The 72,089-nt window shown below is 41.0% G+C and overlaps 1 protein-coding gene and 1 long non-coding RNA gene across 2 annotated transcripts; both read left to right on the plus strand.

Moving 5' to 3' along the window:
- The first annotated feature begins 25,122 nt into the window (after positions 1-25,122).
- LOC307119872 lies at positions 25,123-26,327 on the plus strand. The gene is made up of 3 exons (XR_013815697.1): positions 25,123-25,225; positions 25,375-25,489; positions 25,768-26,327. It is a non-coding gene; the product is annotated as an uncharacterized lncRNA (long non-coding RNA).
- Positions 26,328-51,641: 25,314 nt separating this feature from the next.
- ccl32b.3 (chemokine (C-C motif) ligand 32b, duplicate 3) lies at positions 51,642-52,454 on the plus strand. Its single transcript, XM_079806581.1, has 3 exons — positions 51,642-51,706; positions 51,848-51,965; positions 52,139-52,454. Exons 1-3 carry the CDS (start codon positions 51,646-51,648, stop codon positions 52,317-52,319), a joined length of 360 nt encoding a protein of 119 aa, XP_079662707.1. The 5' UTR covers positions 51,642-51,645; the 3' UTR covers positions 52,320-52,454.
- The last annotated feature ends 19,635 nt before the right edge of the window (positions 52,455-72,089 follow it).

Below are 72,089 nucleotides of genomic sequence, written 5' to 3' on the forward strand. Positions count from 1 at the left end.
AAGACAACAACGTTTGTGTGTTCCTGTGCTTTCTTTTTAAATAATTTAACATCTATGTCTTGCTTTTCTGCCTTACTGTGCTATACTAACTTAGTGAAAAATGTTTTTCGATTAGCGGTTAGCACTTAGCCAAACCACAGATGAGCACTGATAACAGGCAATAGGCAATATTCATACCATACGTTGTGAACTTGAAAATGGTTATGACTGCTATAGCAGTATACGCAAACATATAAAAGAATATTCTTTTCTAACTCGTGTTTTTGGAGATAGCCTACTTGATGTTAGTTTATAAAGTTTTACAAGTTTATCGGTTACTGAGTTTCATTAAAACATGGTTCTTCTGAACTAAACAAATATCACTTTGTGGAGCATAAAAACGTTTCTCCTAGACGTTGACATAGTATCTATGAGATTTTGAAATGTCCAGTTACACAAACACATGTTTTCTTTATCAGTGGTTTTCTGTGATATCACCCTTGTGACAACTGTGTGAGAACAAGTACCAGACCAGTGACTAGTAAAATGTGCACCATGACCTTATATGCTCTGTGGGGGTTAAATTGCGTTTATCTGAGTCATTGTTCCTTTTACAAACATTTACTGTGGTAACCATAGTTTCCACCAAAATGGTTAATGGTTACTAGTATTATTATTATGGAATCTCTTTCGAACGTATATTCTTTTACAAACTTTGTCATTTTGCTTAAAGTGTTCACCCAAAAATGAAAATTCTGTCATTAATTACTCACCCTCATTTAGTTCCAAACCCGTAAGACCTTCGTTCATCTTCGGAACACAATCTTTTTGATTAAATCTGAGAGGTTTCTGAACCGACCATAGACAGCAACATCATTGCAACTTTCAAGGCCCAGAAAGGTAGAAAAGACATAGTTAAAATAGTCCATGTGACTCAGGTGGTTCAACCTTAATGTTATGAAGCGATGCCAGGGCTCCAGACTGCGACTAAATGGTCGCATTTTGCAACCTTTTTTCCTGCTGGTGCGACTGAATTTGGTTAGAGGTCGCACTGGTGCGGAACAGAATCGCGCTACTCGTTTGAGCTGTGCTGCATGGACCGTTTATCAGCTTGAACTCGGAGCAATAATAGACAGCAAAGCGGCAGCGCAAATTCATACACGGGCCAATCTTGTGACACCGATACGCTGGGAGATCCAGTGAGAAAGCGTTTGAATTCACCTCAGAATTAATAACATCGCTACTGCGAGATCTATAGTGGGAAGCGTTTGGTACAGATATCAGATCAAACAGAGCTGACATGGAGACCAGGAGAAACATTTTGAAACATTCAGGGGTTTCAGTTCACAAATCATAAACATTCACCATGGATTTTATGTAGTAACACTCCATGGTATTGTGGAAGAAATAGTCTAATTTTTTTTTTCTTTTTTTCTTTACATTTATTAATCTCAGGGTTTGTACAACCTTTTGAGAGGGAAATTCAAGCACTCTTTCAAGTGTTTCACACTTTTACCAAATCTCTAAATATTATACTATTTTAATATTATTTTTAGTTTGATGATTTGTAAAACTAAAAGTTTAAAAGTGTAGGCCACTTTATGGCACTTTTATTTAAAAACAGACATGAAAGTAGGTGGTGGAGCCCTACTTTAATCTATGGAAAAAAGTTGGAAGTCACAAAGTCTCATGAAAAACAAAAACTTTTCTTCAAATTGTGACTGGATTACACAGAAAACAAGTAAAGAGTGCTCCTTTTAGTTCAGTATGATACTGTAGAAGAACAATAGTATATTTAATAAGAGTGTAATATTAAAATGTTCCTTATAAAAATTAGGTTCCCTTACGAGAGTACTCTCGTATTGCGTTTGCTAAACGCTTATGGGGAATTCCTTTCCTCGAGATATTGAAGCAAATTTTTATCCAAAAATACCTTTTACACGCAGTGCAGCTGCACAACTCTCAGCAGGAAGCAGCTGCGTCCTGATTGGCTGTGCCGCTGCAACTGCAGCAACCTATAGCGAGACCGTGGGGCGGGACGGACCAATCAGGTCCTTCTAAACTCCCGCCACAAGGGGCAACAGAATTTGCATAGCCAAGGGTATATAAGACCCCGTCTCGCAAGGTTAGACAGATTAATTCTTCTTCAGCGACTGCTATCGCTGAGCTCTGGATCGAAGCCTGCCGTCGACACGCACCCAGCGGAACTCTGCAGTCTGAGGACGTCGGATTCTCCGTCTTCAGCCTGCCTTCCAGCTGCGCCATCCGGCACATATCCTTTTAATACCTTCTGTGTTTTACACATTCAAAAAGAGCCGAGACGTTGTTCCAAATGTCTCGTTCCTGTGCCTCGTGCAGAGGTTTTATCGCAGACGAGGATCGTCACATCCTCTGCGTGTCATGTCTCGGACGAGACCACACGCAGTGTTGTGCATGAACGCGTTCAATGAACGACGTTCACTGAACGCGTTCATATTTTCGCCGAACGCTGAACTGAACGAATCACTTTTCATTCAATGAACGTGAACGAGAGCGGCGCTCACTCTGGCAGGAATGAGCAGCATGCGCAGTTCACATTCACGCTCATTTGAAAAGTCAGGTTTTACGACACGACTGTTTCCAGCATCATGACTAGTGCTAGTACTAGTTCACGTGATTCAAACTTAGCTACTTCTGAAGCCAGTTTTGAAGAGCACTTAGCAGAGTTTTATGTACAAACAAAGGAAGACTCAGACGGAAAAAAACTTACGTTTTTGTGCAAACTGTGCCCACCGGGACTAAACAAACAAGTACGTACGTCAGCCACATCGAGCTCAAATTTGAAACGACACATCGAGTTACGCCATCCGAGCTATCTTGGCAAATATCTGCGACTGAATGATGAACGCAATAAATCATTAACGAAGAGAGGACCGCCGCCAAGCACACCCACCCAAGTTAAGCTCACTGCATTTAGTAAAGGACCTGCTGTTTCCTTCGTTTCCCAGCAACAAGTGGACAAGCTTGTATTGGATTACATTGTGGGAGATCTGCAGCCTTTGAGTAAGGTCAGGACCAAAATTATTTATATTATACATAAATGTTATTGTCAAAACTTCTGATTTGTTGAAATTTAATATATTTTGTGAAGGAGAGAATCTCCAACATTTGTTGAAGATTGTCTCTGAAGAGTTGGCTAAGCTTAAATTGTGGTTTGACTTAAACAAATTATATCTTAAATTATCTCTTAATATAAAGAAAACAAAATTTATGATTTTTGGGAAACGTAGAATTCCTGAAGATTTAACTATTGAAATACTGTGTGATAACACCAGATTAGAAAATAGTCTATGAAAACTCCTTTTTAGGAGTAATAATTGATCATAAGCTCTGCTGGAAACCACATGTCGATTGTATCAGTTCTAAATTGGCAAAGATCAATGGTATATTTTGTAAAGTGAGACACATATTGAACCAGGAAACAATGTATATTTTATACTTTTTCTTCCTTATTTGTACTACTGTACAGAAGTGTGGGGCAATACCTATAAAATCACCCTTAAGACGATATGCACTATGCAGAAAAAGGATTTAGAAATTAGAATAGTCTGCAATGTTGGCTATCCTGTACATACAAATGATTTATTTTATTTTATTAAAATTTAAAGACATAGTGGATCTTAAGACCACACAAATTATGTACAAAGCTAAAAACAAAGTACTCCCTAGTAATATTCAAAAATGGTTTAAGGAAAGAGATAGTAGATACAATTTAAGTAATAAATGTACTTCAAATGATTAAGTTTTTTCTCAATAAGGATAAATTATGATATTTTGTAAAGAGTAAACAGTAGCCGTTTCAAAGCTAGATGTGTAAAAGGGGAAGGAAAATATAAGTTAGCTTCTTCCTTCTTTTTTTCTTTTTTTTCTTCTTTTCTTTTGAACATGCTGAGACTTGTATTATTATTTTCTGTTAAAATATGTTTTGTTACTTATGATCATGTTCTGAAGAGGAAAAAGAAAAGAAAGAAAATAAAATGTATTCATTCATTCATTCATTCATTCATTCATTCATTCAAGGTCGAGAACCCATCGTTCATCAAATTAGTGACAGGTTTGCAGCCATCCAGGCATGTGCCTTCAAGAAAGCAGGTACAGAAACTACTGAACAATGCATTCCAGGAGAATATTTCGGACTTAAAGAATGAACTCTCTGAAGTTGATGCCGTATGTACAACAGCAGATTGCTGGACTGCAGTGAATAAAGCGTTTTTAGGCATTACTGTTCATTGGCTCAACAAAAATAATATCTCTCAGAGAAGCTCTGCAGTGCTTGCATGCCGTCGTGTTCGAGGAGCACACACTCATGATGTTCTCGCCAAAGCATTGTCAGAGGTGCATAAAGAGTTCAGAATCCAAAACAAGATTGTGTGCACTGTGACTGACAATGCTTCTAATTTTGTGAAAGCATTCAACTGTTTCACAGAAGATTTTCCCATTGCTGATAAAGATCCAGATCCAGATGTTGACAGTGATAATGCAGCAACTGAAAATGAAAACGAACCAGGATCTACCTCGCCTCCTGCTGTAGATGAAGAGGATGACATGGAACCTGAGCCTCTCTCAGCATTGGAAGACCCCCGTCTTCCCCCTCACAGAAGGTGCATGGCTCACACCTTAAATCTTGTTGCCAAAGACACAGAGAAGGTAACTGATAAACAGTACAAAACACTGTCGAGGGCTGTTTTTGCTAAGGCATCTGCTTTGTGGAACCGGATTAAAAGAAGCCCCAAAGCTTCAGATTTTATTGAGGGAAAGCTTGGGATTGGTTTTGTGTTCCCAAATGATACACGGTGGAACTCTTTGTATCTTGCTATGAAGCGACTGTCTCACATAGCAACATTAATTCCCCAGGCAGACACCAATGAAGCTGCTGATACTGTCACTCTTGCATATGACAACCTTATCCTGCATGCTGTCTGTGATGAGTTTGGTTTTAGGCGGTTCTCTGCTGAGGAAATCAGCTTCATACACACGTTTGTGGATGTAATGAGGCCCCTAGCATCTGCACTGAACATCCTGCAGGGAGAGAAAAACGTCTTCCTCGGGTATTTGGCTCCGACCATTGTACAACTACAAAATGATATGAATGGCCTGCTGGAGGAGAGCACAAAGCCCACTGCTGCACAAGGTCTGATTACATGCCGTCCTCTCATACTAAACATCATGCAGTCACTGAAAACAAGGGTTGAAGCCATGCTTGAGAAGAAGGAACACATATTGTCAGCCATGCTGCTGCCAATATTCAAGCTCAACTGGGTGGAGGATGAGGAAAAAACGCTGCTTTACCGAGTTATGCTGAAACGAGAACTTCTAACTAGCAACTCAGATGACTCAGAAACACAAAACTCTGATCAGTCTAAGCCTAGTGGTGATACTGACAAAGACACAACAGCTTCCTTCTAAAAAAAAATGAAGCAGACACTTACTTGGATGCACCAACCACAGATGGCTTTGCAGAGTACATGCTGCTGCCCAGGCTCAAAAAGCTCTTCCTTAAATACAACACTGCACTCCCCTCAAGCGCTCCAGTAGAGAGACTTTTCAGTATCGGAGGCCAAATATTCAGGCCCAGGAGAAACAGGCTTGGTGATGAAAACTTTGAGAAGCAACTGCTCTTGAATGCAAACAGAAAGCTTAAAGAACTTTAACTTCTTGCTATAAGAGTGGGACATCTTGTAAAGATGTTCCAGCATGACAAAAACTCAGGAGTCAACCTTCTTTTTTTTTTCTCCAAATGTTTACGTTCAGTAAGTTATGCTGCTTGACTATTGCACTTTGAAGCCTATGACTCCTTTCTGTACAGATAAATCCAGCATCTGAAATTGAATGCTATGTTTGTTTATTAGAGCTATATGCTGTATAATTTTCAGTTTTCAGAGCTATTCAATTCATTTGGACAAAAATGAGTCCGGAAGAGTTAGAAAAAAAATATATTAATGAATGTAAATGACATTGTCATTGTTTACTCACTGTTTACTGTCTTTTGAGGATGCTAGAATGTGTTGGTCCAGTATTTCACATTGAGCAGGGTAAGGTCATCTTAAGTTAAGTTTTTCAGCTGCTAGCTGTTCATTTTCTTTAGAAGAATATAATCAGGAAGATTGTTTTATTATAAATGAATGTAAATGGCATTTTCATTGTTTACTCACTGTTTACTTCCTTTTAAAGGTGTGAAAATGTGTTGGTTGAGTATTGCACATTGAGCAGGGTAAGCCCAAGCTAATTTGACATTACAGTACATGACTACTTTGGTCTGGTTTACATAGTTACTGCTGTTCAGAATATGCTGGATTTTTGTCAGTAGACTGATCTTTTCCCCATGAACCTGAATATACCTTATTTTTAAGTCCTGTAATTTGGTTCATGCTGGCTAAATAAAAGTTTCACTGAACATACAGTATACCTTGACTGCACCTTTTTTTTTCCAATTTCTACATATCATGATTACACATTATTTAAGGGGTAAATATTATTTTTCTCCTGGCTATAATAATTGTCTCTTGTTTATTGGTAAAATAATTTTGATTAGTTTTGGAGTGGCAGTGATTTGCAGCTGGTAATGGATGGTAAAGAGGTTCTATTGAGTAAGATAGTGGCCTATCTTAAAAAGAATTTAACAAATGAACGTGAACTAGTTCATTTTTAGATATGTGAACTTAGTTCATTTAAAAAAAAAAAAAGAACTATGAACATGAACTAGTTCATTATCATCTGTGTGAACTGAACTTTGAGCTAGTTCTTTTTAGGTATGAACTGGCACAACACTGACCACACGCAGGCTGCACTCAACCAGGGCGGCTGCCCGGAGTGCGACGAACTGACGCTGCAGACCCTTCGGGCTCGGGTCGCCAGTTTCGACCTGAATCCTGTCCCTTGCTCTCAGCCTCTCGAGCCACGGAAGAAGAAACGTCGCGACCAGAGGCCCCCGGAGCGATCTGACGAGCACACGCCGGGCATGTCCCCGCGTGCTTCGCCATCGCCCGTATTGTTCGTCGAGGAACAGCACAGCTCCCCTCGCATGGCGGCTGCTGCTGTTTCCTTCGGCGCACCGGAGGAGGAAGAGGATGACAGCCTTTCCCTTGCTGCATCTGAAAGCGGGTGGTCGTAGACCGCCTCAGAGCACGCCACTTCGACGCGGAGGGTCAGCGGCGCCATAACCTCAGTCGACGCTGAGCTTATGCGTCTGCTCACGAAGGCCGTGGACGACCTCGGCATTGACTGGTCTCAACCCGAGGAGCCCACGAGAAGCCGACTGGATGAGTGGTTTTTCGAGAACCGCCGTCAACCGACCGCTCAAAGGCCTGCTCCCTTCTTCCCAGAAGTCCACGAGGAACTAACAAAGTCGTGGAAGGCGCCATTTTCTTCTCGCGCCAAATCCTCTTTTTCTCCAGCGCTCTCAGTGGTCGATGGCGCTCAGAAAAAAGGATACCTTTTGGTCTATCTCTGGCTCCCCGCACGTTTACGAAGTGCATGGAAGCGGCGCTAACCCCGCTGAGGCTTCGGGGAATAAAAATTCTCAACTATCTCGACGACTGGCTCATAATAGCTCAGTCAGAGATACAGTTATTAAACCACAGATCTTGGCTTCTCAACCATTTACAATGCTTGGGACTCACAATCAACGTGGCAAAGAGTTCATTGTCTCCCACACAGAAAGTTTCGTTTCTGGGAACAGTATTGGACTCACTGCAGATGAGCGCGCGGCTGACGTCACAGCGCGCGCTCTCTGTTCAGAACCGAGCGGTTTCCCTCAGGTCCGGTGCACGCATTCCTCTCAAACACTTTCAGAGGATGCTGGGTCTCATGGCCTCCGCGGCGCCAGTTCTCAGACTAGGTCTGTTACACATGCGCCCCCTACAGCACTGGCTGAATGGCCGCGTTCCAGCTCACACATGGCTTTCGGGCCGATTGCAAATCAAGGTAGACCACAGCTGTGTGTTGGCTCTGGCTCCTTGGAAAAATCCCGTCTGGTACAAGACGGGCGTGAGTTTGGGCAATGTTAAGAAGTGGAAAGTTATCTCGACAGATGCATCCAATCTAGGTTGGGGAGCCCTTCACAAGGGCAGGCCAATCTCCGGTCTCTGGTCAGACTCGGAGAAGAGCCTTCACATAAACTGTCTAGAGATGAAAGCGGTCACGCTATCGCTAAGAGCTTTCCTTCCGTACATAAAATACCACCATGTCCTGATCCGAACGGACAGCAGGTTGGTGGTAGCCTATATAAATCGCCAAGGTGGTCTGATGGCGGAAGAAGTCCTAATATGGGCAGAGCACAATCTGAGCTCGCTGAGAGCGACTCACGTGCCAGGCATTCTGAATTTGGGTCCGGACATGCTGTCCAGGGGCAAAGTGTCCCCTGCAGAGTGGTCTCTTCACCCACATATAATTCAGACAATTTGGGGCAGGTTTGGAGAGGCAAAAGTGGATCTTTTCGCCTCACAAGACAATGCTCAATGCCGAATATATTTCTCCAAGCACAAGGATGCGTTGGCCCACGAATGGCCCAACCTTCCTCTTTATGCTTTTCCCCCAATCTCAATGTTACCTCAGGTCATAGAGAGGGAACGAGTATTGCGTTTGCTTGCCGTGCTTGCTTACTTGCTCAGGAGTCGCTTCAGTCGATTAACCTGTCTAACCTTGCGAGACGGGGTCTTATATACCCATGGCTATGCAAATTCTGTTGCCCCTTGTGGCGGGAGTTTAGAAGGACCTGATTGGTCCGTCCCGCCCCACGGTCTCGCTATAGGTTGCTGCAGTTGCAGCGGCACAGCCAATCAGCACGCAGCTGCTTCCTGCTGAGAGTTGTGCAGCTGCACTGCGTGTAAAAGGTATTTTTGGATAAAAATTTGCTTCAATATCTCGAGGAAAGGAATTCCCCATAAGCGTTTAGCAAACGCAATACTCGTTCCCTCATCTTAGGGAACCGAGGTTACGTTAGTAACCGAAGCGTTTTTGCACATTACTGTTGTTAATAAAAGTATTTTTTTTTCTGCATTTCAATTCAAGCTCAGCGCTTCACTGTTAAATTTCCAATAAACAAACATGTACTATTATTAGTAATTGCACTTATTAACAAAACAATGCAAAACAATAGTAATTTTATGATTAAATTAACTTACATTTACAATTATTCATTTTCCTCCAGCGCTACCAAATCAGGTGCTGGCTGTAGAACTGCTCTCAAATGTTAGTCTGTAGCCCTGGATGAGAATATTTTCTTCTCGTCTGTGTCAGTCTCCTACGCTGTTGACTTAGTACATTTACATTTATGCATTTAGCAGACGCTTTTATCCAAAGCGGCTTACAACTGAGGAGTACAGGAAGCGATCCGTCATGAGGAGGCAGCGAAACACAGTAAGTGGCTAAAGTACTACGTTTTGGACATTACACAGAGCATCATACACTAGGGCAGGGAAGAAGTAGAGGAAAATAAGGAAAATGATTTTTTTCGCTTCAGGTTGGGGTGTAGACTTCTAGGAGCGAGTCAAAGTAAGCAGGAGCTGAGCTCGTGGTGGATCTGTAAGCGAAGTGAGTTGTAGCCAGTGCAGAGAGATGAAGAGTGGTGTGACGTGGGCCCTTTTGGGTTCATTGAAGATAAGACGTGCTGCTGCATTCTGGATCATTTGGAGCATTTTGATCACACATGCAGCCATCCCAACCTGAAAAAAAAAGTCATTTCAGGGAGGTATCTATCCACCCCCCCCCCCCAAAAAAAAAAAAAAAAAAAAACATGAAAGGAGGAAAGGTAACCCGAATTTCACCACAGAACATGACTTTACTTGTATAGTCTAATATAATATATCATTAATATATCATTTCTATAGGCCTATGCAATTATTTGTAAAAAATTATGTAAAATTATGTAGATCACTTTTACTATTTACATAAGCTGCTTATACTATTTATGTAAACTGCTTTTATTTATATTTCATTGCAACTTTAAACAGGTCTAAGGAGTTTGTTGTTTTCATGTAGCCTTGGCAACTAGCCGACCTGAAAAATATGCACATGAAATGAAACTTGTTTAACTCAACCATAACATGTCAGTTACAAACTGTACAGCGTGCAAGATTGTCATTATGTTTATACTTTATACTTTCGTTTTTTGTGGCACTCTCCCTTTGCCATGGCGCTCCAGTTTCTAAATACACTGAACTGATTAATTCAGTTCGGGAGAAGAGATAAAAGCCCGCCCACACTGACAATTGATTGGTTGACTAACCGAAACAAGCCAATCAGGATGCTCTCCGTCTTACATGCGCTTCATTAGGTGCACACTAGCACACACACGCAAGGTCTCTCGCTCTCTCTCCCTCTCTGCCGTGCGCGCGTGTACAGTTTGTGTCTCGCATGCGCGCTCTTGCTTGCTCGCTCTAGATTGCGGGAGAATTTAACTAATTTGCGGGCATCAGGGAGCCGCTATAAATATGCGTGAGACTCCCGGAACTTCCGGGAGACTTGGGATGTCTGCACATGATAGAAGTCCAACCAGAAGCGCATTGCAGCAGTCAAGTGCAGTGCTTCCGGGTTCTACGTTGGAACGCCAGCTCGCCATCGGCTGACGCTGTTCATGTGAGTACCACGACGCATGCGTGTGATGCTGACGCAGGAGCTGGCCAATAATGAGGTGGCGTTCTGACGTAGAACCTGAAGCGCTGCACTCTATGTTGAACAGAAGAGATTGTAGATTTGTTATTTTTGTTTGTTTTTTGCACACAAAAAGTATTCTTGTTGCTTCATAACATTAAGGTTTAACCACTGTATTCTCATGGACAATTTAATGATGTCTTTTCTATCTTTCTGGGCTTTGACAGTTAGAATTGGAATGGCGATGCTGCTTATCGGATTTTATCAAAAATATCTTAATTTGTGTTCCGAAGATGAAAGTTACACGTTTGGAACGACATGAGGGTGAGTAATTAATGACAGAATTTTCATTTTTGGGTGAACTAACACTTCGGTGAAATACAGTGAATGTGATTTCACAACATGTTCCTGGATCAACGTCTTTGTTGATCCTGAGGAATATTTCAATCTTTACAGTTTATGTCAAGTTAGGTGCTTCTACATTAGTTATTCACCTATCATTTCCCTCTGATTTTTTAATTATGGGTAGGGCTAGGTTTAGGGATAGGATTAGGACTACATTTTGGGACAGAAATGTTGTTTCAGGATCAACAAAATATGTTCATCCAGGAACTGAGAACATGTCTTACTTGACAAAATCATAGTGACCTGAATAATACATGTACAGCAGTATCACACTGTGGTGCCTACGGGATGTGGGCGGAAGCTATGGTTACCATGGTAAATTCCTGTAAGGGTGATACCCAGAATTATGTAACAGTTACATTCACAAATTTCTTCCTTTAAATAAATATAAATATCTTGTTTTAACCCTAGAATGCATAAAGGGGATCAAATTGACTTGGCATGCTGTGATTTTTTTTAAAAATATTTTACCAATAAAAACATGTTATCTTTGTATCTTTGACCCGCGGAAATTAACCTGTATTCATTTCCTATGAAATTTTCACTCGGCACATGTTCAGACTAGAATACTTTACAGTAGATCTAACTTTTAGAGTTTGTTCTGAAAAAGTACAACTGCATTTTCATATTCATTCATATTTTGTAATGCATTTATACAAGGAAAGTTGACAAATAAACATAACAATAAATTTGATATTAAAGGTCCCATGGCATGACATTTTTCTATTATTTTATAATGTTTCCTGAGGTGTACTTATACTGTTAGTATGATTTTACATAAAAAATGTCATAATTTACAAATAAAAGGCATTTTTTCTATACTGTTATTACCCCTCTGGCTGAATGTCCTGTTTCAAGGGGCGTGTCTGCTCTGAGACTTCAGTGAAAACGCCCACTGTTGTGATTGGCTGACATCTTTGCATTTGAAATGAGTGTTAGATTATGCTGCGGAGGGGGGCATGGTTTAGCGAGGCACTGCACGCACTGACTGAGAGAGGCTGAGGCTGACTGTGCGTGAACTACGGAGAGCTGGAGTTGTTGAGAGCGTTGTGCTGTTAGCGCAAGCTTATTTGTTGCTAAGAGTTCGGAATAAACAGTCCCAGTCACGTTGACTCGGTCTTCCACCTTATTCTACGAACTTTGTAACACATGTAATGTGCCATTACAGCCGTCGAGATGAACGAATCGTCAAAGTGTGGATTATAGCATTATTTTATGATCTATTCCTATCACATGAAAGGCTGCAGTGATGGGCATTGATTACAGGCAGTCTGTTGATCGTGTGAATGCAGTGATCTCCTCATTGCAACGCGTTTTCTCTCACAAAATGCTTTCACCACAACTAACAGCAAACACAACGTCGACAGGAATACAGTAAGAGCTTTGTGCAGCATAACAGTGTCATTCATTATAACGGCAGTTTGGGCAAGTGTGCAGATACACTCGCGACGTGTGATTTACAGATTGATTGCCATTTTCCTCCGGTAACCTGGGCTAACCACAACACAAACAGACCACGACCAAAGACAAAACATAATATGCAGATAAGTCCAATAAACATCTATGGATTAATTTATCTGTTGTCTGTGTGTGTTTATAAAGGGAATTTGGAAAAAGATGCGATTATGGCGTGAATATGTGTGTGCACCCAAGGGTAGGAAACAATAAACCAGGTGGATAATGGATCAAATGTGCGTATAAAATGTAGTGCTGCCGTGATCGTGACAGAGCCCTCTGTCACATGGACATTATAAAGAGTGTTCTCTGATCGCTCTCTGTAGTTTAATCACTTAAATAAGGGATTTGTTTCATGCTACTAACAGAAATTATCGTTTTAGTCACTGGCTTGATTCACTGATGCATTACGCTTAGGGCATCAAGATGGCGATCATTAAACAATCTAGAAAGAAAGTCTGAGTGAACTTGAATGATTAGCTACACATCAGAAATCACTGATCACAGATCAGGCTTTAATGAACACTGTTACTCACGTGCTGTCGAATCCATATTGTACATTCTGTTTGTAAAGCCTGTGCTGACATAAACTGAATCCATTTTCTCCGAATGCTCTGGGCGGGCAAAGCAGAGAAAGGGGAGGTAACCTTTCCTGGTATGACATCATAACATGAAAATTCCAGATCATCTCAGCTGTCATTTTCTCAAAGGCAGAGAAAGACAGCCAGAACTCGGTTTACACCCACAAAATTTCTAGCCACTTGGGAACCATATACAGGCTAGGGGAACTCATATTAATCTTAAAAAACCTCATAAAATGAAAATTTCATGCCATGGGACCTTTAAAACATTTGTGTATCATCAATTATTTTAATTTAATTAGTAGCCAATTTTTTTAAGAAAATCATTCATTCCAATACAGGTCGTTTTGATCCCCTGTATGCATACTTGTAAGTTTTTTTGTTCATGCATTCTAGGGTTAAAATAGCTAAAGTAATATTATATGCAGATGCTGTTGATGTGAACATTTACTGTCCATCAGGATTGTACTTTAATTGATAACGCAGAAGTGTGATTAACACATTATTTCACACTTATGCTGTCTGAAGTACATTTTAAAGTCTGGGACTTCTTATAATTTGTGTAATTAGATGAAGATTTGTGATGTCATTAGCCCCCTCTAGTGATGAGCTACTTTCTTTCTTTCATTTTATTTTTCATTCTTTTTCCCTTTTTTGGGGGGTACACGCTGCCATCTACTGAGTGCTCATGGTTGAATGTTGAACTGATTAGTTCTTAGGTAAAAATATTTTTAAATGTCATTTTCACACTGTATACAACAACTCCATATACTGCACACCACCGGAAAGAATCAATGAATAAATGGAGGCACCTGTGCTTTACTATGTACTACTGTACACCCAAAGTGCTTTACAATCATATCAGGGGATCTCTCCTCACCCATCACCAGTGTGAAGAGTCGAGTACGATGTAAATAATTGCCCACTTTTAATTCTCATCTCATCAATTTATAATTTGTGTAATTAGATAAACATTTGTGATGCTTTAGCCCCCCCTAGTGATGAACTTGCTTTCATTCTTTAAAGGGTATATCTAATGCTATTTCATGCATTTTGATAAATGCTGTTAAAGAGTTGGATTCTCATATTAAACATGGCCAAAGTTTAAAAAAATTAGTAGAGTATTTCTGTGCCAAATACACTCCTTCAGGATTCGTATACGTTTTGGAAAGTTGGTATGGCCCTGAATGACTAGCCTGGTCTTACCAGACTCTCGCACATTTCATTTGTTCAGAGAGTCTGGCCACTCTCTATTGACAAGCATTTACTTCCTTGAAGGCGGGTACTCTGTTGAAGTTTAAAACTATTGGATCTGCCCAGAGCCACTCTGGATCTGCCCTAACCAATCGCTAACGTTTGGTCGTGACGTTTGTAATGTGCCGTTCGCCTCTGTTTCTCACATGGAAGTCCGTAAAAATAACTGCAGATTGTGCACGCCACAAGAAGAAAATCATTCATTCCAATACAGGTCGTTTTGATCCCCTGTATGCATACTTGTAAGTTTTTTTGTTCATGCATTCTAGGGTTAAAATAGCTAAAGTAATATTATATGCAGATGCTGTTGATGTGAACATTTACTGTCCATCAGGATTGTACTTTAATTGATAACGCAGAAGTGTGATTAACACATTATTTCACACTTATGCTGTCTGAAGTACATTTTAAAGTCTGGGACTTCTTATAATTTGTGTAATTAGATGAAGATTTGTGATGTCATTAGCCCCCTCTAGTGATGAGCTACTTTCTTTCTTTCATTTTATTTTTCATTCTTTTTCCCTTTTTTGGGGGGTACACGCTGCCATCTACTGAGTGCTCATGGTTGAATGTTGAACTGATTAGTTGTTAGGTAAAAATATTTTTAAATGTCATTTTCACACTGTATACAACAACTCAATATACTGCACACCACCTGAAAGAATAAATGAATAAATGGAGGCACCTGTGCTTTACTATGTACTACTGTACACCCAAAGTGCTTTACAATCATATCAGGGGATCTCTCCTCACCCATCACCAGTGTGAAGAGTCGAGTACGATGTAAATAATTGTCCACTTTTAATTCTCATCTCATCAATTTATAATTTGTGTAATTAGATAAACATTTGTGATGCTTTAGCCCCCCCTAGTGATGAACTTGCTTTCATTCTTTAAAGGGTATATCTAATGCTATTTCATGCATTTTGATAAATGCTGTTAAAGAGTTGGATTCTCATATTAAACATGGCCAAAGTTTCAAAAAATTAGTAGAGTATTTCTGTGCCAAATACACTCCTTCAGGATTCGTATACGTTTTGGAAAGTTGGTATGGCCCTGTATGACTAGCCTGGTCTTACCAGACTCTCGCACATTTCATTTGTTCAGAGAGTCTGGCCACTCTCTATTGACAAGCATTTACTTCCTTGAAGGCGGGTACTCTGTTGAAGTTTAAAACTATTGGATCTGCCCAGAGCCACTCTGGATCTGCCCTAACCAATCGCTAACTTTTGGTCGTGACATTTGTAATGTGCCGTTCGCCTCTGTTTCTCACATGGAAGTCCGTAAAAATAACTGCAGATTGTGCACGCCACCTCAGTGATAAAACCTAAAACTTGTTCATTCGGATTGTGATTTATTTACAGTGGAGGGGAGAGTTTTGTGATCGGGAACGCGCTGCTCACGTGGTCCGTAACATGATTGTATGCTGTAAATAAAATGTCATACGCTTGGTATGATAAGAATAAATGCTGCCGTATATAACGGCCAGATTCAAATGTTTACGTGCTTTTCTTCTTTTTATTTTTTGAGCGGTGATGAATTATATTGCTCTTGTAAATACTTGCCAGCATTTAAAGAAATACAAGTCAAGAAATGCATCCAAATTACAGCGCAACCGCACGGTGCTCTGCAGTGGGCTAAAGGGATATAAACAGTGAATTTTGAAGTGACATATTCTTGAAAACTCAGTGATGTGGATTCGGACAGCAATTAAAGTACAATAATGAGCTGTAAATAATTGTCCTCTTTTAACTTTCATCTCATCAATAGGTCTTAATTTTAAAGTCTGTGACTTGTAATTTGTGTAATTGATAATCATTTGTGATGCCATTAAATCAAATCAAATCAAATCAAATCACTTTATTTGTCACTCTACATATGCACAAGTGCAACAGTAGGTGAAATTCTTAGGTGCAGTTCCGAGCAACATGGTAGTCATGACATGACATGTACAACATTTAAAGCAGCATCAGATTACACTGATGCGCCCACAATTACTCACAGCACAGTAAACTCTACAATAAACAATAAATAATTTACACAATGTGAGTGTAGTTCTCACAGCTTTAAACAATATACACATACTTACAATATACATATACTTTAAACAATATACACTAAACATACACTAAACAATATACATTACGCTATAATAGTAATAATAATATACAATGTACAGTATAAAATATTATTCACAGATTGAAAAATTGAAATCCAAAGTGCAATAGATGCTGTATGATAAATAAATGTGTATATAATGTGTGTTTATCTACAGTGGGTTGTGCTGAGTGATATTCTGTCCAGTGTGTGTTATGATCCTGATGGGTCAAGAGTTAAGGAGTCTGATTGTTTGTGGGAAGAAGCTGTTCTGGAGTCGGCTGGTGCGTGATCTGATGCTGCGGTACCGTCTGCCTGATGGCATCAGTGAGAGCAGCCCATGGTTCGGGTGGCTAGAGTCTCTGATGATCCTCTGAGCTCTCTTCACACACCGCCTGACATAAATGTCCTGGAGGGAGGGAAGCTCACCTCCGATGATGCAGCTGGCCGTGCGCACTACCCTTTGCAGGGCTTTGCGGCTGCGGGCGGTACTGTTGCCGTACCAGGTGGTGATGCAGCCAGTCAGCAGGCTCTCTATGGTGCAGGTGTAGAACCGTGTGAGGATGTGGCGGCTCATTCCAAACCTCCTCAGCCGTCGCAGGAAGAAAAGGCGCTGATGAGCCTTCTTCACAACGGCCTCGGTGTGGACGGACCATGAGAGTTCCTCTGTGATGTGGACACCGAGGAACTTGAAGCTGCTGACTCTCTCCACCGGTGCTCCATCGATGGTGATGGGGCGGTGTTCTCTCTCATTCCTCCTGAAGTCGACCACCAGCTCCTTGGTCTTGCTGACGTTGAGGGAGAGGTTGTGCTCCTGACACCACCGTGTCAGAGTGTGCACCTCCTCTCTGTAGGCCGTTTCATCATTGTCAGTGATGAGACCTACCACCGTCGTATCGTCAGCAAACTTGATGATGGTGTTGGAGCTGTGGGTTGCCACACAGTCATGTGTGTACAAAGAGTACAGGAGTGGGCTGAGAACACAGCCCTGAGGGGCTCCAGTGTTGAGAGTCAGTGGTGAGGAGATGTTACTGCCCATTCTGACCACCTGGCGTCTGTTTGACAGGAAGTCCAGGATCCAGCTGCATAACAAGCTGTTTAAGCCGAGAGCCCGGAGTTTAATGTCAAGTATGGAGGGCACAATGGTGTTGAATGCTGAGCTGTAGTCTACAAACAGCATTCTCACATATGTGTTCCTCTTTTCCAGGTGGGAGAGAGCAGTGTGAATTGTTGATGAAATGGCATCATCAGTGGAGCGGTTTTTGCGGTATGCAAACTGCAGTGGGTCCAGTGAGGGGGGGAGAACAGAGCAGATGTGGTTTCTGACTAGTCTCTCAAAGCATTTGCTGATGATGGGGGTCAGAGCAACAGGACGCCAGTCGTTTAAGCAGAGTGTTTTTGACTGCTTAGGTACAGGAACAATGGTGGACGTTTTGAAGCATGTGGGGACCACAGACAGGGAGAGGGACAGGTTAAAAATGTCCGTGAAAACTCCAGCCAGTTGGCGCGCGCACGCTCTGATGACGCGGCCGGGAATCCCGTCTGGACCCGCAGCTTTACGGACGTTCACCCGCCGGAAGGATCGGGTTACATCCGCTTCAGATACGGAGAGTGCACTAACCTCTGTATCTTCAGCCGCGAGCTCTCTCTCCGCGAGGGCGGTGTTATTTCCCTCAAAGCGAGCATAAAAGGTGTTGAGCTCGTCCGGGAGAGAGGCAGCGGTGTTCACGGTGGAGTTTGTGTTCCCTTTATAGTCTGTGATGGTGTTAATTCCCCTCCACATGCTTCTGGAGTCGGTGGTGTTGAACTGTCCTTCAACACCATTAGCCCCCTCTAGTGATAAATTTAGCTACTTTCTTTCTTTAACTCTTTTTTGGGGGGTACATGTCGCCATCTACTGAGTGCTCATGGCTGAATGAATGTTGAAAGCCCATTTTCTAACTAATTTTTAATGAATTGTTGGGTAAAAAAAAAAAACTGTCTTCATGTTGCACATTATTTAAGCCTTTGAAATGCAACAACTCTGCACCAAAGAGCTTTACAATCATATCAGGGGGTCTCTCCTCACCCATCACCAGTGTGCAGCATCCACTTGGATGATGCAACGTCAGCCACAGTACAACGGCGCTAGTAAACTCACCACACTCCAGCTGTAGGTGGAGAGGAGAGAGTGAGTGATAGAGCCAATTCAGTGGATGGGGAATACACCCCTACTCTTTTACGAGAAGTGCCATGGAATTTTTAATAACCACAGAGAGTCAAGACCTTGGTTTAACGTCTCTTTAAGGCCGTACTTTTTACTGTATAGAGTCCCCATATCACTACACTGGGGTGTTAGGACCCACACAGACCACAGGGTGAGCACCCCCTGGACTCACTAACATCTCTTTCAGCAGCAACCTGGGTCCATATTCACAAAACATATAAAGGCTAAAAGTAGCACCTAACTTGCCGATTTTGAAGAAACTCCTCAAAATAATGGGTGTGTCAGTCCTAATTTTAGGACTCCTAAATTTTTGCTCTAAGAGTATTTCACAAAACATTTTAGCACTAAAACTAGCTCCTAAATCTGTGAAATGTTAGGAGTAGTCAAGAGGACTCCTAAGTCACTAAGACCAAATCACAAACAATCCTAATGGCTATTGCGGACCTTTCTCTCTTCCACTTCGCCTTCCTGTCTACTCACTGTCCTATCATAATAAAAAGGCGAATATGCCAAAAGTTTTAATAATAAAATAATGTCTGATTACCTGTGGCAGTTGTTTTACAAATGACCGGATAGAGTAAAAGAGTAAAATAAGCCTATTTGCCATGTTGTCCGAGAGGATCGAGGTCTCTGAGCCCAAACCCAGAGTAGGCCTACTCCACTGAATCCCCGGCTGGGCCGAGAGTGAGGAGTCGGGGTGGTGGAGGGATGCAGAAAACTGTGGAGGTAACTGTGATTCGGCTGTGTTTACTGTTTGCCTCCTCTCGAGCTGATTAGTTAGTGCTCCTCCCGAACTTTGTTTATAAAACATCATGTCGCTTGAATTCTGCAATCTCTCTCAAGAGGCTGATAATTAGCTGAACATACACTCACCTAAAGGATTATTAGGAACACCGATTCAATTTCTCATTAATGCAATTATCTAATCAACCAATCACATGGCAGTTGCTTCAATGCATTTAGGGGTGTGGTCCTGGTCAAGACAATCTCCTGAACTCCAAACTGAATGTCAGAATGGGAAAGAAAGGTGATTTAAGCAATTTTGAGCGTGGCATGGTTGTTGGTGCCAGACGGACCGGTCTGAATATTTCACAATCTGCTCAGTTACTGGGATTTTCACGCACAACCATTTCTAGGGTTTACAAAGAATGATGTGAAAAGGGAAAAACATCCAGTATGCGGCAGTCCTGTGGGCGAAAATGCCTTGTTGATGCTAGAGGTCAGAGGAGAATGGGCCGACTGATTCAAGCTGATAGAAGAGCAACGTTGACTGAAATAACCACTCGTTACAACCGAGGTATGCAGCAAAGCATTTGTGAAGCCACAACACGCACAACCTTGAGGCGGATGCGCTACAACAGCAGAAGACCCCACCGGGTACCACTCATCTCCACCACAAATAGGAAAAAGAGGCTACAATTTGCACAAACTCACCAAAATTGGACAGTTGAAGATTGGAAAAATGTTGCCTGGTCTGATGAGTCTCGATTTCTGTTGAGACATTCAGATGGTAGAGTCAGAATTTGGCGTAAACAGAATGACAACATGGATCCATCATGCCTTGTTACCACTGTGCAGGCTGGTGGTGGTGGTGTAATGGTGTGATGTTTTCTTGGCACACTTTAGGCCCCTTAGTGCCAATTGGGCATCGTTTAAATGCCACGGCCTACCTGAGCATTGTTTCTGACCATGTCCATCCCTTTATGACCACCATGTATCCATCCTCTGATGGCTACTTCCAGCAGGATAATGCACCATGTCACAAAGCTCGAATCATTTCAAATTGGTTTCTTGAACATAACAATGAGTTTACTGTACTAAAATGGCCCCCAAAGTCACCAGATCTCAACCCAATAGAGCATCTTTGGGATGTGGTGGAACGGGAGCTTCGTGCCCTGGATGTGCATCCCACAAATCTCCATCAACTGCAAGATGCCCATCCTATCAACATGGGCCAACATTTCTAAAGAATGCTTTCAGCACCTTGTTGAATCAATGCCACGTAGAATTAAGGCAGTTCTGAAGGCGAAAGGGGGTCAAACACAGTATTAGTATGGTGTTCCTAATAATCCTTTAGGTGAGTGTATACTTGTTTTGGTGTTAATAAAGGCCTTCTGAAGCGAATCGATGCGTTTGTGTAAGAAAAATATCCATATTCAAAACTTTATAAAGTAAACTTTCGGCCGACCGCCTTCCCTGTTTAATATATGGAAAAACTGTTGAAAGTTCCCCTGCCGATCGAAAGACTAACTCGACCAGGTAGGGTCGTCATGACGTCACGTACGCATCTTGAGTTTCACTTTCAACATTCACCACTTTTCCACGGAAGGTGGAGGCCGAAAGTTTACTTGGTAAAGTTTTGAATATGGATATTTTTCTTACACAAACGCGTTGATTCGCTTCAGAAGTCCTTTATTAACACCCCGGAGCTGCGTGGAGCACGTTATTTGACGGACAGATGCACTTTTTATGGACTTCAAAAACAGAGCAACTATTAATCCAATTCTAATGCTTGGATTAGCCTGGACTTATGTAATATAACTCCGATTTTATTTGTCTGAAAGAAGAATGTCACATACACCTAGGATGACTTGAGGGTGAGTAAATTATGGGCTAATTTTCATTTTTGGGGGAACTATCCCTTTAAGACTTGATTTCTGTTCCTTAGTAAAAGTTTGTCTCAGCAGCTTTGTGAATAGGTTTTAAGAGAAAACTCTTAGCTAAGAACTTTTACTGCTATTTAGGATTACTCTTAGTGCTAAGATAAAATGTTTTGTGGATACGGCCCCTGGTCTTCCCAGGAGGTCTCCCATCCAGGTACTGACCTGACTCAACCCAGCTCAGCTTCAGTAAGCAACCAGTCTTGGGCTACAGAGTGATGTGGCTGTGTCCTGGACATGCTGCTGTTTGCATGCTACCACATATAGGTGTGATGATGACTGTAGTTAACATGTTTCACAGAACTTATTCACCTTGACAAACAAAACAGGCATTTTTTATGCCATTTTTTGTCGCATGTCGCCATCTACTGAGTGATTATGGCTGAATGAATGTTGAAAGCACATTTTCTAACCATTTTTGGACTAATTCTTAGGTAAAACATTTTTTAAATTGCATTTCCACACATTTTCTTCATGTTGCACATTAGTCAAGCCTTTGAAATGCAACAACTCCCCAGACTTCACACCTCCTGGACCTGTTTGCATACTAACACATATAGGTGTGACGGAGACTCTATTAGCATGTTTCACAGAACTCATTTAATCTTGACAAAAACTTTTTTTAACATTACCTGTCTGATTTGAGAGCAAGTGGCCCAGACATTGTTTCTTATTGCTCAGGAACAATAGTGAGGTATAACTAATTTATCTCTAATCTGTGTGTTCAATTCAATAGGTATTCAGGAACAGTTCCATTAACAAGCTGCTGTAACTACAACATTATGCAAGTAAAAAACATTGTTTTTCCATTCACAGCTATTAAAAAGTAGCCATGTATTCTGATGAAAGCAGAGGTGGACAGTAGTGAAGTATTTTTACTTTCTACTCAAGTACATTTTTCAAGTATACATTTTATCAGTGTTTTTTGGAAAACTTTTACTTCACTACATTCCATAGCATAATTTATAATGTCATACTTTTTACCTCACTACATTTCATAAATAAAAGTTGTTGTTTTTTACCTTTGATACTTACATTAAAAATATAGTACTTCCTTACTTGTACTGAAGTAAAATTTTAATTACTTTTACTGGAGTAAAAGTATACAATACTACATTTTTAATGTAATTAAATATTAAATGATTTTCAATATGAAACATAGTGCAGTAAAAAGTACAATATTATGTTTTGGAAGGTTTGTAAACGGTTTCTAAAGAAAAACACTGATAAATTATATATACTTGAAAAATAAAATTACTTGGAAAATAAAAATACTTCACCACTGTCCGCCTCTGGATGAAAGCAGCATACACTTTAAAAATGTCAGTTTTTGTGGTGCCATCTAGTCAGTGTGGTCATGACGTCATTTTCCTGTGAATTGTCCTCCACAGTGATTAGCAACAAGGCATTTAAAGCCCAGGCATCAATATTAGATTTTAAAAAGTATCATGTCTGCCTGTTTCCAATTATATACAAAGAAATGTCTTCCATTTTAGAATCCACCCCTCCCCCCACCCATGGCTTCATGTACCCTCAAATGTATCAACACAATCTGTATTGTATCGTTTGTATTGCTCAGAGTGTATAAATCACATTGCATATTGTCTGCTGTATGCTTGGTGTTGCTACCCAGACATTTCCTGTCAGCTATCAGAAAAATCGATCAATCAATCAATCTAGCCCACCCGGAAATCACATGACATGCTTGCGTTCAGCATGCCCCTCTTTGTTTAAAAGTTTGCTAGATGCTGCATCTGTGTTTACTTTGTTTACACCAGTGCCATGGAGCCAAATAAAGGTTTCGTGATAGAGGAAAGGTTTTGTGGGCCACTTGCAGTCCCTGCCAAGCATTGCCGTATCTTTACATAGTGCACGCTAAAGGTCATTTGATGTTGCAGTTGCTTTATACCACACTTACTTTCCCTAGTCAGTCACATCTGTAGATGCACATGTCAAACGATTTCCCTTTATTATTCTCACCAGCTTTTCTTTCAGCAAGTGAATTAAAATGTTAGAATATTTAATCAGAAATAAAGGTATCTTGGCATAGTGAAGGCCTTCAAACCTAAACACGCCAATCACCATTATTTGTTCACTAGAGTAGATTATTTTGTTCAATATAAATCAATATAAAAACTTAAAACAATTAAAAAAAGTGTCATTTTTATTATGAACATTCACCATCACATTAATTATTTCCAGATAAGCATGATGTAGGTTGGATTATTAGAAAATGTACCCTCTGTACTTGGAAAAAGGCTGTACGTATGTCTGATACGCATTTCCCCCCTGAGTTCGGTGAATGACCACAGTCACAGCAGCCCCTTCTAAACACTAACCACACTATACTGCAGGAAACCAACACTAACTCTAAATATTACCAAGCCAGAAAGATCTCATGAAGAGCAATTTCACAATGTTTACATGTTCACTTTAATTTTTTTTTCAAATATTAACTTATAATAAATATATAATATGTACATGTACATTGCAAGCCAATCTTTTTTATTATTATTATTTTTATAATTACCCAGATGTGCCTGTTCATTGAAACTCAGACTTTACATGACACTCTATATAATATTTGGTTAATATATAATTGGTAACACTTTACAATAAGGTTAATTAGTTAACATTAGTTAACTACATTAGTTAACATGAACTAATAATGAACTGCACTTGTAAACCATTTATTTATCTTTGTTAAAGGTGCACTATGTAACATTTTTGCGGTAAAATATCCAAAAACCACTAGGCCAGTGTTATATACAGTATTTTGTTTAGTTGAGTACTTACAATATCCCAAATGTTTCCAACTATTTGTAAATCATGAGAAATTTGCTATTTTAACCAAGGAACCGGGATGTGTAAGGAAGTCGCCTGTTAATTGCGTCATATCTGCGTTACCCTCGGTTTTATTTTGCAGAAATGCTTTACTCTCACTGCAGTGTGCAACAAGTGTCATAGCAGCCGCCGAGCGAACGCACAGAGTGACGTCATAACCGCTCCGGAAAAGCGGAAGTGGCGCCGGCGACTGTGGCATTATAAAAATCCCTTCGGCAACTATGCCATAATAAAAGTCCCGCTGCTCACGAGGCATGTGTTCCGCTCTTCTTATTAACAATCGCATCAGCGGCCTTGCTCAGCTCCACAACACTCGGTCCTGCTCTGCTTCATACTGCAGTAACGTTAATAATTGCATCATGAACATGATTTCTGCCGGAGTCGTAACCCGATTCTTTTCCACCGGCTGTGAGGTGAAGACCACATGTCCCAAGATTCTGCACTTAAACGTGGCTTCATCAAACTATGCCTTTGTTTTGAATAGACGACCTCTAGTGGACGGAAAAGTTACATAGTGCAGCTTTAATGTTAATTTAAAACATTTACTAATGCATTATTTAAATCTTGCTAACATTAGTTAATGCACTGTGAACTAACATGAACAAACCATGAACAGCTGTATTTTTATGAACTAACGTTAACAAAGATGAACTAATGCTGAACAAAGGTGTTGTTCATGGTTCATAACTTATTAACTAATGTTAACTAATACAACCTTATTGTAAAGTGTTACCATATAATTTTCATTATGTGTGCATCTTGGTACTTTCCACTGTATAACACACATACATTAACAGTGACCGCACCCTCATGGTCATGTAGACCACTAAATAAAGTGATGCATCTCATTTTAGAAAGCTGTGAATGTTCCTGTATGTACTTGGTGGTCGACTGAGAGGTGATGTGGGGGCTTCTTGTTTCCAAGGGCACAGGTGACATCTCTGTGGGAGGAAGTTCTGATGTTCATTTTCCCCCTTGTGAGTATTTATAAAAGTGCATGTTGTGGTGAGCCGAGACAATACACATCAGACTCACACGAGAGAAGATGAGGTGCGTGTCGATAACTCCTCTGCTGTTCCTGGCTACAATGCTGATTTCTCAAATCACCTGCCAATGTAAGAAGCTATTTCTATTTGTAAAAAAAGAAAGAAAGAAAGAAAGCAATATTAACTCTTCACTTCGATTCAAATGTTATTTTGAATAAAATTGTTTTGCTTAATTTAATGGCTGTGTTTAAAATGTTTGTTTCCTTTGGGTTTTGTAGTGTCTGGCCGTTCAACTTGCCTTTGTCTCAAGACGAAAGAAATTGTTCTCCGCAAGGAAAATATCAGAAGTTACACGATACAAAAAGCAGGTTCCTGCCATATTGATGCCATTGTGTGAGTTCTCTTTTTTTTCTTGTGAAAGTGTATTCACTTTGATAGATTTCAGACACCTATTCAACACTATATTTCATGATAAATCTGAGCTTATATGTCAGAATAGTTATTTTGGCCAGGTCTTATTTTAGTGTATTGACAGTTTTTACTCATAACATTTCGATGCCAGAACAAGCACTTTTATTGTACTTCTATACAGTTTAAATTGAATTAACATCTGCAGATTTGTATATTTTGTTGTACTATCATGCTAAATTGTTACTTTAATGTATTTACAGATTTAAAACTGTCAGACGAATTTTTTGCATCGATCCACAAAAGCCTTGGGTTAAAAAAGCCATGCAATTTGTGGACGAGAAGAAGACAGCAATTAAAACGACGACACATCCCATAAACTCTGCATCAACATATAAAACAACATCAATGCTGAATACAACGTTAACGCTGAATTCAACATTAACGCTGAATACAACATCAACAATGAATACAACATCAACGCTGAAAACAACATCACGCTGTAATAAAACAGGATGAACTAAAAACTACTTCACCTGGACTGAAATGTTTGTGCTGGATTTTATTGTATTTTAATTAATTCAAATGCATTGCATACAATATACTGCATTGCTATGCATGTTTTTTATTCAGCTCTACTTAATTGAATGTTTTTCCCCCCGTATGGTTAATAAACAATACAAATGTACTGTGTGATTAGGTTAATGGAGTTAGAACTAAACCTTAAGCTCAGAAGTTCATGTTTCTTGTATTTATTCAATAACATGTACATTCATTTATAAAAAATTAATAAATAAAATGTTATGTTAAAATGTTAATTCAGTATTTTCGACTCTCTCGCTCTCTCTGTATGTTTGAACTGTTTGAGTTGTAGACGATAGTGAGGACAAACCCACATGAAAAAATACTATATTATAGTAAAATTACCCTAGTAAATACTATAGTGCTTTTAACTATACTATACATCAAATTATAGTATACCTCAGTATTTACTATATATTTACTATAGTAAATATTATAATATACTACAATTTACTGTAGTATCTTTGCTATAGTATGGATAAAAAAAACAAAAAACATTACAGTATTTACTAGATTAATTTTACTATAATATACTATAGTATTTTTTAATGTGGAGTAAAGTGAGGACATTTTGGCCGGTCCTCACTTTCTGAGAACCCTTTTAAAGGCCTGTTTGAGGGTCAGGACTGGTTTTATGGATAAGTTTATAATTAGGTTTAGGGTTCAGGTTTGGCACATAGTTGAAATGGGTAGGGTTAGGGTATGGAGCTTGCATTGTGTCAATGAATGTCCCCACAAAGATAGATGTACAAGAATGAATGTGTGTGTGTGTCAGTGGGTAAAACGTAGTGAAGTGTTCACACATACTGTTAAAGCTTGTGTGGGTTTAGACACTCAAATCCACATTGTTCTGTGGGATTTCCCCTTTCATTGTACAAATATACGTCACACAAACTGTAGCACTATGGTTTCAGTTTCTTTAAGTACAGTATCTTACATTTTAAAACACATTTTTTTTCCAGTACTATATTAGCATATGGAAAATGTTTAGACGGCGCATGTACCCAGCAAGCAATTTTGCATTTAAAGGGTTAGTTCACCCAAAAATGCAAATTAGCCCATGATTTACTCATCCTCAAGTCATCCTAGGTGTATATGACATTCTTCTTTCAGACGGAGTTATATAAAAAATGTCCTGGGTCTTCTAAACTTTATAATGGCAGTGAGTTGTTGGGTCATTTTTGAAGTCCATAAAAGTGCATCTATCCATCATCATCAAGTGGCGCGTTTGTGTAAGGAAAATATCCATATTTAAAACTTTATAGACTAAAATAACTAGCTTCCGACGGTCACCGGTAAGTAAGTGAAAGAGTAAAAAGTTACGGTGAAAGAGTAACCCTTGACCCTTCAATCTTTGACGCATGAGTATTGACGAACGCAGAATTAGTAGTCTAAAAAACGAGGATTTTTAAAGAGAAATGGTGGAGGATTTCGATATGAGAGAAGAGGGTCTTTAGTTAATGCCCAGCCCTATCCGTGAGAGGCGTCAAAGCTTGCAATGCTCCTGTACATCGCGTCAGGGGATACTCTTTCGCCTTGCGTACCGCCGACTGCCGGAAGCTATTATTTTAGTATAAAGTTTTATATATGGGAATTTTTCTTACACAAATGCTTTTTGTGTAAGAAAAGCCTTTATTAACTCCCCGGAGCTGTGTGGAGCAGTTATATGATGGATAGATGCAATTTTATGGACTTTTATGACCCAACAATTCACTGCCATTATTAAGCTTGGAAGAGCCAGGAGGACGTTTTTAATATAACTCCTGAAAGAAGAATGTCATATACACCTATGGCTTGAGGGTGAGTAAATCTTGGTCTAATTTTCATTTTTGGGTGAACTAACCCTTTAAAAGACATCTAAAAACTATCCAAAAACAGACCTGACATCTAGGCAAATAATTTGGGATGTCAGTGAAAATTTAATAGACGTCTAAGCGCAGCCCAAGAATAATAGACTATTAACTCTAAAACATGAACATGTCAAAGAAATGAGCCAAACACCTAATCACTGTTGACTTTTCTTACATGATAGAATATCATACATCTCACAAGTTATTTAGGCAAAAACCACATGTAACCAAGTTCAAGGTTATTTTCGCTAGAAGTGTTTTACTCTATAGTTAACCCAGACGGTTACATGACAGCTATTGCTTGCAGGGTGTATGTGAACTACAGTTGTGCATATCGAAGCCCCCTACTCATTGCATGATGCATGTACACAAATTCCATGCACACAGTTTGGTTTGAGAGGAGGTGGAGTTTATCACAGGGTGGGTTTTTGTGAGAAAATGTGGGTGCTTAAAGAATAGGTTGGTGGGCAACGTGTTTTCCATACAAACTCATGTCTCTGATGTACTTATGTAAAACTTAGTAGAGCACAGTTACATTTCTCACAGTTTGAGTTTTTTTTTTCAAACCACTGCATTTAAATTATGGCTGTAGATATGTTTCTGTCAGATAAAGTGACTTGTCGGCATCTCCAATTCAAATCAAATACGAGCAAAAGTCAGTGAGGTAAATGAAAGCTAGGTCAGGTTTTTGTGGTCTGGGATTTTGGTTGCATATCATAATACGCAAAAGCACAATGACACCATTCAGACAGGCATCCTTTCTTAAGTGGTTTTGCTTTTTCTTACATATTTTAAAAAATCTACTTAAAAAAAAAAAAAAAAAGTATAATATTTTGATCGCTTAGGCCTAATGGAATGGTTCACCCAAAAATTAAGATTACATTTTAATACCAAATGTGGATATGAAATATTGATTTGGGTTTAAATCATTACATAATTTTACACGCACATTATCTTTTTATATTTTCTATTAGCTTCTGCTAAGAAAATGAGTCCATTACAATGTAGACTACAATGTAATCGGCCTAGCAACAACACGAACATTGCAGCCTACAATGGATTACCGAATCGCAAGATGGCACAAGTTTTGTTTGTGTGAAATGAAAGCAAGTCCGCGGTGTGATACAAAAGATATGAAAGTAGTGTCTTCCTAGTTCTCACTGAGCAGGGGATATCCGTTCACTTCATTCCACAGCCCTGCTTTTCATTCTGACAGTAAAGCTACAAAAATAAAGATCTGAAAGCTGCGGTTGGGGGTCACTGCCATTACCAGAGGTGCCGCATGTGATCCAAGTTAGCCGTTTCGCTTTCTCCAATGGTAAAGCTGCGGTCACACTAGACTTTGAGCATGTGAAATTTCTTCGGACACGGCAACAGTCGTGATATGACGTCACTCTCCGAAGTGTCTTTTTTATAAACATGAATTCAGCATATAACAAATAGTAATAGACTCAAAATGTAAAAAAAAATTACATCTACGATTTTACTACAAAAATCTTGTTCTTTTAATTTAGCCAAGAGTTCATGTCGTGACGTATGGATCTTTTGCTGGTCACACGTCGTCACGTGATGTGAATTCGCAGCTCAGATTTCAAGATTGAATTTTGGAACGCAGCGAAATGCGAAACTGTTCGCATGAGTAATGTAATGAAATAGTAATTGCATGCAATTTATACTTTATTTTTAATTGAAAGGTACTATAAAAACTATTTTGAGCAAAAACATAATAATAATTGCATATGCTTGCTGGCATTCTGAAAGGCATGCATGGATTAAAGCACCTGAACCAGGAGCATGTATCCAAGATGTATGGAGTCAAATCCAAGCCACATATATTTTAGAAACAATAAAGTATTGCAAAAACATTTTTCTTTTGCAACACTTTATTTTCTTTTGCAATACTTTATTTTTTAGCAAATATATGTGGCATGGATTTGACTCCATACAGATGTGTGTCTCTACTGCAGATCCAGGAGCAGAGATAGAGATAGTTAATTACAGTACACTGTAAAAACAATTTAGTTGAGCTAACTTTAAAAAAAAATAAGGCAACTTATTGCATTCAACTTTTTAAGTTAAATTAACTAATTTGCTTCAGTTAAAATCAACTTAAATACTTTTGTTCATCTAATGAGTACCAGGTAATCTTTTGAACTTAAATTATTTTCTAAACAAACAAACTAAAAAAAACAAGCTGAGCCAACTTGAAAAATAAGGCAACCTATCACACTCATTTTTTTAAGTTAACTCAAATAATTTGCTCCAGTTTAAGTCAACTTAAAAACCTTTTGTTCATCTAATGCAGGGGTGGGGAATGTTGAGCCGGAGGGCCACTCTCTTGCAGAGTTTAGCTCCAACCCTAATCAAACACACCTGAAGATAATCAAGGTCTTCAGGATTACTAAAGTTACAGGCAGGTGAGTGTTTTTTTTTCTTTCAGGGTTGGAGCTAAACTCTGCAAGAGAGTGGCCCTCCAGGATCAACGTTCCCCACCCCTGATCTAATGTGTACAGGTTGTCTTTTTAACTGCAACTTTTGCAACTTATTTGCCTGGGTGAAAAGGGTAAAATGTGTGCCTCTAGTTTTAAGAGGCAAATGATGTGTTCATGTCTTGTAGTTAAAGGGGTCATATGATGGTTCTAAAAAGAACATTATTTTTTTTACACGGTTTTAGGTAAATAAAAAGTCATTATTTTACACATACTGTACCCTATTGTTGCTCCTCTATGCCCCTCCTTTCTGAAACGCATCGATTTTTACAAAGCTCATTATTCTGAAAAGCGCAATGTTCTCTGATTGGCCAGCGATTCAGTGCATTGTGATTGGCCCGAATACCTTAATCGTCTGACGGAAATGTCATGCTTCTTACCATATTTGGAACATCAGCTCCCAAAGCAAAGCAATATTGACAGATGATAATGTCGGTTCCACCATATCAATTCAACCCCGAATCTGATCCGGATTATGCAGATGACCAAGCTGATCGATCAACGTTGCCAGCGCAACTGGACCAGAAAGTATCAGATTGGTAAATTTGCATTTGTTATTGTAGAAACGACAAAGATGTAGAAACGGCCTATACTCTCCCATGTGCTAGAAACAGTCCTCTGAAAATGCGCTGCACACAGTCGAATATTTGGGTTGTACTGTTCTGGAACAGTGTTGTAACTAAAGTTTAGCCCTTCTTTTGTAAGGCACAAACACAGCTTCACAACAACATGGCGCCGCCGGCGACAACAATACTACAACGAGAATAAAAGTTACACCTTCTTTCTTTGCATATACATTAGGGCGGTGTTATGGAACTCTGCCCCCACATACTGACGTAGATTTGTGGGGGTGTGTTTGAACTAAGTGTTGAAGGTATGGCTGAGCCTTAACTTTTACAAAGAATATCTCTTTGGGTTTGAGACTTTGAGCTTTTTAACTCTGCAGATCTTACACATGCACAAAAATCGCATCATATAACCCATTTAACTGAAAAAATTAAACGTAGTAGCTGCTTTCATTGCTAAAATTGTTAGAAAAATTGTATGGTTAGAATCATTAGATGAACAAAAGTATTTAAGTTGATTTTAACTGGAGTCTATTTGTTGAGTTAACTTTAAAAGTTGAATGCGATAAGTTGCCTTATTATTTTAAGTTAGCTCAACTATTTTCGTTTTGTTTTTACAGTGTACCATTAGGCCTACTGTCCAGCAGAGTTCAGCTCCAACCCCCAATCAAACCTGATAACCAGCTAATCAGGGTTACTTGAAAATGAGAGGCTGGTGTGCTGGAGCATGGTTGAAAATGAAGTCTGCAGGAAGGTTAGCTCCAACACAAGGAGCAGGCTTGGAAACCCCTGCTGTCACACGAGCTGGAGCGCTGACAGTGAAAGTCTGTTTCCTTTTTTTTATCACTTTGCCTTTACTTGGCAATGTTTTAATAATAACTTCCTTTTGTTGTATTTTATATGGCCTTTTGGTGGAGTAGCATCACCACGATACATATTTTTATGTGAATCATTGCATCTGTAAAATAAAGCAAGTCTAAAGTTGTATGCATTCTTATGTGTCATAAAACTGAGCAATTCTGTTGAGCATGTATTCTTGCAATGCAACTCCATTCATACAGTAGACCTACATGCACCTACACTGTGGCGAGCTGTGTGGGTGAAGGACCGAGATCATCATAAACCGAGAGATCATCACTAGCGCCTTTTTCCACTCATCGGATGGAGGCTCGCTTATCTACCGCACTCTCTCTCTCTCTCTCTCTCTCTCTCTCTCTCTCTCTCTCTCTCTCTCTCTCCCTCTCTCTCATACACTTTCCCCGTTGTAGGGGGTTGAGGTATTCGCATCATCTTATTCGTCATCTTGAGTAAACATAGATGAAAGCTAAACGAAGGAGCTGGTGAAAAAGGCCGGTGCAACATCCATTATTTGGACTTCGGATTTAAGCCGTCCGACAAGCAGCAGCAAACAATACTCTGTAGAGTGTGTGGGGCAACAGCTCCGGCTAAGAGAGGTAACACGACTAATCTGTTCAAATAATTGTAAACTGCGAAAAACTCTTTAAATACTGCTGCATGTTCCGCGTCTGTGTGAATGACGAGCGCAGATGCGCGGACAAACACACACACAGGCGTGACACTCGCTCGCTGTCTTTGTAGTCTCTGCCGTGTGTCACTATATGAGGACACAAATGCATAAACCGCCACTTCATGAGAATTTACCGTTTCCTTCACGAAAACTGTCATATCATGAAATTAACAAAGACACTCAAAGGTCTTCACGGCAACGGGTCAAAATAAAAGTTCGGTTTAACGTGAAAAAATTGACAGAATATATAAGGCTACTGTTGTAGCCTTTAGCTACGTCTCTATGTAATAAAAATTCGTCTTGCTAATGCTTATTTTTCACTTGATCTTTTTGATAAACAATGTTTACTTTTAAACAGCATACAGCCTTTAAATGTTAATGTATTATTTACTTATAATGATTATCATCATACATAATAAACTTCTTGAATTTAATTTTAAAAAAATTAAATAGTTAAATAAAAAATAAATAGCCTTGCGTGGCTGACACCGCCGTCGGTGTGTGAATGAGTGTATGAATGGGTGAATGTGAGGCAAATGTAAAGGGCTTTGGATGGCGTAGGTCTGTTAAAAAGCGTTATATAAATGCAGTCCATTTACCATTTAAAGTGTGAAATAAAAAGTGTGTTAAGAGTAGTTTCAATCATTGTCTGTCTGCACAGCTGTGATGAGGTCGCTTGTCTGTCTTCCATTCTGCCTGGTGCCATTTCTGCTCTGTCTCACTGCAGGTGAGTTTTAAATTGTCTTGACTAAAAGAATGTAATTTGTTAATTTTTGTTTTGTTTATTTTGTTTGTTTATCTTTTGGGTGTTTGTAGTAAGTGGATTTTCAAATTGTCCTTGTCTCAAGACATCAGAAACTGTTCTCCGCATTGAAAATATAAATAGTTACAAGATTTATAAAGAAGGTGTCTGCCATATTTATGCCTTTGAGTGAGTCATTTTTTTTCTTGTGAAACTGTATACACTAATGGACTTCAGACACCTATTCAACACAAATATTTCATGTTAAATCTGAGGTAATATGCCAGAATACTATACTTTTGGCCAGACCTTGCTTTTGTACATTGACAATGTTTATCCATAACATTTAAAAACCAAACCACATACTTTATAGTACTCATATACAGTTTTAATTAAATAAACATCTGTAGATTTGTATATTTTGTTGTTGTATTATCAAGCTGAATCTGTTAACAAAAGTTTGTAATTTGTGCTGATTTATTTAGGGGGGGGGGGTGTTTTTTGTAGTGTCTGGCTTGTAGTTATTTCAGTTAAATTGTCTTGACTAAAAGTTTTGTTTTGTTGTTTCCTTTGGGTGTTTGTAGGAAGTGAATTTTCATATTGTCCTTGTCTCAAGACGTCAGAAATGCTCAACATGGAAAATATAAAAAGTTACAAGATTCATAAAGCAGGTGACTGCCATATTGATGCTATTGAGTGAGTAATTTTTTTTCTCAACACTATGGGCCCTATTTTAACGATCTGGGTGTATGGTCTGAAGCGCATGGTGCAGGTGCACTTAGGACTTAGGGCAAAGAGTATAGAAGCCCAAGAGGCGGAACTCTGTTGTGAAATTTCTGTTATTCATATAACAAGGAAAATGCATAATAGAACATAAATATTGATAGATTAAAGGTTTGCAGTAATTTTATAATTGTATCTTTGCAAACCGTAAGTGGTAGGCTAATGAAGCCAATTCCGTGGGGGGCATACCCTTACGAAAAAGTACTATAGGAATCTTATAGTATTTTGGGACAAAATATTATAGTAATCTTATAGGAATACCATAGTAATTTGGGACATAGAAGTACAATAAGACTACAATAGCAGCTTTAAAATATTATAGAGGTATTACGTTATGTTCTGTAGTACCTCTAATATCCTAGAGCCGCTATAGTATTTCTATAGTAGTCTTATAGTACTATAGTAATATTTTGTCCCAAAAAACTATTTTCCTAAGGGTAATTAGGCCATGCATAACCAACACATAGACGTAACATTTTCTGTCATTTAACGTCTGCCATCCTCATTAATGTATTTTAAATTGTTTTCATATTTAGATATGACAGCCAGAAAAAAATTAGCTATGTTAAGTTTTTGTTATGTTAAGTTGGTTCAGTGCCATTGACTTCCATTATTTTTCGGCGTTTTCCTTCAGTTTTCAGTCCATAATGGCGGCCGCGCCGTCACGTCATGGGGGCAATTGTTGCTATGGAGCGTTCTATTGAGTTTCGCCTCTTGGGCTTCTATACTCTTTGCTTAGGGTGTGTCCGAATCCACTTTTGCTAGTTTAATGATGGAAAAAAAATGGTCTGCGAGCCAGGTGCATGGTCCAAAAGGGTTGTACCTAGTCTCTTAATGAGTCATGGGTGTGTTTTGGGTGTAACATGCAATAAACCAATAAGAGTCTCATCTCCCATTCCCTTTAAAAGCCAGTTTCGCTTGCACCATGGCGGATTCGCTATTTACATGGTGGAATTTGCCAGCGGAAAGACTGAACGCTAGCCTGATAAGCCAGACCCACATCAAGATGTGACACACGCTGTGATTGACCTGACCAGAGTTTGGTTTTTCCAGCTCTCAGGTCTGCCGAGAGTTGCTAGACTACATTCGCGGCGAAATAAATTTTCTGCCGCTAGGGTGCATCTAGATTTCTAGGCTAACTGAACGCTTCTCTAGAGAGGAATCCTTTTATTTTTAATATTTAAAAATGTTAGTGCTGCTGCTCGTCCCTGTGTGTGTAATAAGCAGGGTGTACGCGCATTGTGCACCTGCCTATAGGCACACATTACTAACGCGCCCTTTAAATAACACAAAAAATACTGAGCTATTGACTTTAGGCCAGGTTTTTGTTGGTCAATGGCGCAGTCATTTTCAGTTGCCTCAAAATAGCAACGCGCCAACAATGCGCCTGAACTCACCTCGTTTTCAGACCAGCACGCCCATGGGTGAACAGATAGGCGCGAGTGCATTTGCTATTAAAACAATGTGGCTCTGGATGTAAAAATGATATCTGCATTGGGCTGAAACTATAGCAAAAAACACTTGCTACATGCCTGCCATCGCATTGCGCCGGGTGTATGATTGGGCCCTAAATTTCATGGTAAATCTGAGCTAATATGTCAGAATACTAGTTCTTTGGGCCAGACCTTGCCTTTGTACATTGACAATTTTTATCCATAATATTTAAAAACCAAACCACATACTTTATAGTACTCATATACAGTTTTAATTAAATAAACATCTGTAGATTTGTATATTTTGTTGTATTATCATGATAATTGTTACTTTTATGTAATTACAGATTTAAAACAGTCAGTGGTTTAACTTTTTGTGCCAATCCACAAAATCTTTGGGTGAAAAGAGCTATGCAATTTGTGGACGAGAAGAAGGCAACTGAAACAACGGCACGTCCCATATACTCCACATCAACATTTAAAACAGAGTCAATGCCGAAAACAACATCACACTGGAATGGACAGCTTGAACTAACTACACCTGTGCTAGCTGAATCTGTTAACAGATGTTTGTAATTTGTGCTGATTTATTTGCCCCTGGTTATTTTGCAGTATATTGCATTTTTTCCTCTGTTCAGCGTGTTTAGAGTGTTTTTTTTCCCCTGTGTTGAGTGTATTAGAGTTAGATTTGAACTTGAACTTGAATTTTGTGTTTCACTAATAAAATTACTGGCAACAAGATTAAACAGAACAACAACAACAAAAAGAATCCTGAAGAATGTAATGAAGAACATGCCATTGTCCCTTCACTGTAAAAAAAATTCAGGTCTCCAATTGAAAATTTTCTACTGACCGATCACATCTAAATTTTTCAGTTGGCCAAATTGAATTTCTGTGAATTGATGCAATTTAATTCACAGAAATTCAATTTGGCCAACTAAATTTTTTTGATGCGATTGGTCACTAGAACATTTTCAATTGGAGACCTGATTTATTTTTACAGTGTTGTGTGTAATTTTCCAACAATACTATAGCACATGTCAAATGTTTAGACACTGCACATGCGAATGCACTGCACTGTACTGTCCTTATTGAAGCCTCAGTTCCCCTTTCATTCAGTCATGCCTATCAGAGTAGAGCCAGGTTTAAATTGAAATGCTCTAAATTAGTTAGTTATTTCAGTTCAATTGTCTTCACTAAATGAATGTCAGTTGTTAAAAAAAAATTTTTTTTTAATTTTTTATTTGGGTTTTTGTTTTTTGTAGTGTCTGGTCGTTCAACTTGCCTTTGTCTCAAGACAAAAGAAATTGTTCTCCACAAGGAAAATATCAGAAGTTACACGATACAAAAAGCAGGTTCCTGCCATATTGATGCCATTGTGTGAGTTCTCTTTTTTTCTCATGAAAGTGTATACATTGTGATAGACCTGAGTCACTGTTTAACATTATATTTCATGATAAATCTGAGCTAATATGTCAGAATACTTCTTCTTTTGGCCAGGCCTTACAGAAGTACCTTGACAAATTTTATTTTTATAGTACTTACAGTATATACAGTTTTAATTAAATGTTCTTTAATATATTTACAGATTTAAAACTGTCAGAAGAATTTTTTGCATCGATCCACAAAAACCTTGGGTGAAAAAAGCAATGCAATTTGTGGACGAGAAGAGGGCAATTAAAACGACGGCACATCCCATAAACTCTGCATCAAAGGCGAATACATCATCACACTGGAATGGACAGGATGAACTAGGAACTTCTTCACCAGAGCTTTTTGAATTTATTAATGAAGGTCTGTAAAAAATAATTATCTTGTACCTGGTTAGTTTAGAGTTATTTCAGTTAAATGGTCTTGACTAAAAGAATGTAATTTATTAATTTTTGTTTTGTTTATCTTTTGGGTGTTTGTAGGAAGTGGATTTTCATATTGCCTTTGTCTCAAGACATCAGAAACTATGCTCCGCATGGAAAATATCAATAGTTACACGATTTATAAAGCAGGTGACTGCCGTATTGATGCCATTGAGTGAGTTATTGTTTTTCTTGTGAAACTGTATACACTGATGGACTTCAGACACCTATTAAACACTATATTTCATGTTAAATATGAGCTAATATGCCAGAATACTATACTTTGGGCCAGACCTTGCTTTTGTACATTGACAATTTTTATCCATAACATTTAGAAACCAAACCACATACTTTATAGTACTCATATACAGTTTTAATTAAATAAACATCTGTAGATTTGTATATTTTGTTGTATTATCATGATAATTGTTACTTTTATGTAATTACAGATTTAAAACAGTCAGTGGTTTAACTTTTTGTGCCAATCCACAAAATCTTTGGGTGAAAAGAGCTATGCAATTTGTGGATGAAAAGAAGGCAACTGAGTCAATGCCAAAAACAACATCACACTGGAATGGACAGGATAAACTAACTACACCTGAGCTAGTTGAATCTGTTAACTTATGTCTGTAATTTGTAAGCCCCTGGTTAGTTTGCAGTATGGTATTTTTTTCTTTATTTCTTTTTTCCTAGTTCAACGTGTTTAGAATATTTTTTTCCACCGTGGTTAAAATGTAACCACGTTATGTGTGTTTAGGTGTGATGCACAAAACTCTCCACAACTTTGTTTGAGAGAAGATGGAGTAGATCATGGGTTTTGTGAGAAAATATGGATGCAAAGAATAAGTTGTTGGGCAATGTGTTTTCCATAGAAAGTCATGCGTATTAAAGTACAGCAAGGTTTAAATTTAAAATATGTTGACGAATTATGTTTGTGTAATGCTTGAATCAACAGAGACATCAGTTTTTGTGGTCTGGGATGATGAAGGTTAGCCTGGCTCCACCCTCCTACGTACTTCCGCTCAATTTTCATTTTCCTTCAGTACTACGTATGGGACTGCGGTGTATAGAGACAGAGCGTATTTAGGCCACGCCCACACCGGGGGGGAAAACAATCAAACCGTCTCCATTGACTTTGCATTGCGGGAGGCTGCCTCATTGTCATTTCGGACTTATAACAAAAAACAGAACAATGTATAAAAGCTGATATGTGACAAGGTGTACAGCAAACAAGCTAAAAAACACAGAAATAAGTTTTTATAAGCTGTCGACCCAAAAAAACGAGCGTTTAAGAAGATAAAAGTGGATACAGGCAATACGAAGTGACGCTTCAGCAGGATGAATGGGTAAATTTTGGGATCCTGACACTCAGTATGTGTATGTGTGCAGTAAACATTTTGTCACTGTTAAGTCAAATATCCAAATGTCCGTTTTATATATGATATTTCCTTTCGTTGATTACATTCCCCTCTAGTCGCCGTAGTTATCAGTGTAATATGACCTGTAGCGCTCTGTCTCAATGGCCTGAATCCACTTTTTTGTCCTTAAACGCTCGTTTTTTGGGTCAACAGCTTATAAAAACGTCTGGGTTTTTGCCTCTGGGTTTTGTTTAGCTTGTTTGCAGTTCACTTTGTCACATATCAGCTTTTATACATTGTTCAGTTTTTTGTAATAAGTCCGAAATGACAAGGAGGCAGCCTCCCGCAAAATGTAAAGTCAATGGAGACGGTTTGATTGTTTTCCCCCCGGTGGGCGTGGTCTTCAGATTATGACGCGTGTCGCTCTGTCTCTATGCTTAGGTTTTCCCCCGAACAATTTTTTACCGGTCCAATCAGCGAAACAGAGGGAGTGGCTGAGAGCGATGACGTTGATGTCGTGCGCTAGTTTGAGTTGTAGTTCAGTAATGGCGGCGGTGAAAGATGCGAGTGTGTGGCAGCGCTGACAAATGTCCAGAAGTTAAAACCCGAGTGTGGCGAGGTGGACGAGCGAGCGACACCGGTGTGCGTGATTGAGACACACCGGTCTCGAGTCCTCTCATGAGGGAGCACGGAGGCATATAAGGACGAGCGACACCGGTGAAGGACGAGAGAGGACCAGGCCTGGATTTTAAGTTGTGTTTTGTTATGTTTGTGCGCGGCAGTCGTCCGTGAGGGGCTGCCGCTTTTACTTTCATTTTGTGTTTATTATTTGATTAAAAGTTGTTAAACGTTCGCCGGTTCCCGCCTCCTTCTTCCCTGAACAAACGAACACCCATTACACGGAGCAAGAACAATCACTGCTGTACTGCTGATGTTGTGGTCCGGGAAAAGTCTTTCAGCTCGCTCCGTTAGTGGTGAAGGAGTTGCTGAAGCCATCCGTCTCCCACCACCCGCGAGAAAAACCCAGGCTGAATTATCGACTGCTTTTGACAAACACCAAGGTTTAGTGGTAATGTAATTGCTGTCCGAATCCACATCTCTGAGTTTTCAAGAATATATCACTTCAAAACTCACTGTTTATATCCTTTATAGACCCTTTATAGAGCACTGTGCGGTTGCGTGAGCTGTAATTTGCATTTCTAGACTTGTATTTCTTTAAATACTGCCAAGTGTTTACAAGAGCAAAATATTTCATCACCGCTCAAAAAATAAAAGAAGAAAAGCACGTAAACATTTGAATCTGGCCGTTATTTACGGCAGCATTTATTCTTATCATACTAAGCAAATGACATTTTATTGACAGCATACAATCATGTTATGATTGCACGAGATATGCACCAAGAGAGCAGCGCGTTCCGATCACAAAACTCTCCTCTCCACCGTGAATAAATCACAATCCGAATGCACGAGGTTTTATCACTGACACTGAGGTGGTGTGCTCAGTTAATGTGAGAATCAAAGGTGAACGGCGCGTGACATACGTCACGACCAAACGTTAGTGATTGGTTAGGCAGATCCAGAGTGACTCTTGGCAGATCCAATAGTTTTAAACTTCAACAGAGGACCCGCCTTCAAGGAAGTAAATGCTTGTCAATGGAGAGTGGCCAGACTCTCTGTACAAATGAAATGTACGTACGAGAGTCTGGTAAAACCAGGCTAGATGATGGTTGCATATTATTCAAGATAATGCAATGACATTGTTTAGATAGGCCATATCAGAATGATCCGAGTGGTTTTGTTATTTATTCCTTTTTTTTGTTTTTATTTTAAAGCAGGGTATCCCATTGGGTTTGCAAAGCCCTGGGGGTACATGAAGGAACTGCAAATGGTTTGTGAGTTGATGAAAGTATAATTCTAGTTAAGCATAGTTGTAGTTTAGGGGCAGTATGGCGGTCCACTGGAAGTTTTAAATAGGGATATTTTTCTTACACAAATGCGCCACTTCACTTCAGAAGGCCTTTACTAGCCCCCGGAGCCGTGTGGAGCAGTTATATGATGGATAGATGCACTTTCATGGACTTCAAAAACGAATCAGCCATTCACTGCCGTATATAAAGCCTGGAAGAGCTGTAATTTTGTTTTATATAACTCCGATTTTATTCGTCTGAAAGAAGAATGTCATATACACCTTGAGGGTGAGTAAATCATGGGCTAATTTTAATTTTTGGGTAAACTAACCCTTTAATGCAAGTGCAGGGAATCCTGTGTTTTTTCTCACACACTTGTTTAGCTTCAGAAGACATTGATTTGTCCACAGGTTTGGTGCTCCATGACGACACAGCTATTTACAGATTTGCCAACCTCACCAATAACAACGATCGTGTTTCATGTTTATTCTGACATCCTCAGTTCTCTAAATGCTCACAAATCTGTTTTTAAAATGGTAAAAAAAATTATGTAATCTTGATTTTATATTGTGTCAAATTTATATAAAAATATAAACCGCACTTTTTTGCTATTGAAATAACTGACTTATTGTAAAGTATTGAATGAGTTTCTGTTGCTACAGGAAAACATCTGAAATGTCTGTGTGTTTGACATATTTAATTTAATCTACTTAATTTGTTTTAAAGTATGCAAGCAAGTGTCGTGACATGGAAGAGAAAGTGTCCACCTTCATGTTACATCAGTGCTGATGTGAGCCTTATTGCACAACTGCTGAGTGATATTGCATTTACATTTACGCATTTGGCAGACGCTTTTATCCAAAGTGACTTACAGTGCACTTATTACAGGGACAATCCCCCTGGAGTAAAGTGCCTTGCTCAAGGACACACTGGTGGTGGCGACTGCTGGGATCAAACCAGCAATCTTCTGCGTATTAATCTAGTGGTTTAACCCTAGAACACCATCTCCATGAAAAGTTACAAGATTGCTTTTATACAACAGTTCGAAATCATGCACCCATCTCTAATCAGGGCCCCTTGAATTGATGCTTAAAATAACTCTTAAAACTACACACTAAAAAGATTTTTAGATTTTAGTAAACTAAACTTATCCAATTAATTTGCCCAATGTATTTGAATTGACAAAAAAAAAAAAAAAAGTTATTTCAACTTTTGCGAGTATACTGTAAGTAAAACTCAAAACAATCCCCCCAAAATATTGTTTCCCTCAGATTTCTTAAAAGTGTAATCCTACATGTTGTGACAAAACAACAGTAGTATTTAATTTTTTTTTAAATGTGTTTGGATACATTGTTCATTGCTGCAAAAACATGATGTAAAAAGAAACCTAAGGGTGCTCTTGCTTTCAAACAAAGTCCAATAGAAGAGAGCATATCTTAGCGAAAAGTGTACAGCCAAGGTGCTCTAGTCCATCCAAAAAACAAAACAAAAACACTTTAGATGACCATTTTTTAGAGCTCTTGCATTCATTTGAGGGTGCTTGGCACTTCCTTTAACTCCTGTAAAACTGGGCCTGACACGGGACAAACTGCAATCGGTAAGATTTTAATACGGACGTCTACTTTTATTGAGATGGTCTCATTATTGGAGATAAGAGGGTCCGTGGCTCTACCACTGGATAAAGCGTAACGGCTAAGATGGATCACATATGTTTTGGTAACAATCACATTACAGCCTTGACATCACTGAATTTTGTTCAGAGTTGTGTGACAGTCAATCACTGTTTTGCGGATACCATGTAAATGATTGAGAATTGTACAATTGTCCATGTCTTCTCTTATAAAACAGAATTTTTTTTGGTGAAAACTATAAAATTAGATAAATTCAAAACTAATGTTAAACGTTGAAGATTAGCCTTTGGGCTGTTGATTAATTCCATTATAAACTATTTCCTTACAAAAGTGGTCAATTCAGTGTAGTGAAGCCTCTCCTCCATTGATATCCATTAAAACTTCCTCTTGTATCCTTCCTTACGTACCGCAGCGTTAGCAGGTGTTCCACTTTTTCGGCTAAGGATGCATCTTTGTTTAGTCGGGCAGCGTAAGAACAAAAACAGAGCGTGTTGATCTTGCTATTCTTCACATTAAATGTCAAAAATCCACAGTAGGTTGCAAACTAATAGGAAGGTACTATAAAAACTCGGAGTGAGTTTTGAGCAAAAACATAATAATAATCGCATATGCTTGCTGGCATTCTGAAAGGCATGCATGGATTAAAGCAACTGAACCAGGAGCACGTATCCAAGATGTATGGAATCAAATCCAAGCCACATATATTTGAGAAACTAAGTGTTGCTTTCTGCAAGTGTTTCTTTTGCAATGCTTTATTTTTGTCTGCAATTTTTTTTGCTCAATACTTTATTTTTCTTTAGCAACACTTTATTTTTTTTTGCAATACTTTATTTTTTAGCAAATATATGTGGCATGGATTTGATTCCATAGAGATGTGTGTCTCTACTGTAGATCCAGGAGCAGGGGTAGAGAGAGTTAATTACAGTACACTGTAAAAAATTAAATAAAGTTGAGCTAACTTTTTTTTTTTAAAAAGGCAACGTATCGCATTCAACTTTTTAAGTTAACTCAACTAATTCACTCCAGTTTAAATCAACTTAAATACTTTTGTTCATCTAATGAGTACAGGAAGTCTTTTTAACTGAAACTTATTTGCCTGGGTGAAAAGGGTAAAATGTGTGCCTCTAGTTTTAAGAGGCAAATTAAGTTAATGTTGCGTAATTAAAGGGGTCATATGATGGTTCTAAAAATAACATTATTTGGTGTATTTGGTTTAATGCAATGTGTTTACGTGGTTTTAGGTTTAAAAAAAGTAATTATTTTACACATACTGTACATTATTGTTGCTCCTCTATGCCACTCCTTTCTGAAACGCGATGATTTTTACAAAGCTCATTGTTCTGAAGAGCGCGGTGTGCTCTGATTGGCCAGCGATCCAGTGCATTTTGATTGGCCCAAATATCTTAAGCGTCTGACGGAAATGTCATGCTTCTTACCATATTTGGAACATCAGCTCCCAAAGCAAAGCAATATTGACAAATGTCTGTCGTACCTTACAAGCCTGAATCTGATCCAGATGATGTAGATGACCAAGCTGATCGATCAACGTTGCCAGCCCTCTAGGCATGTGCCGGTATCAAATTTTCATGTTGCGATTAATTGCTGAAGCTTTTACAGTATACGGTATTATCACGATATTGAAATAAGTTGCAAAAAAAGTGTTATCATACTATAATAGGTTTAATAACTTTATATCAAAATTAACCGAACATTTAAATACAATAAAGCAATACACAAAAATGTACACTCACCTAAAGGTTTTTATTAGGAACACCTGTTCAATTTCTCATTAATGTAATTTTCTAATCAACCAATCACATGGCAGTTGCTTCAATGCATTTAGGGGTGTGGTCCTGGTCAAGACAATCTCCTGAACTCCAAACTGAATGTCAGAATGGGAAAGAAAGGTGATTTAAGCAATTTTGAGCGTGGCATGGTTGTTGGTGCCAGATGGGCCAGTCTGAGTATTTCACAATCTGCTCAGTTACTAGGATTTTCACGCACAACCATTTCTAGGGTTTATAAAGAACGGTGTGAAAAGGGAAAAACATCCAGTATGCGGCAGTGTCACGGTTCATGAATTCACCATCTCATTCTTGTGTGTGTATGTGTGTTTGTATGGGGCGGAGCCGCTGGTTGGCTGATGATCATTACACCTGTCGCAGCTGATCAGCACACCAGCTGCAGATCATCAGCGCACCCTATTTAGTCTCTCTGTGTTCTCTTTGTCATTGTCAGAGCGTTGTTGGATGTCGTGTTTTCTCCCGCCTGTGCCCGTTGTGTTCCTGTGTTGCCTGTTTCCTGTGTTTCGCGTGCACCACGGAGTTCCATCGTCACCGTCTTCACCGTCGTCACCAGCCTGGGTTGTCCTCAGCGTCCCTGTGCTACCCTGGACCATCTGCCAACGCATCGCTCTGATCCTTGTGGCTTCTGGTCTCTGCCTGCGATCTTCTGCCACCTCATCGCGCTGGTTCCAGTTGCCTTCTGGTTTCTACCTGCGATCTTCTGTCTAAATAAACAACCTTTTACTTGCTATTCTATCCTGCCTTGTTTATCCGTTACAGGCAGTCCTCTGCGGGTGGACTTTGAACTTCAGACCGCCGTCCTGCATTTCACACGTAGCCGAAAGATGCTGCAACGCGCCTGACTCCATAACCTGTCAATAAACAAACCGTGCACCGTTTTAAGAACATTTTATCATCCAAATTAATTATATTCATTATCTTAAGCAATAAAGTCGTGTGTTTTGAGCAAGGCAGTAGCACCAGAGGCTTCAAAGACAGATGCAGCACTCACATTGCGTCCCTGTATGTTGTTTTGCATTAAATAAAAAGATTTTAAGCTCAGTAATGATTTTATAGATGAAATAAAACACACAAACCTGAATTTCACAGAGGAAATGTTCCAATTCTGCAACGCTGAGAAGAAGGAACTGCTCTGGAGACTGAAGAGAATTCAAACTCAACCGTCGAGCTGTCGTCACGTCAAGGGGCGGGGGAGGGGTGCAGTGTTATAATCAAGTAAACTTACTAAATTTCTTCAGTGCGTGTTAAATATTAATAATCTTGATTTGAATTAAGTAATATCTGTTGTTCTTGAAACAGATAGATTTAATTCTCCTTTCTCAAGTATTTTGATAAACTTAATTAGGTTATTCGAACACTAAATTCTTTTAGGGAAAATTATTTAAATATAACTGTAAATTTGAGAAAAAATTAACTTGGATTTTTAGTCAATTATTTTGGTATGTTCAACTCAAAACATCAAGTAAATGACATTTAGAAATTGTATTAAGTTAATAAAGTTAATTATTACTGTGATATTTACTAAGCCACTGAATCACTTTTTAGATTGTGGAAGACTTTGAGTTCCTTTTCAGTCGGTCACGTTTGATGTACGACGGACGTACCGACGAATTGGGATCACTTCTGGGAGCCCCTATCAGCTTCGAGCTATATAGAACCAGCCAATGAACAATTGGCGTGCGAGATTTGCATCTCGCACTCCGCCCCTCACTGCGGGTATAAACAGGAAGCGAGAGCGAATGCACACTGTCATTCACTTCGGAGCCGAACGGCGTATGAAGAAGACTCTCACAAGTTTGAGTTTAAAGCTGCTATCAGAGACAAGAGTTATTCAAGACCGGAGATCGGGGGGAACGCTTGTTGGAGAGACGGCACATGTCAGCGGGATCGCGGTGACTCATCTGCTGCTCTGTTAACAGAGAAAACTGCTGTTTTCACAGCAACATAAGAGTGTTGGTCTGGTGAGGGCGTTTTCCTGTTTTGAGTACAGGCACGGGCTGCACCAAACCCTGTGCGCTGTCGCGTTTCCCCCTGAGTGCTTTAGCACAGAGCGTTTCCTCACAAAAAGAGTACACGGGTTACGCTGCGTCTTTTTCAAGATGTCATTCCACCCGTGCGTTTCTGGATGCGGTCGTTCCCTGGCGCCTGCTGACGGTCACAATCGCTGTCTCACGTGTTTGGGCAAACAGCATGCTGAGGCAGCGTTTGTGGATAGTTCGTGTTCCCACTGCGGGAACATGACTATCTCGGAATTAAGATCAAGACTCACCTACCATCGGGCAGGCGGAGTCCCCTTACCCATCCCACAATCTAGTGCTACCCCTAACCCGGGTAGACCTACTTCTTTGGATGGCCAGGGTGATCTGAGGATCACGTTTAGGGCAAACCCGCCGAGTGAAACTCCGCAGGCCCCTATTCCCTCGGTTCCGCAACCGGTAGAGCTTCCGAGAGAAACTGCTGGCCCCTCCCACGGGCGGCCAGTGGTGACTTTTGGAGCTCCGGCAGACGAGCAGATGTCGATCGCTGCATCGGAGGGGGAGTTTCAGTCCTCGGAGGATGAAGGTTCAGCCGTACTGCCTCCCTCTGGGAGAGTGGCAACGGCTACACCGGACCCCGAGATTACTGCTATGCTTGCCCGGGCCGCCGAAAGGGTAGGGCTCGTGTGGAACCCTCTAGGCTGGATGATTGGATCCTCGAGGCGGCTCGCGCTGGTTCTCAGCGTCCCGCCCCGACACCATTCTTCCCGGAGGTGCATGAGGAGCTCACAAGGTCGTGGACGGCACCTTTTTCTGCCAGAAACCGGCCGAGTGACTCCTCCCCCCTCACTACCCTCGACGGCGAACCAGCCAAGGGGTACGCGGGGATCCCGCCAGTGGAGCGCGCCGTCGCGATGCAACTGTGTCCGGTGACCGCCTCTAACTGGCGCAGTAACCTGCGTCTCCCGTCCCGAGCCTGTAAGTTCTCTTCCAGTCTGACTGGGAAGGCTTACAAGGCTTGCGGACAGGCTGTGCCCGCCTTGCATGCCATGGCGTTGCTTCAGGTCCACCAGGCCCAGGCACTCCTTGACATGCACGAGGGTAGGCCTGACCCAGAGCTCCTCCGGGAAAGTCACCGCCCGTTCCATCGGTCAGGCGATGTCCACGCTTGTGGTCCAGGAGCGTCATCTCTGGCTCAACCTGGCCGACATGAGGGAGACCGACAAGTATCGGTTCCTGGACTCCCCCATCTCGTCGGCTGGGTTGTTCAGCGACGCGGTCGAGAGCTTTGCCTAGCAGTTCTCGGCCGCCCAGAAGCAGACGGAGGCCATCAAGCACATCCTGCCCCGGAGGCCCGCTGCTGCCTCCACCCAGCCGCCGTTGGCAACGCCTCCGACTCCGCCCCCGCCAAGGCACCGCAGCAGCCTAACACCAGCTGACGGCGTGGGGCCGACCGTGGGAAGGATGTCCAGCCCGCTCAGGCCGCTGCCAAGCCAGGTGGCAAGCGTTGCCGCAAGCGACCCTGAGACGGGCCGCCCAGAGATGGAGGAAACTGCTCTTCGGGAGATGGTTGCAGCACCACTCCCTCCCCCGGAGGAGGGCCGGGGGAGAATCTATTGTTTGATTTCTGTTCTGCCGCCCAGAAGCAGACGGAGGCCATCAAGCACATCCTGCCCCGGCGGCCCGCTGCTGCCTCCACCCAGCCGCCAGTGGCACCGCCTCCGACTGCTCGTCGCCGAGGACATCAGCCCATCCGCCCGCCGCCGGCACCCAAAACTTCAATAAAAGAGAAGTTTCCAATATCTCTGGGCACCAAGAGAGCGCGCTTGGCGGTGGTCGACGCTCCCATGCCTCACCACCCTCAGGTGCCTCTCCCTTCGCCAGCAGGGGACGCCGGCTGTGGGGACGCACTCAAGCGGCCTCCCCACACTCGCACGTCCCCTCCGCGGATGCAGGTAAGTGTTGCGCAGCACACTCAGATCCCGCTTCGGGCCGCTCCCATGCCGTCCGAGCCGGATCCCTGCGTTCCGCCTCGCTGCCCTGCTGCGGGTACGTCGGTGGTGCCGTTGGTCCCCCTAGTTCGGAGTCTGGGAGCCTGGCTAGCTCTTCCCAGCCCGTCTCGGTGGCTCCTCCGTACCATCAGACTCGGCTACGCGATTCAGTTCGCCCGGCGTCCCCCCAAGTTCAGGGGCGTTCACTTCACGACAGTAGTGGAGGCGGATGCCCCCGTGCTCAGGGCGAAGATCGCAGTCCTACTGGCGAAGGACGCGATAGAGCCGGTCCCTCCAGCCGATATGAGGTCCGGGTTCTACAGCCCGTACTTCATTATACCCAAGAAAGGCGGCGGGTTACGGCCGATCTTGGACCTGCGATTCCTGAACCGGTCCCTTCACAGGCTGCCGTTCAGGATGCTAACGCAGAAGCGCATCTTCAGGTGCATCCGTCCCCAAGATTGGTTTGCAGCGATCGACCTGAAAGACGCGTACTTTCATGTCTCGATTTTCCCTCGACACCAGCCCTTTCTGCACTTCGCGTTCGAGGGACGGGCAAATTAGTACCGTGTCTTGCCCTTCGGCCTGTCCCTGTCGCCCCGCGTCTTTACGAAGGTTGCAGAGGCGGCCATTGCTCCCATGAGAGAGTATGGTGTTCGCATTCTCAACTACCTCGATGACTCGCTGATCCTTGCCCAGTCGCAAAAGCAGTTGAGCGAACACAGGGACAAGGTGCTCCGTCACCTCAGCCAGTTGGGACTCCGGGTCTGTCCCACACAGAGGATCTCTTTTCTCGGTATGGAGACGCGCCTCACCGAGGAGCGCGTCCAGTCAGTGTTGAACTGCTTGAATTCGTTCAGAGGCAGGACAGCGGCACCACTGAAACATTTTCAGAGGCTCCTGGGGCATATGGCATCCGCAGCCGCAGTAACGCCGTTGGGATTGCTTCATATGAGACCGCTTCAACGCTGGCTACACGACCGAGTCCCGAGATGGCCATGGCACAGCGGAACCCTCTGCGTCCAAGTGACTCTGAGGTGCCGCCAAACCTTCAGCCCCTGGTCGGACCCTTCGTTTCTACGGACGGGAGTTCCCCTAGAACAAGTGTCCAGGCACTCCGTTGTCTCCACGGATGCCTCATCCACGGGCTGGGGTGCCACGTACAATAGGCTTGTAGTTTCGGGTCTGTGGACGGGGCCTCAACTGCAATGGCATATCAATTGCCTCGAGTTGTTAGCAGTTCGTCGTGCACTCAGCCGCTTCAAAGTTCCGCTCAGAGGCAAGCACATTCTGGTCCGTACGGACAACACTGCGGCCGTAGCATACATCAACAAACAGGGTGGTCTACGTTCCCGTCGCATGTCACAATTCGCCCGCCATCTCCTCTTATGGAGTCAGAAGCATCTGAGGTCTCTTCGTGCCATTCACATTCCGGGCCTGCTCAATCGTGGAGCCGACGAGCTGTCACGTCAGCAGGTGCTTCCGGGAGAGTGGCGACTCCATCCCCAGGTGGTTCAGCTGATCTGGAGTCGTTTCGGGGCCGCACAGGTAGACCTGTTTGCCTCCCCAGAGACGACCCACTGTCAGTGGTTTTATTCCTTGACCGAGGGGACCCTCTGGTCGGATGCCCTGGCACACAGCTGGCCCCAGGGCCAACGCAAATATGCGTTTCCCCCAGTGAGCCTTCTTGCGCAGACACTGTGCAAGTTCAGGGAGGACGAGGAGCAGGTCCTGTTGGTCGCTCCGTATTGGCCCAACCGGACTTGGTTCCCGGAACTAGTGCTCCTCGCGACAGCACCTCCTTGGCCCATTCCTCTGAGGAAGGACCTCCTGACTAAGAGACGGGGCACCCTATGGCACCCGCGTCCGGACCTCTGGAAATTCCATGTCTGGTCCCTGGAAGGGACGCGAAGGTTCTAGGGTGACCTACCGCAAGCGGTAGTTGACACCATCACTTCCGCTAGAGCCCCCTCTACGAGGCGCCTCTATGCGTTGAAGTGAAACCTGTTCGTTGATTGGTGCACTTCTCGCAGAGAAGACCCCCGAAGATGTTCGATCAGGTCTGTGCTTTCCTTTCTACAAGATGGGTTGGAGCGAAGGCTGTCTCCCTTCACCCTCAAAGTCTATGTTGCCGCTATCGCCACTAATCATGAGCTAGTAGATGGAAAATCTCTAGGTAAGCACGATCTGATCATCAGGTTCCTGAGGGGGGCGAGGAGACTAAATCCTCCTCGCCCTCCCTCTATACCCTCTTGGGACTTAACTCTGGTGCTAACTGCACTACAGAGAGCGCCCTTTGAGCCTTTGCAGTCAGCAGAGATGAAAATCTTGTCGTTAAAGATAATACTCTTGACTGCGTTGGCCTCCATCAAGAGGGTAGGGGACCTGTAGGCATTTTCGGTCGACGAATCGTGCCTGGAATTCGGGCCCGGTAACTCTCATGTGATCATGAGACCCCGGCCTGGATATGTGCCCAAGGTTCCCACTACTCCCTTCCGGGACCAAGTGGTGAGCCTGCAAGCGCTGCCTTCGGAGGAGGCAGACCCAGCCCTAGCTTTTCTCTGTCCCGTCCGTGCTCTCCGGACTTACGTGGACAGAATGTGTGGACTGCTACTCATTTCACGAACAAAAGTTTTTAAGTTGACTTAAACTGGAGCAAATTATTTGAGTTAACTTAAAAAATTTAGTATGATAGGTTGCCTTATTTTTGCAAGTGTTTTTTTTTTTTTTGTCTTGACAAGAAGTTTTAAGTTCAAAAGATTACCTGGTACTCATTAGATGAACAAAAGTATTTAAGTTGATTTTAACTGGAGTGGATTAGCTGAGTTAACTTAAAAAGTTGAATGCTATAAGTTGCCTTATTATTTTAAGTTAGCTCAACTATTTTTGTTTTGTTTTTACAGTGCACCATTAGGCCTACTGTCCTGCAGAGTTCAGCTCCAACCCCCAATCAAACCTGATAACCAGCTAATCAGGGTTACTTGAAAATGAGAGGCAGATGTGCTGAAGCAGGGTTGAAAATGAAAATGAAATGAAAATGAAATTGAAAATGTCTGCAGGAAGGTTAGCTCCAACACAAGGAGCAGGCTTGGAAACCCCTGCTGTCACACGAGTTGGAGCGCTGACAGTGAAAGTCTGTTTCCTGTTTCCTTTTCCACCTTTCACTTTGCCTTTACTTGTCAATGTTTTAATAATAACTTCATTTTGTTGTATTTTATATGGCCTTTTGGTGGAATAGCATCACGAGACAGGGTATTTTTATGTGAATCGTTGCATTTGTAAATAAAGCTAGTCTAAAGTTGTATGCATTCTTATGTGTCATAAAACTAAGCAATTCTGTTGAGCATGTATTCTTGCAATGCAACTCCATTTATACAGTAGGCCTACATGCACCTACACTGTGGCGAGCTGTGTGGGTGAAGGGCCAAACCGAGAGATCATCACTAGCTTCTTCTTCCACTCATCGGATGGAGGCTCGCCTCTCTACCGCACTCTCTCTCTCTCTCTCTCTCTCTCTCATACACTTTCCCCGTTGTAGGAGGTTGAGGTTTGTGTGTATGTGTGCACAAAAGAGCAGAGGAAATGAAAGTGTGAAATAAAAAGTGTGTTAAGAGTAGTTTCAGCCATTGTCTGTCTACACAGCTGTGATGAAGTCGCTTGTCTGTCTTCCATTCTGCCTGGTGCTGTTTCTGCTCTGTCTCACTGCAGGTGAGTTTTAACCTTATCTGTTTTGTTACCCAGTCATAATGCTGGGAGGGGTCACTGTATTTTCAATTTGAACACTTTTTATGAAGTTTTGCGACCATTTAAAGTTTTAAAAAAAATATCTGCAATTTCTTTGTCTTGCAGAAACAAGACGCCGTTCTACAAATTGCTGTTTGAAGACGGGCAACGCCAGAATACCTAAAAACAGAGTGGTGGGTTATATTGTCCAGAAGGCAGGAGTTTGCCCTATTGATGCCATTATGTAAGTGAACAGATTCTCACTCTACATGACCTTAAGTTACAAATGAAAAGTTTTAAAACGAAAGTTAACATCTTCTGGGTGTGCTTTACATAATCTAGCACAGAAGTCAAATTAAATTAAACACCACCCCCCCTTCAAAATCTGTCTTTTTCTCTCTCTCTCTCTCTCTCTAGCGTGTGGTCTACGAGAGGGAAAGCAAAGTGTTATAATCCAGACTCGGAGTGGATCAAAGACATTATGAGAATGGTCGATGAGAAAAAAATGCCACAACAAAACTCTGATCCAAAAGCCTCGCCAAGCCCAAAAAGAAGAAAAAAGAAAAATAGAAAGGGACACAAACAGAAGAAACAATAATAATATATATTTTTTAAATCTTTTGTATTGTTCAATGTGTGCCAACCGATATAAACCTAAATTTATAAGATATAAATAAGTCAAATGTATGATTGTTTTATGCTGAATGTTGACTCTCTGCTTCACAGATTTTATTACCTCTAATCAAAAATGTATTTTTTTTGTATTCAATATTTTTATAGTAAATAAAACATATGCAATGTCATAAAATGAATACATTGTGATTTTATTTTGGAATTGTTATTAAATAAATAAATAAAAATATATAAAAATTGGGAATTTGGTTTCTGTATATTGCACACTGTTTTAGTAGGAAAAGGCAAAGAAAAAGTAATCTAAGTAAATAAAAAATAAACTATTGTGAATATTTTATGATATTACGATATTTCAAATAATATATGAAATATAATATCAAAGAAAGAATGCTTTGACCACAAAGCCACACTGTTTCAGGTCTGTTTCAAGAAAACCTGACATTCTTTTTCAACATGCAGGAATCAAATCTTCTTTAGGGAGATTCAGAAGAAGCAGAAAGAAGTATCTGCATCTTTAAACACAAATACATAAAACACAAAGCGAGTTTAGGCACTTCGTTAATTGTCAGGTTTATTGTGATTCCTGGACTTTGGACTTGCTTTTTTTTCTATAAAATTGTCCAGCAGGTGGGGTTATATGTCAGGAGATGCATTCAAAAAATCCCCCATAACTGGAGTCTTGGTGCATTTTAAGTTTTATATAAAACCCTTCTCTTCTGCTGGCAGCAAGTCAGAGTAATATCTCAATTGTCATTTACAGCTCACAAATAAAAAAAATTTTGTGCCTGATTTTTAATGGTTTCACTTCTCCTGTGAGAATTGCCTTTAAAATCGAAGAAAATAAAGCTTAGGCATGCTATAAAAGTATAAAAATATTTTGATATGCACATTTTTTTACATTGATACAGCGATACAGATCATATTTATCTTATATAATTCCAAGTGCTAAAATAAATGCTTTATGTAACATCCTCTTGAGATGGGCTTCTGAGAAGATGTCTTTCTGGACAGGAAGCACCTCGCGGTTTCTGCTTTTGGCTTGTGGTGAGTTTCTTTATGACTGTGAGAAATTCTCAGGTTTACACAACTCTATCCCACTTTCTCTTAGCTTATATTTTTCTTTCTATCTCTGCGTCTTTATATGTCCTTTAGCTGTGTGAAATTGTGGGTTTGTTATGGAAGTGTGTGTGTAGTGTTTGAAGGATGTGTGGATGTGAGCGAATGTGGGAGGAAGGCAGGGTGAAATTAGACACCTGCTGCTTCGCTGTGCTCTCATCAGAGTGTGTGTAATGCGGTGGAAAACACACCTGCTCCCTGTCACAGGGGCAAAATGGCCGCCACACTCGCAAGACGGCAGATTGGTCATAGATACTTTACCACAGGAAAAAAAACCGCACACATGGTGTTACAAAAGATTTATTTCCAATACCAGAAGGTAAGATCTTGTGATAAGACTTTTTTTGTTGTTGATCCAACTATGATTGTAAAACTTATTTGAAATAATAAGAGTAGCTACTACCTGGTATTAATATGGTAATCTTACAGTACCATGTACAGTATTACCACCACATTTCCACTTGGTATATAAATACACTTACCGGCCACTTTATTAGGCACACCATAGTAGCTACTAGGATGTCAGGACTCTATTAATTCTCCGTGGCATAAATTAAACAATTAAGGTGCTGGAAACATTCCTCAGAGATTTTGCTCCATATTGAAATGATAGCATCACGCATTTGCTGCAGATTTGTCGGCTGCCCATTCATAATGCCAATCACCAATTCCATCACATCCCAAATGTGCTTTACTGGATTGAGATCTGGTGACTGTGGAGGTCATTTGAGTAGTGAACTCATTGTCATGTTCAAGAATCCAGGTTGACATGATTTGAGCTTTGTGACAGCGCATTCTCCTGCTGGAAGTAGCCATTAGAAGATGTGTACACTGTGGTCATAGAGATGGACATGGTCAACAACAATACTCAGGTAGGCTGTGGCGTTTAAATGATGCTCAATTGGTACTAAGGGGCCCGAAGTGTGCCAAGAAAATATCCTCCATACCATTACACCACCAGCAGCAGCCTGAACTGTTGATACAAATCAGGATGAATGCATGTTTTCATGTTGTTTGCGCCAACCATCTGAATGTTGCAGCTGATATCGAGACTCATCAGACCAGGCAACGTTTTTTCCAATCTTCTTTTGTCCTTGGTGAACCTGTGTGTGAATTGTAGCCTCAGTTTCCTGTTCTTAGTTGACAGGAATTTTACCCACGGTGTGTCTTCTGCTGCTGTAGCCCGTCTGCTTTAAGGTTTGACATGTTGTGCATTCAGAGATGCTCTTCTGCAGACCTCGGTTTTAATGAGTGGTTATTTGAGTTACTGTTGCCTTTCTATCAGCTCGAACCAGTCTAGCCATTCTCCTCTGACCTTTGGAGTCAAGGCATTTTCTCCCACAGAACTCACTGGATATTTTCTCTGGTTGTGTGTGAAAATCCCAGTAGATCAACAGTTTCTGCCAAATCAGCATTTAAGTATGATTTCTAAAGAGACAACCCCAAAATTTTGAACGGTGTAATACATTTTTTTTTCTTATTCAGTAAAAATATTGTAAACATCCTAAAAAGAAAAATTTATTTACTTTTATGTAACATTATTAACTTTCCCCACCAAACAGAATTTTTCGTTATTTGTGAGAAAACCTGCCAAACATAAAATTTCACTGTTATACGGTAGGGGTGTGCTTCTGAAAGAGTACAGAATCTCCTGATCAAAACACAGGGGAAGAAGACGCAGAAACAAGCAATATCATATGCATATGTAAAATAACGCTATCATCAACAATAAACAGCAAATAAATCAAAACCTAATGCCTAATGTTACTGAATGAAATGTCGACCCAGGATGAGCTACAAGACTTTGCAAGTATTAGCGGTGTTGATGGACTCTATCTACACCATCTATGTTTTGATCATCGTTCTGGATGTAGTCTTTTACAAAAAGCGTGATTTTCTCAGCTTTTTTTTATGAAACTTACCCATATTCAAGTGTTGGTAAAAAAAGAATGCATGAAGCTAGAATAAAACAGGTTTTAAAGCAGATGACCTGTTGTTCAGATATTCATACAGCAAACTATTCTGGGGACCATGACATTTTTGTGAAAATTATCAAAAATTCTGGCGGGGGAAGAGTTTTGTGTTTTGAAATGTTAAAAATCACTGCTTCATCGGAATGATATGAAACTTAGTGACTTTTCTTGCATGTAAACACACAACAAAATTGGGGTCATGATTCGAGCATGCTAATTGGTCGTAAAAAAAAAAGTAGCATTCATTGTCTTCAGTCATAAATGACCGACCATAGGAAATGAATGGGAAATCGGCAAAAACACAAAAATTCACTGAATATTTGAAGAAGGGTGTTATCTAGCGAAACGATCAGTTTCTGTGAGAAACCGAGCAGTATTTATGCTATTATTTTACCTCTTATCAGACGAACGTGATCATCTCTGAGCTCCGCCATAACTTCCGCTAAGTGAGGTAAAAATACGAGCGTGGTCATAGATATATCGATAGTAGATGCCTCATTCTACTGATCCGTGCAGGCGCTAATGAGGCATCTACGTATACATCAATGACCACACTCGTATTTTGACCTCACTTAGCGGAAGTTATGGCGGAGCTCAGAGATGATCACGTTCGTCTGATAAGAGGTAAAATAATAGCATTAATACTGCTCGGTTTCTCGCAGAAACTGATCGTTTCGCTAGACCCTTATTCATCGTCTGGTATCGTTTTAAAGCCCTTTGAAGCTGTACTGAAACTATCATTTGGACCTTGAACCGTTTGGAGCCCATTGAAGTCCATTATATGGAGAAAAATCCTGGAATGTTTTCATCAAAAACCTTCATTTCTTTTCGACTGCAGAAAGAAAGACATGGACATCTTGGATGACATGGGGGTGAGTAAATGATCAGCAAAAGTTTATTTAAAAGTGAACTAATCCTTTAAAATGCAATTATAATAATAATTTAAATAATTAAATATTAGATGGTATCACATTATCTTTATTCAATTATTTACATATATTTATTATATAGTTTTTCTTTTCTTATTATATTTTAAAAATAAATTTAAGAAAAATGTTAATGCTTTTTTTATTTTTCTAATTATATACTGACTAAGAAAATCTTTTTTTTTTTGCAGTGCATTACACCACCAGACGGACACAGGATGACCTTATCCCTTCTGACATCTCGGGCTCTGGAGAGACAGTGTTATCATTGCAGGTTATGAATATCGACTATGTACTGTAGATCGATACAGAGACCTTTCACATAGACCACAGTTATAATACAGCACAGATGAGGCCGCTCCATCATTTTCTCTCAGGTCACTCAGGTAGAACTCGGAGACTTGGAGGCGTCTGCGCTCCGTTCATCCATGTCTCACAAACGTCCTGGAGCGAACATTAGCCTTCATCAGACATCTTTAATAAAACACTGTACATCCTAGGTCTAATGTCAGGATCTGACTCAAAATGGCAGAATAGCTTCAGTGTTATTGACTGAAAGGCCTCGAAAGGCGACAACGTTTCGGTGGGATTGTCGTACAACGCCTTCTAAATGTAATGTAACTTCAGGGTAAGATTCACATCCTGGTGTCTTTTTGCTCCTTTCTTCTTGAGTCCTTTTCCCAAGGCTGATGTTTAGAGGCTGCACCGACGAGATAGGAAACTGGAGTTTGCTTAAGGGATTTTCGGTGGTTTAAATAGAAAGGTTAACTGGGGTCATGGCAGACCAGTGACGTTTTGGGGCAGAAAGCCAAGCTGTGTGCTTCTGATTAGGAAACAGTCTATATGTTGGGGATTTGCGCTTCTGTCAAGGGACTGCGTGTGTTTAGGAAGAGATGGTGTTAATAAAGTCAACATACGGCCAAAAACACTCATCCCAAGAGAGGGAAGGGGCGAGAAGTCAAATAATGTGTGTTAAAGATAAGAGTTAATTTCACTAGATACAATAAAAGCTGTCAACGTAAAAGGAATATCTGCTATGCAAGGCAATATATCTAATCCTATTGCCGCAGCAATACAAATGTGATGTTCACAATCCAGGCGTATGCGTTCTTAAAAATATCCCTCATTCTCTTGAGTATTTTGAATCACTGTAGTCCAGAAGCCTGAAGTTGCATAACTCTGAAGGAAAACCCTGCATCTTGACCTACTTGAAGAGACGGTAAGAATCGGCTGTAGCCTCTTTAGTGTCGCCTCGCTCTGCAGTTGAATGTATGCGGGAAGTCTTATCACTACATATTGATTAAATTAGGCAGAGCAGCTGTTTGATAATGAGATCTCAAATAATTACAAAGACTAATCCGCACCGGAGCATTACGGATTGATCCGTTTCCGTGCCTTGAAATGGAGAGAAGCGGGATTCTTTGTCGGTGCATCTTTGACAGGGACGATGGAAGCAGAAACCCAACAAACCCGAGTGATGTGCAACATCACAGAGCTGGCGCTGAAAAAAAACATTCTCTCTTGGTTATTATATAACCACGCCAGAGGGATGGGAGTCTTCTTCTCTCCTCTGTGATCTAAAAGAGACATCCAGTGCCCTCTAAAGTGTTGCAGAAGAAGACATATTCAGAGACATTACAAAATAAACAAACCCTGACAATGTTTTGTTCTTCCAGGGGAGTGTTGTGTAAGTGTCTTTTGAGGAAGCACAATAGAAAGAAAAAGTGATGGAGATATTGGGAAATGGTTTTGTAAATGTGTTGCTTTATATATATATATATATATATATATATATATATATATATATATATATATATATATATATATATATATATATATATATATATATATATATATATATATATATATATATATATATATATATATATATATATATATATATATATATATATATATATATACACACACACACACACACTGATGAGCCAAAAGAAAAAAAAAATTATGACTAGTCACAGCGAATATTGTGTTGGATGCTGGAATAAAAATCTGAGCAACTTTGACAAGGTTGTTATGGCAAGTATCTCTGAAACAGTAAGTGTTTTTTCATGCGGCTAGCATATTTTTTCCAATTGTTTCAATTGGAGCACAGCATTTTTATTTATTTCATGCTCAAGTACTGAACGCGCTGCATTTTTTACCGGTCGCCAAGAGTTGAAGAATGTTCAACCAGCCGTCCAATCACAGTGGAGGAGCGGCGAGACAAATACCACACAGACCAACCGCCACATTCTGCTTGTACAACGTCAGCAGATGACAATAAGAAGCATAACAACAGATAAAAATAATTCAAACAAGAGCCAGATCATATACTTTACATTGTATTGACATTTTTATTTATAAACAATGGAAAAACAATTTTTTTTAATAAAAATTAGATACTAGTAACACTGGTGTGGAAATTCTGTATCATAGCAAGCAAATTGTCTCAACTGAAAAAACTCTGTGCTGCCAAAACACTCTCAAGCGGTCAAAGCGAGGTTTCAGCAGAGTGCCTAGTGTTTTCAGCTGGCTACAGTATAAACGCTTTGCTGGACACGCAGCCTAAGGCTTGTGGGTTGCTCCTAGTCAGCAGCGGTGAGAATTTACCAACAGTGGTCCGAGGAGGGACAAACCACAATCTGGTGACAGGGTGTTGGACGCCCAAGGCTCATCGATGCACAAAGGCAACGAAGGCTATCCCATCTGGTCCGTGCCAACAGAAGGTCTACTGTGGCACAAGTCACACAAAATTTTAATGATGGTGATGTGAGGAATGTTTCACAACACAGTTTATCGCACTCTGCTGCATGGGACTGCGTAGCCGTAGTCCAGTCAGAGTGCCTATGAAGAACCTTGTCCATGGTCAAAATTGCCTACAATGTGGAAGAATATTGCCTGGTCCGATGAGTCCCTTTGTCTTTTAAATCACATGGACGTATGTGTGCGCTGTTTACCTGGGGAAGTGATGGCACAAGGATTGCACTGTGGGACAATGACAAGTCAGTCGAGGGAGTGTGATGATCTGGCCAATGTTCTGTTGGGAAACCCTGGGTCCAACCATTCAAGTGGACATAAATTTGACACGTGACCTTTCATGACAATGGTTTTCCCTGGTGGAAGTGGCCTCTTTCAGCAGGATAATGCACCCTGCCACACATTGTTCAGGAATTATTTGAGGAACATGATGAAGAATTCAAGGTATTCCCCTGTCCTCCAAATTCCCCAGATTGAGCATCTGTGGGATGTGATGGACCAACAATTTCGACCCATGGTGGCTCCACCTCGCAACCTACAGGACTTGAAGGATCTGCTGCTAATATCTTGGTGCCAGATAATACAGGACACCACAGCATTGTTTTGGTGAATCATTCAAAAGTTTGTGATCTATAAGAATTATTATTTTTTTTTTAAGAAATTGACATTCTGCAAGGATACATCAAAATTACAGTAAAGATATTTGTAATGTTACAAAACATTTCAAATAAATGATGTACTTTGAACACTCTGTTGATCAAAGAATACTTCAAAGAATGGAGCATTGCCATTACAGGAAACAATAAAACATTTAAATATATTAAAATGTACAAGTTTTTATTGTAATATTTCACAATATTGCAGTTTTTATCAAATAAATACAGCCTTGATAAACATAAGAACATAAACATATGTTTCAAAAACATAAAAAGTCTTACTGACCCTAAACTTTTGAACAGTTTGATATGAGAACACACACAGTGCCCTCCAAAAGTTTGGAAACTTCAACATATTTATTTTCCCTTTCCAAAAATATACTATAAGTCCACTTCCACATTCGTTTAATGAACTTATCCTTTGAACTTGGCAACTCACTAAGTCCTAGACTGAACTTCCTAGTGACTCTCTTGTGTGGTGCCTACAGAGCACAGCCATCTGGGACAGGTTAAATGAGGGCCGTGCCACTCCACACAGATCTGCTTCTACAGGGCCTCATATACTGACCCTAGGGCTCAGTCTACTGAAAGAGAGCCATGCCCTGTCTGCCATGGAGCGGGGGACGGGTCTTAGGTCCCTCCCGCCCCTCTGGAGTGCAAGCATTGTGCACTTGCCTCTTCCCACACTCCTGCTCACCTCTGGTGGGTGGAGCCTGGACCCCCGTCAATCAGCCAGCATGCGGTCCCTGATGCACCGCAAGCCAGCACAAAAGAGCTTTTTTGTTTCTGTTCGGTTTTGTGCAGCTCTACAAAAGTGTCTGGTGCAGATAAATAGAAAGAGAAAGGGGTGCTTGCATGTCTGCTGCAGGTTTCTGGATGTTACTTCTTGAAGGTTTTTCTTATGTGGTAAAGTTGCATTGAACATACACTAAGCTACTTCTAGTAAAATACATAGAGCTTGTTTACAACCAGTTTAGAGTCGGAAACGGAAATACTGAGGGTACGTTTACATGACAAAGATGTACTAAAAACAAAAGTACAGGCAACAATGTTGTCAAAACGACCCCCGTTCACACAGATCCACGGAAATGATTAAGAATGCTGTATTATGCATGTTTGGCCAGTAGTTGGCGATGTCACTTATACACTATAGTCGCATTTCCACCTCAGTAACTTTCCCCCAGGAACTAGGGACTTTGGTGGTACTCTGTGTTTCGACCGCAGGGACAAGGGTCTAAATGAAGTTCCGTGTAAAAAAAATTCCCCCTCAGAAAGTCCCTGCTTGCGAGGTAGTACTTTTCAGGAACTTTTGTTCAGGAACTTTTGGGGCTGGGACTTGGGCACTGAACATTCTGATTGGTTGACTCCACGCAGCATTTTATTCCACCATTTTTAAAAGTCTGTTGCGGTGCGTGCAGTAAGAGTTTATTTTGACTTTATACTTTAGACTGCGATGGAAACGCAGACAGCAACAGGTCTGGGAATAGTTCCTAGGAAAAAAGTTCCTGTGACAAATTGTCCCGGGTAATTTCGGTAGAAACACGGCTTTAGTGTCCAAAGACTGAACATATAATATGCAGGCACATGACGTTTACTGTTTTCACGAATTCATGCTTTTGTAGTTTACACGGAGGTGTTAACGGTATAGTTTTCATAAATTTGCACTTCCTTTTGCACTGTGAAACCCATGTTTTCAGGCCCCCAAAACACTGCTGTTGTGTAAATGAATGGTCAAAACGTAAAAAGTTCAGTTTTTAGTTGAAAACTGTCGTATAAACGCCCCCTGAATGAATCACTCTGAAAGGCCAAACATAGTGAGTTCAGTGAAAGCAGCCACATGCCTGAGTAAAGTTCAGTGCTCTGTGTTTATTTAACTCATCGGCACTACCTGAAGGATTGTGGATATTTGTATAGCTGTATGAATGAATGAATAACTGTACTCTCTATCACACTGTGAATGAAAAAAGTCTGAATGAAAAAAGAAACAGGAAATGAAAGTGCTATCTATTGATAAAGAATGTTCATTCTCGATTCTCGGAGGTGGTGTCAAATAGTATTTTGTATTTCTTAAACAACAGTGTATTTCAGTGCATTTCATTATAAAAAAAAAAAAAAAAAAAAAAAAATATATATATAGATAAAGTCGCAATTACCTTTTTTATTTTTTTTATTCTGTGGCGGAAACAAGCTTCCATAATATATATATATATATATATATATATATATATATATATATATATATATATATATATATATATATATATATATATATATATATATATATATATATATATATATTATGGAAGCTTGTTTCCGCCACAGAATAAAAAAAATAAAAAAGGTAATTGCGACTTTATCTATCAATTCAGACTTCTTTTTCTCACAATTCAGAATTGCGTGAAATAAAGTCGCAATTGTGAGTTTATATCGTGCAATTCAGACTTTATATCTCAAAATTCTGACTTTTTTCTTGCAATTCTGACTTCTTTTTTTTCTCACAGTTGTGTGATATAAAGTCAGAATTGTGAGTTTATATCTTTTTTTTTCTCACAGTTGTGTGATATAAAGTCGCAATTGCGAGTATATCACGCAATTCTGACTTTATATCTCAAAATTCTGACTTTTTTCTTGCAATTCTGATTTTTTTTTTCTCACAGTTGTGTGATATAAAGTCACAATTGTGAGTTATAAAGTCAGAATTGCAAGATATAAAGTCAGAATTGCGTGATATAATCACAATTGTGAGTTTATATCTCGCAATTCTGACTTTTTTTCTCACAATTGCGAGTTTATATCTCAAAATTCGGACTTTTTTCTTGCAATTCTGACTTTTTTTCTCACAGTTGTGTGATATAAAGTCACAATTGTGAGTTATAAAGTCAGAATTGCAAGATATAAAGTCACAATTGCAAGATATAAAGTCTCAATTGTGAGTTTATATCTCGCAATTCTGACTTTATAACATGCAATTGCACGATATAAAGTCAAAATTGTGAGATAAACGCAATTTTGGACTTTATAACTCGCAATTGCGAGTTTATATCTTACAATTCTGAGAAAACTCTCAGAAATATATATATATATAAGATAAATTCGTATTTAAACCCTCTTTAATTAACTGCACACCAGCAAACTGTTCAACAATCGCTCCTTTTTTACCACAACCATCTCACTAACATTCAAAACTTCAGTGAACTGAACTCATAGTCCAAGTAAAGGCTTTTTCTAAGAATGCATTCATCACCATTAGGCCACTGAAACCCATTCAGAGGTATTTTTCTCCATATTAAATGTTCTTCCCATATGCAGCAGCAGTGGGATTCTGGAGATTCAGAGGGGCCCCTGCTCAAAGTTCAAGAGCTCCACCGTAAACCCCCCTTCCCATACCTCCTCCACCATGGTTACACATCCATGATAGACAAATATGAAAGCATGTGGCTCTCGGGTGCAGCTGACATGATCATCCGTGCTCTGTCTGGCCTCTGGAGCTTGCCAGCAAGCCTCATTAGACTCAAGCTATCTGCACTAACCAACAGGAGGTCTTAGGTTGAAGGTTGATATGTATTTGTCAGCCCTGTAACACCTGTCAAAGTCCCGCCCACTTCATTAATAAGAGCGGGCATTGGATATCTCGGATCCGCCGCAGCTTTTGGATTCTCAGACTGATGGGTACAGATTCTCACTCTTCTGCTAAATAATGAAACGGGTTTATGTTGGGGATGTGGTGCATTGTGAGACATTGTGGAAGACACATCGTGACCGCATCTTCCCCAAACAGGAAGGTTTCATCTGACAGGTCACTGATGCATGCAGGGGGGTAATTTAAAAAGTTCAGCAGCCCCTTAGTTATTTTAGAGGAAGGAGATACGACATTTAAAGAGATAGTTGAGCCAACTATAACCTTTATGTTGTTTTGGAGCTTTCACGCTTAAAAATTATGCGAAACCCTTGCATAAAACAATCTGGTTTGAACTTATTGACTACATAGAAATACACGGAAAAGGAAATTATGAGTGAACAATTTTCTGTTTCGAACACTACTGTATGGTATTAAAAGACTTGATGGCCATATTATATGGCCACGTTTATGAGACTTTCATGGTGGTTTAAAATGCTTTATGATGCTTGAAAGCTTCAGCCCAGTCAGTGCAATTCATTGTAATCACATAGAACCAAGTGACCAGTTTAACGTTTCTCTTTTTTGTGTGTTTACAGAAGAAAGAGAGTCCTATGTGTTTGAAATGACATGAATTAACTATTCCTTTAAGTTACGTGCAAAAGAAAAATAAAAAGCATGCAAGGGAAGTTTATTTATGTGAAAAGCACACACATGCATTACAATGTAGCTTCTTATATTGGTTGCTTCATGCACATGTTCTCTCCAGACTGTCCTGCCTGTCACAAATAGTGTGATAGACAGCAAGAGAAAGAGAGAGAAATGTAGATAAAAAGACAGTGGCACTAAGAAACCTCACTGCATTTGTTTTTCAGCTCTAGTGTGTACAGGCTTGTCTGCGCCATCATAAACACCCCCGGCACTCCTCCACACACCCCGGGCAGTGTGCCTGATTGTGTGTCAGCCATTGTTGGAGAGGGTTTACACAGTAGAGACATCTCATTTACGCTCTCTGCCATCACATTCAGCAACATGAAATGTGATGTCATTTTTTTGGTAGGTGACAGAGCTTATGAAGGCTCCTCCGTGGGAGGAACCAGCTGGCAGAGGGAGGAAAGTGGTGGCCTTTTTCCAAGAGCAGTTAGACTATTGATTTGACCTTCATCTTTAAATACCAAACATTGAGGTTTTGGTCTAATGGGCTCTGTTGTGTTGGTTTAGTCTGCATCCCCATGCCTGTGATATGACTAACATGGCCAAGTGAACGGCAGGGCAGTGAAGTGGCTTTGACCCAAACCCAACTCCCTGATCTAGATGTCCATAAGTAATTGCCACTGACAATGGGTGATGTGCTGTCAAGGCCATAACCGGTATGTATCTATATATGGCCGCCTTTACACAATTCCGATTTGTTGACTATATCCGTTTTTTTATGTCCAGCTTTCATCTTTAAAAGTGACTGTAGGAAAGTCTTTCCCTTTAATTGCACTTTTATGTTTAACCACTAGAGGCCATCCAGCTTATTGATGCTATACACTTTCCCCTTTAAGAATATGCGCTTTCCCCTTTAATGCTGCGTTCACACCAAACGCGAATTGAGCGTCAAAATCGCGCCTACCGCGTCTAGTTTCACGCGCGAACATTTTAATGCATTCGCGCGTCCGCAGAGAATTGGACGCGCGTAGAAATCGAGCATTTGAAGCGAAATTGACGCGCGTTCAAGGCACTCCAGGAGAAATATGTCATAAAACACCACTCTGCCTCTTTACATTTTCATTAAACATATATATTAAGCATTAAAAGCCACACAAATGTGGTCCAGGCAACTGTACATTATCTTCACTACATGTTTATTTAAATTTCCTTAAAATATAAAGTTATGAAACTTCTCTTTGCCCTCAGTCAAAACGATTTGGCAGACAACAAATTATAGATTCATGAGAGCAAAGCTCGGCCGTTAGATCTACACAAAACGAACCACTACAGGACATCAGAGCCAGCGGCAGACGCCAGAAGGACTGGCCGAGGAAAGGCTGCCTTCGCCGGGGTTATGAGCAGTGATTGCCCGGTGATCGCCTGGATCTCACAACTCCAATAACACAAGATTATTTTTTTAAATAGGCACTCTCTTTATAAATAAACCACAGATTTGAGCTTTAAACAACTACATTCCCACCTGAAAACGTCTTAAAACTACATTTTGTGACACAATAGTACTGTTTTTAATTTATGCAGGGTTTCTCATACACGTCACTTTACCACGTGACAGCAGCGAGCAGGCTCCTGATTGGTTAACGCGGCACGAATTGACGCCAAAGTTCAAATTTTTCAACTCGGGCGTCAGACGCGAATTCGCTTCAAACGCGTGAATGCACAAAAGCACCATTCGCGTGTAACGCGCGTATCGCGCAAGACGCTCAATTCGCGTCCAATTAGCGCCATTCGCGCGAACTGGACGCGCAAATGAGGCGGATTCGCGTCCTTTGCGCCGCGCGTAACGCGCCTTCCGCGCCGCGGGACCTCCAGACGCGCGTCAACGCGCCTTTCCATTGACTTAACATTGAAATCACTCGCGCCAGACGCTCAATTCGCGTTTGGTGTGAACGCAGCATTAGACTATGCGCTTCATACACTGCACGCGCTGGGTCACGGTGAGCATCCGCAACTTTAAAGCTGTGTGCGTTCATGCAGAAAAGTACGTTTATTTGTCATTTCTTGGGAAAATGTATACATATTAATGATACTGATGTTGTTGTTGTGATGTTGTATTGGCTGTGTGGGAGTATATTTGCACAATATGACGTTCTTTGTTGATTGATGTCAGAAAGCTAGCGTGCTATATATGTAAATTGCCATGTGCCATGTGCTACAAATTGCCATGTGCTACATTGTATTGTTGGTATATTAATGTACTGATGTTGCTCTGTAAGCCATATTAAGATCATTTTGAGATGCTACATCATCATAATTGTGAATGTCAACGAATTGCAGACAACTATTTACCTGTTTATTGGTTTGAACTTATATGTATATGTCTGTTTATGGGCAGTATGGAAATGTTTAATATCCTAACGACAATTGTAATATAATTTATCTAATTTGTACTATTTTCTTTGTTTCAGACCACACACACACACACATACCTACATACACAAACCCCTGTAATTGTGTATTGTATTGCAACCCAATTGCTCACCCACGACCTGTATTTAAGTGCCCAACGTTATTAAAGTTTTTTTGGATGAAACTCTCCGAGCCCTTACTCTCTTACCGGAGTCTCCAGTCCTCAAGGCCTATCTGAACAATCCAGAGGTTCCCCCTCTACAAATGGTCCTTCGAGCCGGATGATAGCAACCTTGAAGACAACATGCAGTCAGAGCAGGAGGTCACAGAGCCAGTTGTGCGTCCTCGTACTCAGCGGGAGAGACATCCACCAGCCTACTTAAATGATTATGATGTTGGGTATCAACCAAGCCAAATTCCAGATTCCAGTGTGAATATCAGCAGTATAATACCAGCCGCACAACCAGACAATGTGACTGCACTAAGTAGACCACCTTCAACACATTTATCTGCTAGTTCACGTCACAGTCACGCAAGGACAAAGACCAGCAGAAGCTCTGGATCCAGCCGGACATCGGCTTCACGACTGAATGATCTACAGGCAGCTATTGTTGAAGAGAAAATGAAGAGCATGGAGCTTGCGGAGATGCAGAGACAGATGGTGGAGGAGAGCAAAGCTGAAGAACAGTGTGAGTTCCTGGATCAACAAGCACGCCTAGCGCTTTATGAAAGAGAAGACCTACTCAGAGAGCAGCAAAGGAGGAGTCGGCAGTTGGATGAAGAGGCTCGTGCAGCACACAAGACCAAAGAACTGATCACCAAGCAGCTTGAAAGACAGCGCCGCATTAAGCAGAAGGAGATGGAGCTGGAGAAAGCGTGTCTTGTTGCATCCCTTCTTCGAGAATCAGAGACTGAAAATGCAACATCTGTTACACGTACCAGAAGTGAATTTGACCCAGGGCAGATACAGACTGATATACTCTGTTCACAGAAGGTAGAGGTTGCTCACCACACAACACATCAGTTATCTGATAATCCACAGCACTCAACACCTTACATACATCAGGTTAATGCCGATAGCACTCAGCCCTTAACCTCACACTCTGTTCCTGAGCATGTTACATCTCTCTCTACATCCAAACCTTTACATGTAGAACCTGTAAATGTTCTTTTTTCTCCTATCTATCCTGTAGTATTGCCGAGTGTGTCCCCCCAACAGGTGAAATTGCCTACAGTGAGTGTATACCCTCCTACAACAGGGCAGCAGTCATTGTCTTTTAATAGACAAACCTATAGTCTAGGTCAGCCAGGTGCAGATTCAACCGGGATCAGCTATGTCCAGCCGCCTTCCTTTGCAGTCCCAGTACAATCTCAACCTCAGCCTCCAATGGGTCAGTTACTACAACCTGTAAGACAATTGCAGTTTAACCCTCAGCCCTTATTAGCGCCTAGTGTCCCAGGTGTACAGCCACTAGCCCCAGTCAATATGATGGACATGTTGATTGCCAGTTCATATGGTATACCCAAACCAGCTCTGCCCAAATTTGATAGTGGTAGGGAGTCTGACTTTGCCTTACTCAAGATGGCTTTGGACAGTCTTGTTGGTGCTCACGCTCACCTCACAGAGCAGTTTAAATACCAAGTGCTTCTAGACCGATTGAAGCTGCCAAGTGCCTACAAATTGACCCAAGCCTATATGCATGACCCCACTCCGTATACAACGGCATTGAAGGCCCTCCAAGACAAATATGGGCAACCCCGTCTACTTGTACAGAGTGAACTTGGAGCTATATTGAACTCTCCACCGGTCAGAGTCGGAGATGCTGAAGCATTTGATAACTTTGCGCTTTCAATACATTCTCTTGTGGGCATGCTTCGTTCACTAGAGGGTGAGAACGGCTACGAACTGAAATGTGGCTCACATGTAGACAGACTTTTAGCCAAACTGCCTGCCAGTTACCGTGATGGGTTTGTCGAGCATTGTCTAAGTCGTGGTATACTAATCACAGGGACAGACAAAACATACACCCTGCTGGACCTATCAGCTTGGCTTCAGCTGAAATCCCAGGCAAAACGCATCTCAAGCAGAGCTGTGGAGATGTTTCAAGAGCAGATGAAGCCTCAGAGGAAAGGGAATAGAATTCAGAGTCAGCCATCATCTTCTGTTTACTACAATACAAGTAGTAGCCCAGATAAACCACAGCCTACCTCTCTAACTCACCACACTTTCCCACTAAAGTCTAGAGAGAAGCCTAAACCTTATTGTCCATATTGTGACACACGTGAGCACTATCTCAGTTTGTGTTCCAAATTCAAGTCACTGAACATTGACCAGATAGCAGGATGGCTTAAGGACAAAAGCTGTTGGCGTTGCGGACGCAACCACAAACCAGAGGCATGTACCCTCAAGAAGCCCTGTAGAATATGTCAAAAGCAACATCTCACTGTGCTACATGATGTCAATGAACAGGAGCCCAACAAAGTTTTCATGGTTAGTACCCATCCAGACACCATTTATCTTGATCGTCCTAATCGTCCTCAACAGGTCATGTTAAAGGTGATCAAAGTACTACTGCATAATGCTGAACGCTCACTAGAGGCATATGCTTTGCTGGATGATGGTTCCGAGCGGACAATTCTCATTTCTTCCGCTGCACAGTATCTCAAGCTGCAGAAAGAACCAGAGACGCTTTCACTGAGAACTGTACGGCATGAAGTCGTTCACCTGAAAGGGGCATCGGTTTCTTTTGAGATTTCGCCCATTGACAACCCTAGATGTAGACACAAGATACATCATGCATTCACTGCGGATGAACTGGGTCTTTCTGAGCAAAGTTACCCAGTTAACCTACTGATGAAGAAGTACAAGCATCTACAGGGTCTGCCAATCCCAGCAATTGACAAGGTGAAGCCTGTACTACTGATTGGTTCTGACTTTCCACATTTGCTCATCCCTATCCAGCCTGTTTGTGTTGGCCCTTCTGGGGGACCTGTAGCCATATGTACTTCCCTTGGGTGGACACTTCAAGGTCCCGCCAGCTTGTTCCATCTTCCTTCTGAAGAACAGCACTGTTTCTTCACTGCATTGAGCTATCCCCATTCTGAGCTTCAGAAGCATGTAGAGAAATTGTGGCAAATTGATACGTTGCCCTATATTAGTGAGAAGGCAGCCACCCGATCCAAGTTTGACCAGCACGCCCTTGAATTGCTTGACCAGCACACTGTAAGGGTTAATGTCGATGGCACAAGAAGATATGCTACACCGCTTCTCAGACGGAAGGATCATCCTTGTCTACAAGCACCCAAATCTGCTTGCCTTTCTCTACTTCGAAGTACAGAGCGACGGATCACAAACGACGCCAAACAAGCCATGACCTATTGTCACGAGATCCAAAAGCTTGAGACAGCGGGATATGTGAAGAGATTGACACCTGAGTTTGTGGAATCCTCTACTGAGTCATGGTACCTCCCTCATCACTTGGTCCACCATAATAACAAAGCAAGACTTGTGTTCAATTGTTCATATCAGTATAGAGGACAAGCGCTAAATGATCACCTTCTTCCGGGTCCCATCTTGGGTCCTTCCTTGCTTGGTGTCCTCCTTCGGTTTCGTGAGCACAAGGTGGCTATCAGTGGAGACATTAAAGCAATGTTCCACCAGATCAGACTTTTGCCAGAAGGCCGCTCCTTGTTACGCTTCATCTGGAGAGATATGAAGAGGGATGAAGAACCAAGTGTCTTTGAATGGCAAGTTCTTCCTTTTGGGACGACCTGCAGTCCTTGTTGCGCCACATATGCACTACAAAGACATGTGAAGGATAACCGCGAAGGCTACGAAGATGTTCAATTGTCTGTAGAGCAGGCATTCTACGTGGATAACTGTTTGCAGAGTCTGGACTCCCCCGAGAAAGCCTGTAACCTCATTGAACGGATGCGCAATCATTTGTCTTCCGGGGGCTTTGAAATCCGCCAGTGGGCCAGTAATTGTCCAGCTGTAGTAGAACACCTCCCAGTTGAAGCCCGAGCAGCCAGCACCGAACTGTGGCTTTCTGAGCATAATTCAGACCCGCAAGAGCCAGCTCTAGGTCTTCGTTGGAATTGTCTTACTGACCACCTTGGATACAAACCACGCCAAGTTGACTACTCCGAACCCACGCTGCGAAATGTGTACAAGGTTCTGGCTACACAATATGACCCACTTGGATATCTTAAACCCTTCACCACCAAAGCGAAAATGTTGATTCAAGATCTCTGGAAACTCAAGATCGGTTGGGATGACCTCATTCACCCTGAAAGCCTGTTAGTACAATGGCAAGCCTGGGAGGCCGAATTGTCCAATTTGCACACTGTGGAAATGCCCAGAGCATATATCCCATCATGCGCTGACACAGAAGGCACCCAGAGAACTATCCATATTTTTTGTGATGCCTCTGAACGAGCATACGGGTCGGTCGCTTACCTCCACACTCGAGATCAACTGAAACAGGTCCATGTAGCCTTTGTGATGGCGAGGTCCAGAGTGGCTCCTCGCAAACAAATCTCTATGCCACGCTTGGAGCTTTGTGCAGCTCTCACAGGAGCGCAGCTGTCAAAGTTGATCAGTAAAGAGCTTTCTGTTCCGTCAGGTGATATAATTCTGTGGACCGATTCATCCACAGTCCTGAGCTGGCTAAAATCCGACTCTTGTCGCTACAAAGTTTTCGTCGGGACACGCATCGCTGAAATCCAGGACCTGACTTTGATGTCAAATTGGCGATATGTCAATACAGCGGATAACCCTGCAGATGACCTGACTAGGGGGAAGACTTTGCTTGACTTGAGTGAACCTCAGCGCTGGAGTCAAGGGCCATGGTTTCTTTATCAAGATCCCAACACTTGGCCATCCTTGCCTGAAGTAGCAGATCCTGATTATCATGATGAGTTGAGAAAGCAATCATTCGTTGGAAATGCTTGTCTTGCCAAGCCCCAACCGGACATCTCGAATATTAAGAGTTGGAATGAACTGTTGAAAGCCACTCACCAATCCCTTCACGGGGCGGCTGTTATCATGACTGCAGCAGATGCCATATCAGCTGAACTACAATTGTTAAAACAAGCTCAGAGTGACAGTTTCCCAGAAGAGGTGAATGCGTTAACCAAAAGTAAATCCATATCTGCCCAGAGTCGTCTTGCTTCACTTTCCCCTGAGTTCGATCAAACGCTTGGTTTAATACGAGTTGGGGGACGACTTCGTCGAGCTGAGGGTCTGGATCCAGACACTATGCATCCAATAATACTAGACCCTAAGCATCAGATTACAATGCTTCTAATCAAAGAATATGACAACCAGCTAATGCATCCGGGTCCAGAGAGGGTCTTAGGCGAGATCAGACGCAAATACTGGATCCTGCGGGGCAGAGAATCCATCAAGAAGCACCAGTACAACTGTGAAATGTGTCAAAAATGGAGAGCGAAGCCTGTAGTTCCATCATTAGAAGCTCCACTTAAAGAATATCTAGCAGGTCAAGAGATAACTTTCCAGTTTAATCCTCCGGGTGCTCCACACTTTGGAGGGACCTGGGAGCGAGAGATACAGTCAGTGAAAACTGCACTTCGGGTAGTCTTGGGCAATCGAACAGTGACTGAAGC

This window comes from Gobio gobio (genome assembly GCF_949357685.1).
Source record: "Gobio gobio genome assembly, chromosome: 23".
NCBI lineage: Eukaryota > Metazoa > Chordata > Actinopteri > Cypriniformes > Gobionidae > Gobio > Gobio gobio.

Excerpts from the sequence above, each read along its gene's own strand:
- ccl32b.3 (XM_079806581.1), top strand. The coding sequence starts at position 51,646 with ATGAAGTCGCTTGTCTGTCTTCCATTCTGCCTGGTGCTGTTTCTGCTC. Across the intron at positions 51,707-51,847 it reads TCTGCTCTGTCTCACTGCAG|AAACAAGACGCCGTTCTACA; the intron begins GTGAGTTTTAAC and ends TTTGTCTTGCAG. Across the intron at positions 51,966-52,138 it reads TGCCCTATTGATGCCATTAT|CGTGTGGTCTACGAGAGGGA; the intron begins GTAAGTGAACAG and ends CTCTCTCTCTAG.